We start from the raw sequence: 66923 nt of genomic DNA, 5'->3' as shown, positions 1-66923 counted from the left end.
AGAAAAGAAAAAAAGATAGATAGATAGATAGATAGATAGATAGATAGATAGATAGATAGATAGATAGATAGATAGATATTATTATAATATTATTATTATCATGAAGTTGCAATAATATTGTGAAATTACAATTATTTATATATAAAAACAATTATGATAATTATAAATTACTTTAAATGGGTTTATACATGAAAATGTATCATTTTCTTTATTTTATGTCCCTGTTTTAGAAAACTGTGTGCTTCCAACTTTTTGGGACAACAGCTTGAAGCATTTTTGTGTTCCATCATTACAACATGGCTGTTCTGTTTGAGTGTCTAGGTACTTTTGGCCATATAAGTAAGTTCCTAAAGTTTTTCCTTTTCTCTCTCCCCTCACGCACATCTGCACACAAATACAGACCCAGTCATGCATAACAGCAGACTCTGCAATATCTATGCTGTATTTCAGAGCAGTAGGGAATTGTCCACGAATGGAGCACGGCCAGAGAGTTCAGTGTGGACCCAGAGAGAGTGCTGGAGGCTCATCAGATGGGATCGGCCTAAACTAGGAGGGCAGTGTTCTCGACGTCATTGGAATCACAAAACCAGCTTCCCCCCAAAATAGCCTGATGTGTCCGTGCGCTTGTCTCTGAGGCCTATAAAAACAGACAGCCAAAAACAGGAAAGAGAGAGAATAGGACAGTGCACGGGACGGTCCGAGGAGTCACATGCCCAGAAACATCATCTTCTCCCACTCGCTCTGTCTTTAGCCTATTTCATTTTCCCCCTCAGATGTCTCCTACCATCCACCTCCCTCTTTTCGATAATTCCACACAGTAACAACCACAATTTCCAAACTGTTTTGACAGACACGGCCCTGTTCGCTATAATTGTTCTTTCCTTTTATGTGTTTTGTTGGATTATTCGCAAATCCTCTTTTGAATGCAAAAAATCAGCAGATTTCTGACTTTACCTCTCATGACACTCACAATTTTCTTCCCCCGCCCAATCTTTCAGTACAGACCTCAATTGAGTTGGCATTTACGAAAAGCATATACAGTATGTTCCCAGACAGCATATAATCCAGTGCTATTACAGATGAACTATATTGCAACAAATGCCAGAGGTGGCAGGACTAATTTGCAACAACAAACGGATGAGAAAGTATGCTACTTTTGCAGATGATTGTCTGAAGGAAGCTGTTCTGTTGTCTGTGATCTCAGGAAACAAATTTTTGCTCTCTGCAACCATTTGGACTCAAATAATATGTTCCGACAGAAAGACTGACAGAAAATCTATCAAAATTAGTAATTAGTGGAGTTGCAGTTTTTAACGTCACATCATTCCACATCAGATCTGCCTTTACCCACCTTGCACTTTGTCAGTTAAAAGAAAAAAATTGCGTCTGACATGCCCAGTGGCGCCGAAACAGTCTTGACATTTCCATTACCCAATCCCTGTTCCATACGCACCTCCCTAATATTCTCTCTAAATCTCTTGTTCGGCTCCTGGAAGGGTGTTTTATCAGATCAGATCATATACTGTTGCAGTTATTTGTAATGTCGTTGCTCTGAAAATCTTGTTTTTCCAGTCATTTGATCAATCTGACTCAATCTGGGAAGTGTAATGTTCTAAAACAGGGATTACAGGAACTGTCATGCAAACATGAAGATTAAGGTTACAGAAAAACGAGTGATATCTAAACAAATTCTGTGTGGAAAAGTTAAAACATTGTTTCAAAACTGTCACAGGCATAGTCAAAAACAGTCAGATAAGTCGAATGAATTTACCACACAGACATTCATGCAGGGGGATCATTCTGCTAATCTGTTTTCTGCGTCATCTCTGAGTAGGCATATGTCCAGTTATAGGATTTATGACAAAATTTAGCCTAAGTTGACCTCCTTTCAGCCAACTCTGTTGAAAAGCATATGACAGCGACAACAATCATTTCCTCCTCATGAAACAAATGAATTATAGCTAATTGTTGAATCAGGCACTTCTACAGTTGTATTGGTATAGCTTGCTCCGTGCAATGGTTGAAATTCGCCAGAAATTTTATAGTATGCTGCGTATTTTTTTTCTTTCTTTTTTTTTTGTGCAGTTTCAAAATTTATATTTGAGAAATGACATATATGTTGTAGTATGCAAGTGTCTTCTAATGTTACAACCAACTTAAATAACTAAAAAATGAACAACCAGCATTTTGCAGAACCCAATAGGAAAATCCAAGTGAAAAATGCTTATTATCTTCCAGGATTATGAATTGAACAGTTTTACTCAAATTTTCCAATTGTTTGGTTCCCGTGTCTCTCAATTGCACCACATTAGTGTAGAACAATAGAAAAATCTCTTTTCTTATTAATCTTTTTTGCAGAGTATAGACACAAATCCACCCTGCTTTGTAGATGGATCCGCAAAAAAACATTTGCCAATATTGCATTGGGTAAACAGCTTGTGATCTGACCTGATTTAGCCCTCAAAACATAATTGCAAAGACACCACCAACCTTGATACTGTTCCAGAGTTCAGCTGATGCAAGAAAACAATCATCTATAATCAGACCAGATATTATTTCCAAAACATTTGTTCTAAATATTTAACATGCATGAATGACACTACAAAGACATTACCAGCTTTGTTTTCTTTGTTTGCATATGCATTAAGGCCCCTTCAAAGTCATGTGACAGTACAAGATGTCACTTAAATCAAATCAATGCTTTTATAATTCAATATCACTGCATGCATCTGCTCTTTAATAGTGTTCATATTTAATATGCAGCAATGACTGCTTTGCAGTATCCTTCAAACTAGCACTGCAACGATTTTATGTATATAACAGTTAGACAACAGACTAACTGTTGCTTATCATTCAAATTAAACTAACCATTATATTAATTATATTAAGAACTAATTCAGTATTTATGGATTGCATCTTATTCATCATATTCTTGTAGATTCCTACAATATAAATTAGTGCTTTAAAAGCACTAATGTGCTTTTTCAAATTTGCATTCACAACTGAATACCCATACATTACAGGGACAAAAAAAATATTTATAATAGCTCTATAATTAATTAAACCCTGATCTAGGTTTACTGAGAATTTAGCTACTAAATCTTAAGTATTTTAGAGATGGCTTATCCAAACATGCTGCTACAACCAACAAAAATGGGCCACCTTCAAAACCAACCGGTCTTGTTGCAGTTACTGATAACAACAGAACAAAGGGCTGTACCATTCTCACTGACACTCTGACAGTAATATTCCAAAAATGCCTCTATTTTCGCCTGCCATAGCGAGCAAAGTATTATAACGGCCTGGAGAGAGGATTGGCTGTACTGACATAACAATGAAATATTCACATAAAAGCCTACCTCTCATTGAACCAGAATATTACAATAAATTGACTAAGCCTGAAGTGCTTAAGCTTGGCTCAAAGATATATCAGTCACAAAATCATCCGTCTCTGCATGCAGGAGTTACTGACTCTACACAAACCGTTTATTCAGCCCCAGCAACAACACACATAGAGTGTTTAATGGTAAGCTGCAAAAACACTGTTTCAAGTTCATCTCGATAAACTCCAAACACTCTGGATGCAGAGTTCGCTTTAAAAGTAGCCATATTTTCAGCAGGGGGTGGATGGAGATAGTGGAAACAAATTCTGCTTAGCTGTGCTAACCCAAAATCAAAAGACAACTCCAAAACTGCAAACAGTAGTGAAAAAAGCTCTGGCAAGAGTGTGTTGGCTAATGATAGTTTAGCAGAGTTCTGTAATGTAAAGAACTATCACCCTGCAGGGTTGAGCCTGGTCAGTACCTGGATGGGAGACCTCCTGGGAAAACTAGGTTGCTGCTGGAAGAGGTGTTAGTGAGGCAGTGTGGTGACGGGGACACTATACTGACAAAAAGCACCATCTTTCGGATGAGACGTTAAACCGAGGTCCTGACTCTCTGTGGTCATTAAAAATCTCAGGATGTCTTTCGAAAAAGAGAAGGGGTGTAACCCCGGCATCCTGGCCAAATTCGCCCATTGGCCTCTGACCATCATGGCCTGCTAACCATCCCCATATCTGCTGATTGGCTTCATCACTCTGTCTCCTCTCCACCAATAAGCTGGTGTGTGGTGGGCGTTCTGGCGCACTATGGCTGCTGTCGCATCATCCAGGTGGATGCTGCACACTGGTGGTGGTTGAGGAGATTCCCCCTTCTATGTAAAGCGCTTTGAGTGCCCAGAAAAGTGCTATATAAATGTAAGGAATTATTTTTATTTATTATTATTAAAGGCTTTGGGAATTTGTCTTGATGTTTCTCTTTAGACTGCAGGGCCATCATGGAGTTTTGCCTTGTAAACAGTGCCAATCGAGCTGGCCAGAAACACTGCTGATTTACTAGAAACTCTGGAAGTCAAACTCTAGGCTGGCAAATGACAGAGCCACTCAAATTACTCCCATCCCATATTGAGAAAACATTAGCAATGCTGTGACTTGTGAAATGAAGAAAAGGGGAAAGAAAATCTGAATTTCCTGCAACTTGGTGATGCTTGTACTGCTTCAGACAGCTAAGAACCTGGTTCCAACGCTGACCCCAATTTGAGACCATCCCAGATGAGATTATCTTCACTTAACACTAAACAGCTCCTTGGCACCCATCCCTTTCCCTCTCCAACATGAGATCTTTTCTGATCTTCTGCCTTACTGCTCTTTTGCTCTCAGACTCCCTTATCTATTAGAGCTGCCTTTTCAGACTTTAAGACGACAAATTGGAGCTCTCTGGTGTTAGAAACTACCTGGAAGTCACACTTAGTCCCTTTCAAAGCTAAAGCTTTGGAACAAGCTGCAGTCAAAGAAATTAAACCTAGTTGGCCCATGTCAAAATCAAGTTACAAACATTTCACAAATCAAATAAAACCCCTCTCCTTGCCATAAAACATTGCGGTGGTGTTTTATCCTGCTTCTGGAGGGCCAATGTCCTGCAGAGTTTATCTCTAACCTGCCCCAACACACCTGCCTAGTTTCTAGCATTCCCGAAGACCTTGATTAAATGGTTCAGGTTTGTTTCAAAGGATTGGAGCTAAAATCTGCAAGATACTGGTGCTTCAGAAGCAGGATTGGACACTGTTTCCAAAACCATATGACTCTTTATTAATACTTCTGGATGGATTTGCTTTCTGGTGTATATGTTACCTGATTAACAACTCTTACCAAGTCATTTGAAAAGACTCCAATTCCTCACCACTGGAATTCGCTGGGTTCAGTGTTTGGTCCTTTTTTCTTTTCTCAGTTTTCACCAGGTCACTTTGAATGTTCATCCAGTATGGCTTCCCCCACATTCCACTCTTCTGTCCCCACATCTGCAATCTCAGAAAGGTTCTCTCCATGCCTCTTTGATAGATCAAACTTGATGTCAACCGATTACATAAAGTGTGATCTTAACGACTGAGCTCCACTTCCCCACGAAATCGCTCTCTATCTTCATTGATCCAGCTCTAGTTAATGGATCTCAAAATGACAAGTGAACTACTGCAACTCTCTGCTTAATAACCAATTGAGTGCATTTGAAAAGGTGATCTAGACCAGGACTTGCTTTTAACAGCTGGAAATTCTCTGATCTTACTCTTACTACTTCCTTGATGTGCAAGTACTCAATTCAAGACACTGTTCCTGGCTTACTTTTTACGAAATCATATACCATGACTGGCTACCTAACTCCTGAAACTTTCCTGAGCAAACTGGCATCTGAATATCAGCCGTTCCAGTCGACTGGCTTTATGCAACCAGAAATAAGGGCACAAAGGTGTATTTGAGTCTACCTTGAAGCAAAGTCAAGCTGATATAACGGCTGTATTTGAGGAAGAATCAAAGCTTGCCAGGTTATTAACATAAAAGAAAAAAAGAGTTTTGTTTGAGGTACTTCACTAGCAAGTTAACTAGATTCACAAGCAGAAGACGATAAGAAGTTTAATGCATTTTAAATAACGATGGGCTCCTACTTGAATTTTGAGGCCCAGTTTAGTATTCATCCTGCATTCTCAGCCTTAATTGTCACTCACATGATTTGTGCATTCTATTGCAATTCACTTTAGTAGACAAGTAGAAAGTTTAGGTGAGATGCCCAGGTTTGCTAAATGCCTGAATTTGCCATCATAACGCTGTCATACAATGACCTGAAGTTCCAATCTCAAGGCCCTTTAGCCAACAACAAACCAGCCATGCCTACAGTGCTCTGAACCCAAAGGACATGTTTCTTCCCTACTCCTGACCTTCAGTACCATTTCCTCTCAACTCCGCTCGCTAAAGTGGCTTCTTACAGATGGAAAGTGAGGAGACGAGTGGGGTAGAAAGAGAAAAGGGGAGAAAGAGAAGGTGGGAATAAAAGAGATTAGCATAATTATGTCTGATCATGTCTGCACAGTTATGAAAGCAGTCATAATTGTAGATTATGTTCCTCGATACTGCATTTATTACATTTGATGAATAGAATTTACATGAAAACACTTATTTTGTGTGATAGAAAGGGTAGCTTTATAACACCTGAATGTCTCAGATTGAAAGCATTTATCACAGTCGTCGGGACAGGATGTTCTAGGATAGCCAATAAGACGGCGCCCCCTTCTGGCCAGGAGTGTCCAATCCTGCTCCTGGAGGACCTGAAACAGCTAATCAATGTCTTCAGGATCTCTACTAGCAACTTTCAGTCAGGTGTGTTGAAGCAATTTGGAGCTAAGCTCTCCAGGACGTTGGCCCTCCAGGAGCTGGTATGGTCACCCCTGCACTTAACTTTGTCTTTTTGTTAGACCAGGGCCACTCTTCAATATCACTCTGTCTGTCTTCATTCACCTTGTCACATTCAAAACAAGCTGAAAACTGTGAAATATAACATGCATCTCATTAGGACCAGTTGCCAATTATTAATTTAAACAGCTATTTCGTATATAGTCACAGTGTGTGTTGACCTAAATGGAATGATGTAAAGTGGCATTTTTCAAGATTGCTTAATCATAACATCGATTATATTTTAGATGAATTAATTCTGCAGATCTATGTCTGATTTTAGAAGAGATATTAATCTCAGAAATGGTTGTTCATCAGAGAGACATGGAGAGAGGATGAACTGTGCAGACGTTGGGCAAGAAAGGTGGAAGAAGAGAGTGTGAATGTTTTTTTACTTGCCTTGCTTCGGGGGAGTTTATGTGTGGAGATGCGTGTCAGCTGCCTTCCCACTGCGCCTTTTCTCTGTATTAGAGGAGAACGCTACAAAAGCACATCTCACCGTAATGACTCTGATGAAAAGTGAATGAACTGGTTTATGGCCGAAACAGCTCTCTGTCTGAACAAGGCACATGAAGCAACTCCCAAAGGAAAGTTTCGAAAATGAGGTGTGGAAGTCTCATTTTTGAATGTCTCAAATAATGTTTTTGTTTTTTTACCACTGTTAAAAGCTTGGCTGATCTCAGCAAAGGAAGATCATTACTTTGATACTGAACTATTACACTCACTGCTCTAGAGGATGTGATAATGCTCAGAACTTTACATTTATAACTAGAAGAAGATTGGAAAAAACAGCACCACGTGCCAGTAAAGCCAAAACCACACTGCCTTATGCAAAAAAAAGTCCAATCTACACGTACTTCTTATTGTGGTTTTACAACCAAATGCTGGTGGCAGATATCTGATACGGAACTGAGGTTTTAGTTTTGTTTCAGTGACTTAAGGTTGTGATAAACCTGTTGGTAGTTGCAGCTACCAGAACTCACACGAACTCCCTGGTTTAAATTTCTGATTCACCCAAGCAATGATGTGTCAGTTGTCTCACAACACGCGTCACACATAATAGTCTGTATTTTGAATGTAATTAAATGATAAAGGCCGTCACAGATAAAACATAGCCTCACAGGGATTTGTTGGAAACGAAAAAAGGATGTTATTGTACAACTGTGAATCTAATGTTATTGAAATTGGGAGGCATGGTATTACAACGTGAACCTGACCTGAATTTAGCAAGCAATTCCAACCTGGATCATATTGCACTTGTGTCTATTCAATAACTTGCCAATTGTCTGCCAGCGGTTTGGGTTTTTTGCTTAATTAGATCCGGTTATTTACGTATCAAATGCTGAATAAATACATTTAAAATGATCTCTTACCAAAAATTTAATCACACTCTCTTCTATCATTGTTCTGATCATATAGTCCAGATTTGCCTTTTGATGTGCATCTTCATCAAAGAGTCTGACTCATGCAACCCCTGCTGACTCGACCATCATGATTACATCTTGATAACGTCTAGAACAAAGTATTTCAATTTAAAGACCTTAGATTCTTGATCATGTAGCATGCAACTTGGATGTTTTTTTGAAAAACATCTTTACCTCGAGAAAAAGCTAACTTCCCAAAAATTCAAAAGAAGCTAGTGGTCATTACAGTCATTAATTCTTGTTTCTTCCTCCACTGTTCTGATCTGATGCAATCACTTGTCAGCGTAGAGTCATTTTGCATTCATTTTTACACCTTCTTTTCAAAATCTTTGAAGGAGAGAAAGGCTTTTGAAGAGCTTCAAAGTAGGACTGGCTCGCTTTTAGAGCAAAAGGCACTTCAATTTCAAATGCGGACTCATCATCCATTGTGTGTTTGAGTGTGTACGAGTGGGCATATATCTCTTTATTTCTGTGTTTTGGGGCTACTCGGCTTCAAAAAGCTCAGTGACCACTAGGGTTGGGTACCGAAACCCGGTACCAATATGACACCGGTACCTATGTAACCGGTATGTACTAGAACCGAATCAGAACGCAGATTTCGGTGCCTCATTTCGGTGCCATGCCTGAGCGATCGATTAAAATATTTGTCCTCTAGTTCTCCAAAACTGACGTAAGAAGCATCATTACCAGCATTGCACATGAAAAATAATTTCCCGACTGAGAAAATGCACGTGAACTTAAGTCGGAAAGATCTAATAATACAAATCCAACAAATCTTTGTAGTAACGCGAGTGTCCATGTTGTTTTCACATTCCGACTTAAAAGCACAACTCGGGAAATGAGAGCATTCGAGGAGCGTGTGAATGCAGTAATTACACTTGCTCTGATGGCAGCAGGACTAAGCTAAACATGCTTAAATTAAAATGCCTATAGCTAAACTTCCCTTGTATTCACATTTCTAAACCTGTTGTCCAACAAAAGAGAACATTATAATCTTTTTACTCCACAACACCAATCAAATGCTTCCTTCTGTGATCTGATGTGGCTTCTTGTCACAGAATGAGGCAGAAAATATGTTCCATAGGCTACTTTAAAAAGAATACATCGATTGGCATTGGATTATAAATATACTTAATTATTATGGAAATACCAGAGATGGCTTGAATAACACAGATAAACTATATTGTTGCAGTCTAGTGTATATTGTCTTTGTTTTATAATTCAAAACGTTTATATGTTCTGTTTATTCAGTTACAGCTATAATAGCCATGCCTTTGTCCATATAAGGGATTTCCTGGACGGTCATGAGTTCCGCTACTTCTGTGACGGGATATGTGGATTTTCTGTACAAGGGCGCCCTCTGGCGTCCAGTATGAATGAAACTTTCACATTCCGACTTAAAAGCACAACTCGGGAAATGAGAGCATTCGAGGAGCGTGTGAATGCAGTAATTACACTTGCTCTGATGGCAGCAGGACTAAGCTAAACATGCTTAAATTAAAATGCCTATAGCTAAACTTCCCTTGTATTCACATTTCTAAACCTGTTGTCCAACAAAAGAGAACATTATAATCTTTTTACTCCACAACACCAATCAAATGCTTCCTTCTGTGATCTGATGTGGCTTCTTGTCACAGAATGAGGCAGAAAATATGTTCCATAGGCTACTTTAAAAAGAATACATCGATTGGCATTGGATTATAAATATACTTAATTATTATGGAAATACCAGAGATGGCTTGAATAACACAGATAAACTATATTGTTGCAGTCTAGTGTATATTGTCTTTGTTTTATAATTCAAAACGTTTTTATGTTTTGTTTATTCAGTTAGAGCTATAATAGCCATGCCTTTGTCCATATAAGGGATTTCCTGGACGGTCATGAGTTCCGCTACTTCTGTGACGGGATATGTGGATTTTCTGTACAAGGGCGCCCTCTGGCGTCCAGTATGAATGAAACAGACATTGTGTGTTTATAGTGCTAATGTCCAAACCATTTTGGGGGAATTTTTTATTTATTTATTTTTTAATAAGTATCGGTTCAGGCACCGTTTAGGCACCAGAACCATTTTAAAAGTATCGATTTGGCACCAGTATCGAAAACAAATCAAAGATACCCAACCCTAGTGACCACAAAGGAAGTCCTTCCCTATTTCCTAAAACTCAATTTAGAAATATTTTAAATTAGTGCTGGGCAACGATAAAAAAATAAAGGTTTTTGTTTGTATAATATATGTGTGTACTGTGTATATTTATTATGTATATATAAAGACACACACATACAGTATATATTTTGAAAATATTTACATGTATTTACATGTATATATTTATATTCATATAATTTGTATATATAACTATATTTAATATTATAAACATAACATTTTTCTTAAATATATACATGTGTATTTATATATACGTGTATGTGTGTGTGTGTGTGTGTGTGTGTATATATTTTTTTTTATGCCAAAAATCATTAGGATATTAGTAAAGATCATGTTCCATAAAGATATTTTGTAAATTTCCTACTGTAAATATTTCAAAACGTAATTTTTGATTAGTAATATGCATTGCTAAGAACTTCACTTCATTTGGACAACTTTAAAGGCTATTTTCTCAGTATTTTGATTTTTTTGCACCCTCAGATTCCAGATTTTCAAATAGTTGCATGTCGGCGAAATATTGTCCTATCCTAACAAACCATACATCAATGGAAAGCTTATTTATTCAGCTTTCAGATGATGTATAAATCTCAATTTAAAAAGAATGACCCTTATGACTGGTTTTGTGGTCCAGGGTCACTTAAACATATATGTGTGTATTTATATATACATAATAAATATACACAGTACACACACATATATTATGTACACAAAACATTTATTTTGGATGCGATTAATCATGATTAATCATTGCCCAGCACTATTTTACATATAAAAAGGTAATATTCTAATTACCACATTGAAAATAAAGATTCACATTATAAATTGCAATGTTTCTTAGCAACCATAAACAACCAATAGTTGCAAAATGTTGCAACATGTCAAAACTAAATCGCCCCCATGATAAGCGAACCTTCCTACACTTGAGGTGCTTCATCTGTGACAATTTACAGAATAGATTATAGTTTTCTGCATGATGTCAAATTAATCACAGATAAAGCAGTATAAACAGTATGGCAGAATCTCATTTGGGTCACAAAAAATTGCTTGAGGGCTGCTTTCAGTAAAATAAAATTACAAAAATGTCCAGCTCGTTCCCTGAGGATAAAATTGCTCCTTTTGATTTTTGTAAGAAAAAAAATGGATTCAGTGGATGTTTGCATAGAAACTCTCTCCGCCATTTCTCCTCCACCTCCTCCACCTCCTACATCCCTTGCAGATCCTGCACTCCACTTCTGAAGGGTGTCATGAAGATAACTCATGCCTAACATGAAGAGAAGAGGAAGATCAACATGGGAAAGATGAAGATGGTTAGTTCAACTCCTGCTGGCTCAAACGTCAAGATTTACGCCCTCTTCAAGGTCTGTATTGAAGGATCACAATTCAAAGAGAATCCACTGGCTCTTAGTAACCAGAGTTAAGAGGACTGCCTGCTTGCTTCTGATACACAGAAATAGAAAACAAGTAAATACTGAAAAAACAATGACGTATACTGCATAAAGACTTGTGAGTAAAGCCAGAAGCACTAACATTCAACAATAAATGAGACAATATGTCAAATCGATCTAATCCCAATTATTAGGATGCACAATCTACATTGTTTTAGACTAACAAAAACAATACAGGATGGCACAACACCAACATCCGATACCAAGGTTTGATTCTCAGGGAATGCATTAACTCATAAAAATGTAATGCACACGTATTATGCAATGTACATTTCTTTGGATAAAAGCATTTGACAACTGCATAAATGTGAATGTTCCATATACAGTACTGTATTAACTGTGTAATAGATTTAAAGACCTGAAGAAATATAACAAAAAGTTGTGTGTCTGATTGGTCCAAATGCTACAAGGCACAGTTTTCCTCTGAAACTGTTTAAGTCCTGTTATGTCAGGCCTGACATATCCACCTTTTCCTCTCTCTTGCTGTTTTATTTTAGAAGTGTAAGGTATAAGCAGCTGTGAAGAGAGGAAGAGATGAGTAATTGAAGACAGGGTCAAATGAAATTAACTTGAAGCAAATTTGAAGCACCTTGATTCATTCCCAGTCTGATACACAGTGTGACCTTGGTCCAATAGAGCACAGAACCTCGCTGTCACCAGACACAGAACTGTTACATCATCAGAAACACACATGTGCACGCACACACATGCTAGCACACTTACAAACACATAGTACTCACATGCGGGCAATCCCTAGGACATATCACATCGTATGTAAATCAAAAACGGGTTCACTAGGTCTAACTGCTTTTTAGAATATGCACGTGCCACACAGTTTAAAGGCTTTCTTGTTTTCTGCTCTGAATTTTAGCACTCAGGCATTTGCATAAGTCACGTCCGGCTTTCCGGCCTTTGGCCTGAAACAGCCAGAAAGCACTTAGCAACTCACCTCCATGACTCACTCGCAAGTAATTAGCAACTGTGATTCAGTTAGTGAAGTAAGAACTAGTTTCCATGCAGAAAACAAGATGGAGAGTGTCCTGGTGCTCCAGGCTCATTTCACGGCCAAGACATTAAGAATCATTAGCACATGAAATATCAAGCCTATTTCATTTCTGTGTTTTTCAACTAAAACATTTGCCGTCATATTTGACTTGACATTTTAAATTTAAAAGTGGTCTTGGTTTAAAAAACTGTTGAACTGAGACGTGTGCTTTGGAGTAAAGCAGTAGCGTGTCATTTATGAGTCACTATTGCATAAACAATCAAAAAAATATTTCAAATCTTCCAATCTGCCACTGGCTGAACAAAACATTAGCCCCGCCTCCAAACTCCTGCCATTGACTGAACCACTGTTGCCGTGTTGGGCTGGTAGGGTTGATGAAAAAATGAGAAAACAAAGCAATGTCTTGGAAGGGTTTGCATTGAACCGTATTAGCATCCAGAGAACTATAACATTGTGTTTATTCTAAGTGGCCATTAAAGTTTTTTCATCTTCTGCTTAATTATTTGAGCTCTTCAGTCTGGGGATGTGTTTATCATTCATTGGCCTGGAAAAAAAAATCTCACTGCTCGCTGCTGACAGCAAACTTCCCTATTCTCATAGAATTAGACCAGTAATTATAACTTTATAGGTATATGCCAATTTTTTTTTTTTCATTTTATGAGTGATAATCAATAAATTGCTGATACTACAATTATTTTTATTTAAATGAATTTAAATACTGAATTAAAGACTAAAAGCTAAATTCAATCAGTTTAATGCTACAAAAATAATTTAATTTAATTTAATTCAATTTTAAAAAACAACAACAAAACAAAACATTCCAGTGCCACTCTGCCACACTCTAGCACAGGAGTTCTCAAAGTCTACATTCAAAGGTCCAAATCTGAATTTTCATCAGTGTCAAAGGTCCGGACCGGAACAATTGGTTGTAACAAAACTTGTTTTTAATAAACATACATAACATGCATAACAAATAAACATTAATTTTTTTTAAAAATGAAGTGCAAAAGTGGCAAAACAATTAATTTAAGTGTCAGGAATAGAGGGTTTTTCTCTGGCCGATGCCGATATTTAGAAATCAGGGCAGCCGATGGCCGATATATGATGATTTTTTTGGGGCCGATATGTTTGGTCGATTTTTTTTCCCTTTATCTCATAAAAGCGAGTTTGAGTAAATGATTATAGCAGGGCACAAGATGGTAATAGTAGTAATAGTAGTAGTAGTAGTAGTAGTAGTAGTAGCCTAATTCATAGTAATAATACATGGCTCAAAGCACCTTCTCAAAACAGTTCTGAAGCATGCTTTTTGTTTATCTTTGCTGAGAGAGACTTGCAAATGCAAATTGATTCTCTGCCGGCAGGAGGCGCTGTTGGAGCAGGAGATTTAGCGGTTTCCCCGGTAACGGCTGTAATCAAATACAAAACGCTAGGAAAGACGAAATGAAAATGACATCAAGGCTTCTCTAAAGACGGTCGGTTCTTTTCAATTATACATTCATATAAAAACACCCGCGCTGCATTTTAATTTTGAAACGTGCAGTGCTCAGTTTATTCAACGAAGTAGAATCCTTTTGGAAAATCTATTTGTGGCAGTCAGTTTTGATTTTGTGACGGGCCGCCACAAATAACTCAATGTATGGGAAACACTGGACACTGCTATAAGTCAAATGCCCATAATCTAAGTGATAATAAAAAAAAAAAAATAACAAATTACTCATATTAGCAGTGAAATGTCGTCCGATTATGTCAATCGTCATACTCAAGGGGCGGCGTTTCCGCATGGCAGTTGCCATACCCTAGCCCAGTCAGGTGTGCCACGAAAAATTATCCAAACTTAATATCTCTATTATATTTCGTCATTACTACTTTAAATCATAGGGTTTTTTACAAATATTTAACCAATAATAAAACTTCATAATGCCATTGGATCCTCAAACTGTCAGCGAAACCTCGTAACTTCACCCTGCCTCCATTCAGATTGACGCGCTGCGCACAGGAGGAGACAGAGCTCCACTTTTTTGCAATGCAGGGGTAAATAAATAACTGACGTTTGAATAGTACAGCGTTTTCTTTACTCAAACACTGTCTTTAAAGGCTAATGTTTTTGTGTGTTTGAAGAGTGGAGACGAAGTAGGCTATTTGCCATCTAGTTGTAGCCAATATACTTTTTGTATGTTTTAAATATTCTGCGCATATCGCGCGTCATCATTTATATCATGAGATTTTGGCCTAGTGTATTAAACAACAAGAAAAACTAAGCACCCATATAGCTACAATAAACGTTATATAATCTGTAAAGGTTGATGAAAGCATAATGCGATGCACTTGATCAGATGCGGCCGTTATATTGACAGACAAAACACAGATCTCCATCATTCGCTGGTCAAAAACCTTGTTAACTCCGCTTGAGCTTGATTTTCATATCATGTTAAGTGCAAATGTCTGATACAGTACCAACACTGACGACGCAGTGTTTAATTATTGATTTTCCCCCCCTTTCTATCTTTTCCCCCCTGTAGGCTATTTCAGTGCTTCCATGGGATTGCTTTATTTATCAACCCACTCCATACCGGAGTCCTTCTTATTTGAGAAGCACTGCTCTAGCAAATATATAGCAACATGCTAAAAGCTAATTAGCACACACTAGCAAATGTATAGCAACATAAAAGCTAATCAGAACACCTAGACAACTATAACAACAGTTTTACCATTCATTCATTCATACATACATACATACATACATACATAACAGCTAATATGAGTTATTTGTAAATGTATTTTAGTTTGTAAACAGTGCTAATATTCTCTGGGACGAGTTCTACTGTTGAAGGGTAGCTGATAAAGCATTAAATATAACAATAAAACTCTTTCCGTGCAAATGAGGCCTGGCGAATACAGCCAGTCCTTAAACCTCAATAAGTATATTCATGAAAATGTTTGATTAAATAATAGATGCACCCATCAAAAACTGGATGTACAATGTAGGAAAAGCAAAAAAAAGAGAGAAGAAATACAAAGAGAACACTCAACTGCACTTGATTCTAATAGCAGACAGTAGAGAGCAAATAACAATGCCAAAATTAGCTTGCACTAATAGTGATTAATTACAACACATTGCCATTTGCTATTACATTAAAGACACCTGATAAACCCGTCTCATGCCCTCTTTGTTTAATCCATCTCTCCAGGTGTAGGAGTATCTGTACCAGAGTTTCAGTGAGTCATTACCACGCACACTTGGGTTAGTACTGATCTGACATCAGCTGAGCGTGCCCAGACGAATGGCCCATCAAAGGAGACTCTCAGTGGAGGTCCCACTTCCTCTCTCTCTGTTATGACAGCGGGGACGCCTCGTATTCTCCAGCGACAGATCTGTTGGAAAGGCTTGACATTGGTTCACACCCCCACAGTCCTGTGCTCAGGTACGGCCCATCGAGACGAGTTGAGTCACGGATCAGTTTCGTTAGGTATTAGCCATGTTGCTGTCTCAAAGGTGGGTGGTGAAGTCACCAGGCTTACACATTCATCTCCAGCGAGGGATTTGTATGACAGCAGATTTACGTGCGGTACATTTGTTAAATGTATGGGTCTGAAGCCCATAGACAAACACTTTTATTGTTTGGGCTTCTCTAGAGAACTCCAGCTGTCTCTCAGTAAGGAAATTAGTCATTACTCATTAGTCACGGATTGGCTCCCACAACACACGCTGCTGAAAGAGGCTGTTTGCAGTTGAATATGGAGCGTGTTTGTGTTGCTCTTTGGGATGTTGGATGTTTACTGAGACAGCCATGCCAAACACTTATCCAGAAGAAGAGTGTTATTCCCACTTGGGACTGAGATATAGAACCTTATTATCATGTATTGGTATATTTGCACATGACTATTGCAAACACACCAGGGGCTTGTGGTGGGTTTGTGTTATATTGGTCCCATTTAAATTCATATTTTAGGTTAATTTGATGTTAATGGTTTTCAGGTTAAAAGCAAGAAAGAGTATACTTTTGCAAATGTTGGGGTCAATTTATAATTTTTTTGAAATAAGTCTATTTTATGTTCACCAAGGCTGCAGTTATTTATCAAAATACAGTAAATTTGTAAAATATTTTTACAATTTAAAGTAATTGTTTTCTATTTTAATATATTTTAAAATGTAATTAATTCCCGTGATGGCTAAGCTGATTTTCAGCATCATTACTCCAGTCTTCATTGTCACATGATCCTTCAGAAATCATTCTAATATGCTGATTTGATGGTCAAGAAATATGTTTTATTATCTTTATTCTACAGAACAGCATTTATTTGATATATAAATCCTCTTAAAACCTCCCATCTGTATGTTTATTTATATCAAAAATACTTCTTAGGCAGAATCCTCCTTTATAGAGAATACAATCCCATAATGCATTGCAAATAAATCCAGATGACAGAGAAGTGAAATGTTTATTCAGTACTAAATTGTATTATTATTTTTAAAATAATAATTTAGAAAACAGCCTACTTTTACCCAAAAGTTTGTGTTCTGTTTTTTCAGCTTATTAGAATATTACATTGCTCTGCATTGCTATATTAAAATTTACATTTATAATTTGTCTTTTTAGGGTGTTTTTTGATCAAAAGCATGAGGAACATGACAAGCAATTTATCATATATGAGGCAACAATAATAGAAGCACTACAATGTCAAGTTCTAGGAATAACAACACCAGTGTAGAAGCTGTAGCTGAAGTAAAAATGCAGAAATCAATTATGAGTCAAGGTTCCCCAGTGCTTTGCATACAGAGCTCTGTTTGTATGACGCACTATGTAGAGCGTTTCAAAACAGTCACTTGTGTTTCTGACTTCTTTTAGTATGTTGCCTTAGTAGGCAGGATGCAGCTTCCTAGGTTTAAAACAGAAGTAAAAGCACACATCTTTGCGGATTTCTGGTTCTTTCTCTCTTTTGTCCCTCACTCACTCACAGCCACACACAGCGAACAAATAAATGCTGCTCAGGCTACAGGCACCTGTCGTTCTTGATGCTAATTGACATCTTTGTGACGGCAGAAGCCCCTGTCTGCGTGCATCTCTGTCAGGGTATGGCTAATGGCTTCTGGCACTCTGCTACAGTAAGTGGTCATGAGATTTGATCAGGATGAAGCAGCCTCAGAGCCTTGCTTTACCTCCTGGGTATCCCTGTAGCATGGCTGCTCTGAGGGAAGAAATAAATTCCAGGAAAAGAAGGATTCTGAGAGGATGGCATCCTGTGGAGGATCTGTAAACAATTACTTGAAGCTTGCAGGGGGTGTTTGCATATTAGTCACTGAAGAGTGCTGTGAAGTACCCAGGATAACGTCAGAATATTACAAAATCATAGCTAGCACCACTTTCTCCAGCTTTCTTGTTTCTTCTTTCTCCAGCTCTTGTTTTATTTACCCGCATGTCGTTCCAATCCTGTATGACTAGTTTTGACTGGATGTTTAAATGAACAATACGTTCATTTAAAAATGAAAGCTTCTGCAAAACAATATTTGTGTCTTTGACTATTTTTGCATTATTGACTACATTGCATGATTATTGTAAGCTAAAAAATTTCCATAATATTGTTTCCCAAATCACACATTCACACATCCTAAATTCATCCACCCACCCCAATGTTGCTGTCTTTATTTAAAAATGTATACAATTACATTCTTAAACAAACAAACCAATTTAAAGCCTGATTAATTGCATGATATACACTAAATCTCTGAAGCACAATCCTGGAAACTGTACGCGCCCCTCGACTTTTAACCCACGTGCCTTTACAGAGCGAAGGCATGGATGACACAATCCTTAAAAGGGCATCTTTCTCCAAGCCTCGGAGACTGTTTATGTAAGCCAGCATAGCCTGGAACATCTACAGGCCCAGTATCAGTCATTAGATTAATGAGCACATCCCTGGAGATCCTTCATGCAAAACAAAGATGTCACAACAGGCTGTTCTTCATGACGAGATCTGTTCGTCCCCTAGCAGTGCTGCTGACATGGTGTAAGAGCTCCTTATGCACATTTGTTCCTCCATAATGGACAAATCATCTCTTTTCGGTTACGTTGTGCCCTGAAATGACCAATGTGCGCTACTGACGCAAGAAGGTTGGAGATCTTTTTTCTCAAAAGTAAACAGCTTGAAAGTCAATTATTAAAGCAACCAGCACGATCCGAGTCACCTTGACCACACAGTGTGAGATGGAGGGTTAAAACACCAGCAGAAATTACAGTTTTGGAAGAAAATCAGTTATTAGTCTGAGATTAAAACAATCTCCTGTGGACAAGACACCGACCCTCTATTCAATGTAAACAAAAGTCAAGAACGTTTTACTTGCGCACCGCAGACGTGTTCAGACTAGTGGACGTCATAGAGTCTGACGTTGACTTTCAATTACAGATAGTACGAGGAAAACAATGCTCAGACCTTCAAAGGTAGGATTACACATCTGGAGGGAAGTTCAATTTAATCTCCAAAGCAAGCTGGAAGCAGCATCAGGGGTTTAATTAAGAATGAAATTTCATTTCCAAACTTCTCTTGAATGAACGAAGACCAACTCATTATTAAAGGCTGCATATAAACAAGCCAATTACACAGAGAGTGAGGCGTGAAAAACATAATAGCCTATGAAATCATGTTTTAATGCAATTTCAATTTCATACAATTAAAATGGAATGAACATTCGCCTGTCGGACAGAAGATGAAACAATGGTTAGAGGTGTCGATGACGTTAGATGTGGGTTTGGGGATGGCTGAGAGAAGTCCAGTGGTTTAATGAAGCACTCATTAAAGCAGATTCACGTCACGGCACCAGAGTGCCTTGAGGAAGGAAGAATGAGAATGAAATGCAGGAAAAGGCATGTTAGCAGACAGAGAGGGAAAAACACAAGATTGATTTTAGCTATCAGAATTTTGCAGGTGGTCTATGGACGAGATGTGTGTAAATGGAGTACATGGAGAAAGGATGGCGTTAGTTGTCACACTTTTTGCTCCAATGAATATTTATCAGGTTGCATTAATTATTAAAGTACACTTCAAGCATGATCTCAAGAAAAGAGGAATTGAGGATCCTGCATGCTTTTTCAGTCTATGTGACATGATTGCAATTTATAGCAACTGAATATTATCTTACACACCTTAAAGTTTTTGTTAAAAACAAATCTGTATTGTATTTTTATAGAATATTTTTTGAATATTTTTAGCATTATAGTTTAAGAGGAAAAAGCATGCAGTTTATTGAACATATGTTGACCTACAGAGGTATGTTGTCACACAGTGGGAACCTGCCATTAAACAACCTATATGAATAGAATAGAATGGAATAGAAAACAATTAATGAAACTCCAAATATGTAACATTAAAAATATAATAAAAAATTGATATGATTATATAATGTAAGCTGTTGTCTAAATATTTTTTTTTTAAGTAATGAATAATTAGAGGCAATTATTACTTAATAATTCAATTATAAATTGTATGATAAACTGCAGTTAAAAATTGCAGGACCTAACATTAATCAAATCTATAATGTATCAGAAATATGCTACTGGAAACTACTGGAAAATATGCTACTTAAGTGAACAAAACATTCACAAAAAATTTTTTTTGCATTCGGTGGCGCATTACCATGAAAAACAAAACTACTCCACTGTATCACCAGTGGCTCTGATGTAAGGAGAAAATGAAGACTCTTATATTCACTTTTATATCCAGTTACAAAACACATGTACTGCTTACAAGACATTGTTGTCGCTACAGCTGCTCGAGTGTGAAGAATAAGTCGATGAGCGTACAACTAGCTGAGGGTGGAAATATGCTAATAAGGGACAGTCCGTCAGCAGCCGTGGGTGGGGCCTGAGTAGTATGACATCATACTGTTTAGAAAATCAAAACGGGTTGATAATTGAGACTAAGTTTAAAAAAAGGAGTGAATGGATTTTTATCATTGTAGGGTAGTTGTGTCCACACACTGCTAAGACATTTATATATAAACACCATGTAAAAGTGAATTTTGCCTCCAATGTCCCGTTTAAGACAGTAGGTGTTTGAAAATAGCATACAAACCAATACCCTTTGACTCAAAACTGTTACTGAGAGTTACTCTTAATTAGGAATAGATACTTTTTGACTTACTGTGACTGTCAAAAAGTGGCTCAATTCCCCTGAATCGACCCTAGCAGTTGTGACAACTTGTGTGTGACAACTAGCCCCAGTCTCCCATACATTATGGAATATGCTTTTCTGAGTGGTTGCATTCAAGAGTGTCCAAGTGTTCTTGGCTACAGTCAAAAGTGTGCGTGAGTGTGTGCGTCTAGTCTTCTATAGTTATGGATGTGATTAAGAGGCTCAGCAGAGGGAGTGGTGCTCTCTGATCCTCCCCTGAGCTCCGCTGTCAGCCACTAAAGAGACAGAGGCTCTAAATGAATCCTCTCTTTACACGCCAGTTAAAAGAACTTCAGAGCCACACGACACCCCAGAGAGCAGCCTGTCCAGCTTGCTTCAGACCGCTACACCCAACGCCTGCCAACCATATCTGGCTGAAGGCCAAGCCTAGATTTAGCTGAGCTGCGTGAGGATCTGTGTAACGGCAACATTAACCTGGACAAGATTTACATATCTGCTGGAACACTTCCTGAATTCCAAGAAATTTCAGCATAAAACCGATATGACGTCAATGATATTAAACAACATTGATTTTTGTGTGTTTTTGGGTCTCATTCACTAGCCAATGCGTTAAGCCTGGATGCAGATATTTTCCCAAATAAATCTCCACTCAATAACTTAATAACATACATTCATACATAAATACATAAATAAATGTTATTGTAATTATTACTGTTAATAATGCATTAATGTATTTGTTTATATTATTTAAAAATAATAATTTAACAATTTAACATTTTTCTTATTGAATAACATTTATTATTATTATTATTATTATTAAATAATAAAAATTAATAAATACATAAATGCATATTAATGAAAGATAAAATAGATTTTATTACATAATTAAGTAAATCATAATAACAACTTATTATAATTATTTAATTATTATTTGTTATTATTATTATTATTATTATTTGAATCAATAAATAATAAGCATCATCATCATATAATAATCATATTACATAATATATATATACATATATATATATATATATATATATATATATATATATATATATATATATATATGTCACACCCCAAGATTGTTTGTTGTGTTTTCATCCCCCATGTGCTCTGTATGACCCAGTTTTCCATGTATGTCTGATTGTCATTTGGTTCAGGTGTGTCTTGTTAATTATCCTCATTTACCAACCTATTTAAGTTGTGTTCAGTTCACTGTTTGCTGTCTGGTCTACTACGTCCCTACGTGTGCCTTCTGCCTGTTCTGACCTGGATTTACCCCTGTGTGGATTTATTCCTAGCTCCCTCATCTCCACCGTGGCCCGTCAGTCCACCAGCTCTGCCGGGCTCCCTCGTCCCTCCGGGCTCTGCCTTGGTCAGTCGTTTACCATCTGCCGCCTCAGGACTCCACTCCTCCGGCTACACCTCCTCCCTCCGGCTCTGTCAGGCTCCCCCTTCCCTCCGGTTCCACCTTGGTCCTCTGTCTCTCCGGCTCCACCGCGGCCTTCCGGATCCCCGCCTCCGCCTCGGTCACCAGAGCCATCTGCTCTGCCTTGGCCCTCCGGATGCTCAGCGTCACCCTGGCTCTTCGGCTCTCCGTCTCCGCCTCGGGCTCCGCCGCCGTCGGTCGGCCCCCTGGAGCCATCAGCCCTTCATCCACCATGGCTCTTCCCGCCATTGGCTCCACCGTGGGCCGCCATCATGGCTGTGGCCTGGGTTCTACCTGGCTCCGCCTGCTCCAAGTCCCTCCTGGCTCCTCCCTCCGTCGTCTCCACCCTGGACTCTGTTTGTTGTCCTCCTCCCGGGTGTCTGTCTGCCTGCCTGCCTTCCTGCCAGCCCTTGCCATCCCACATCCTCTCCTTTGTCCTCCTCCTAAGTCCCCCTCCGTCCCTTCCTTTGTTGTTTCTGTGGCGCGAGGCCGTCCCTTCCAGGAGGGGGCAAACTGTCACACCCCAGGACTGTTTGTTGTATTTTCAGCCCCCCATGTGCTCTGTGTGACCCAGTTTTCAGTCTATGTCTGATTGTCATTTTGGTTCAGGTGTGTCTTGTTAATTATCCTCATTTACCAACCTATTTAAGTTATGTTCAGGTCACTGTTTGCTGTCTGGTCTGCTACGTCCCTACGTGTGTCTCCTGCCTGTTCTGTCCTGGATGTACCCTTGTGGGGATTTATTAAAGACTATTTGCATTCATCTTCATCTTCTTCGTGTGTGACTCTCTCTTTCTCTCTCTCTCTATATATATATTTATAATTATTTTAATCAATAAATAGTATTAATAAATATTAATATATATATAATGGTAATAACAAATACATACATTCATCTTCCTCCTCTTCTTCTTCTTATTAAATAAGAAACATTTATTATTATTATACCATAAATTGACTGCAATAAATTGTTCTCTGATATCGGCACACATACTGCTGTAGGTTTGTGCTGTAGGTCAGTGTGTAGAGAGGCTGATAGGCGGTGGGCCACTCCGTTTCTGACAGCATCACTGCAGGAGAGGTGCTGGAGCCCCCTAGAGACTGACCTGTCTGAGAGAAAGACAGTTTTACTGGCCCCTCTCTATAGGTCAAACTGAGTGTTCTGGAATGCTGGAGAAACTGTGATCCTGCTGTGAATAGAGCACCACATATACAACCTGATGAAAAGGGCCACAGCAACCATGCGTGTGGGAGTATTTGATACAGACAATATACAGAGTATTTTCTTAACAGACGTGACCAGGTTATCCATCAAGGTTTATTTACTCAAACAATACAGCAGCTCAGTGGGATGAGTGGGATTGCATTGTTGACACAGGTCAATGTCAGTTTAACTTCTTCCTCATACTAACACAGTTGACAGGTTTTCAAAGTATACCTCATGGTCCAATTAGATGTACCACAAAGTTGGAACATAAAACTAGCTTTTAGATCAATAAAGTGTTTTATATTAATGTGAATATAAAATATATATTTTTGTACTCCACAAAACTCCAAATAACAAAAAAAAATAACAGCATGTAAGTTAAGGTAAATTATTCACTAAAAGATTTGCATGAGCTCTAAAATTTACATATAATAATAATAAATAGATAAATAAGAAAATGATTAAATACTACTATTCATTATAATAATGAATTGCTTTTAAGTATAACAAATGCTTAATAAATAATTTTAATAATAATAAATGATCAAATATAAAGAAAATTATTATAAAATTATTATTATTATTAAGATTATGTACTTATTATGTGTGTCAGGATCATGGACCTGTTTTGTTATGTTTTGCCTCTGTTTCTGTTCCTGTGTTCCCTTTTTTGGTCATGTTCCTGTCCTCGTTTAGTTAATTAGTCATTCTGTGCACCTGTGTTTAGTAATTATCCCTTGTATTTAAGTTCCTGTTTGTTCAGTCTTCCTTTGTCAGGTCTACTTGTTGTGAACATCTTCCTTGTGCTCTGTGACTCCCTGTTGGATTATTAAAGACTCTCGTTTTGTGAAATTTCCACATATCCTAATTTCCTCGTTCCCGTGCTCCAGCGAATTGTGACAATGTGCTTATTATTTATGTATGATTATTATATATTAGTTATTATTTGTTTACAATTAATTATGTATAATTATTATTTATAATAATTGTTATTATTATTATTATTATTATTGCTACTACTACTACTTCTATATAAGCCCAGTTAATAATGTTAAATGATGCTTATATTATGCATAACTATATACACACATTTTATGCATAATACATGTATCATTTTAATGTTATTATATGGATTTACGCAAAGATGATTAAGTAATGAATTCTTGGGTTAACTATCCCTTTAGGATAAAAAAAAGAATGTATTTTGCGCTAAACTGACAGAATTCACAGTCAGAGCAAATTAATTCTGGTTGGAATAAATCTCCACAGAGCAAGCCCAACAGAATGTGGGCACAAAAAATGGATGAGAACAGCAACTGGTGGTGGAGATCAGAGGACAAAAAGCATTTTGGAACATTTCGTCCCTCTCCCATCACTGACCTGTCTGAGATCACAGTGGCCAGTGCAGATCTGAAGCAGTGTCGAGCTTCTCAGCTCTCAGTCATATTCCTAAAAGTACTGGGTTGATAATGTCACTGTACTATAGAAGAACAGGAAGTAGTGGGTTGCCATCCAGAAGGTCGGGAGTTTGAGCATCGCTGCCGGCATGCTAGTTCTGTGACGTCTCATTGAGATGGCCACTGTGTACCGCTAGCGTGCCCTTAAGCAAACCACTTAAACCATTTCATTTCTGCTCCAGGAGACGAGCCTTATTCTGCAGCCTGACCTCTCTGATGGATAGAGACTCAGCATCTTTCACCCAAGACACCACAACATCCTGTCCAAAGATAACAAATAAACATGAGCGCGTGATGGACTGCATCTTTGCCCTAGATATGAGTTGTTTAGAATCCACTGTCCACAGTCAAGCCTTTAAACATTGTTCCAATAGAATGCTCATGATTCCGAATGGAATTAAAAATGGCCTTTGCAGAGGAATTAAAACTAGTTGGCCTGTAACTTTATTACAAAATCCAACATAATAAGCGGTTTTTCATAAATGAATAAATAATCAATAATTATTTTTATAAATGTAAACGAGACAAAAACTGTGACATAAGATTTGTATTTATTTATTAATAAATACATACATACTACATGACTTTTCATTATAAATAAATATTTATAAAAAATAATGTAAAGCAAACAGAAACAGCAACATAACATCACTACTAAATGTTTTTAATAAATAAATAAATACGTCCTTACAAAATTAGTGTAAAAAAACATCTCATGCATAGTAAGAAATATTAATGTATTTAATATTTCGTACCCTGCTTATATCACACACTGTTATTTACCAACCTGAATTTATCTGCTGTAATTTCATCCACTCAATGTGTTCATGATAATGTGTGGTCTAATGAGACAATGATCAAAGGAACACGTGTTTATGTGCGACATTTTTTTCTCTGAGAAAGGAAAAGGTCACTTTCACTCGTCTTCACATAACATTAATAGAGATCCTATTAGAGGCACTGGACTAACATTACTGGGGTTGTGGGAGCACTGATTGTGTGCTAGATTAAAAAAATAAATGATAGACTGCAATGAACAGCCCTCTACACCCTGTCCTAACAATATACAAGTGAATACATAATGCCATACAATGGAGATGTTCTAGAAACCCTAAAATGTTACACCTGGGTCACTGAAATTAAAATCGCAATGAGGGTCAGTTGGACAGCTTGGTGCCTGATGTACTCTATTTGGTGCTTAATGATAGAAAATTGTTTTACAGTGTATTTATTCATAATCAAAATATATTAATGTCTAAATGACATATCACTAATCATATTATGTTGGTGGCAGTAGCCTAGTAGGCAGTGTGCCAACATATAGCGCCATTGCACTTCAGGCGTCCCGAGTTTGAGTCTTGGCTCGCGGATCTTTTTCCGATTAACCATGGTTTTTCTACACTAACCATAGTTTAATCATGGTATTTGTAGTAAAACTGTTGTTATACAAATGGTAATCAATCGACCACAAAAACATGGTTACTACACTTTTACTATAATAAAACCATGGTTAATTTTTGTAAGGGACACACATAGCCTACATCACAGAGATGTCTATTTGATTTTAAAGATATATATTTTTAGAGTATTTGCTCATCTGCAATATCTTTTGTCTCTAAGATGTCAAATTATTTCCCTTTGTTTGTTTTCAGTTAGCCTTCAGTTAGCAAGCTAACAGCTTGGCCTGCTAGCTTAGGAAAACACAAACAGGTCAATAAAAACTATTTTGATCAGCTTGAACAAGATATGCACATGTAATGGACATGTTTATGATCACGCACTGGAAAAGGGGGATATTCTGATAGGATCTTGTGGGAGGTTTTGAGATGAGAACCACTAGGGTACAAGCACATATCGTAGCATAGCTAAAGATAAGAGACAGTCTGGTGAACTCACTGAAACCCATTCTGAAGCCTCATTATAGCGAAGCTAAACATGATTTTGTGTATTCGGATTGATTGTTCCTTTTTGAACATCTGATGAAACTTACATCAGAACGTCATTTGTATCACTGCCCTTGTCTGGGTGCAATTTCTGTCTTTTTTACAAGCTCAAAGACATTCATGTCATTGCTGATAACGACAAGAAAGAATATTTTGTGCATGACTGCCTGATTACCTGATTTTATTCATCAAATTATTCATTAAAATGATGCAGGCTGCATTTATGATATTCAGCCTCACTGAATTTATCCCCAAGTCTTTGCCTCAGAGGCAGGCACACAGACACACACACACACACAAGCACAGTTTTTAGAGGTTATGTATATGGATTACATCAGACACTTACTCAATTTCTGAATCAGATGCTTTGCTCACTGAGTCCTATAATGAAAGAGGATATTTTAGTCCTTTGGCAGAATACAATGTCTCAAATTTGTGTTCTTTTGACAGGCAAATATTACAGATAACAGCGGATCATGACCTTCTGAAGGAATTTGACTTGAGGACATCAGATCTTTTATACAGATCTATTCATATTTGCTACTCTGTATCATCCAGCCTGTCTCTCTAAATACTCTCTGTCTATATTAAAGTACACGTGTCCCCAGTATTCTTTGTCACATTTCCTCATAATTACCAAAATGCTGCTTTGATTTTATATTTTACAGCTTATATCTCCCTATGCTGCTATCAGCTGCCACGTTCATGGATCTATTAACGTCCCTTATATCCCCTCCAAAAGAATCGAATAGAGCCATCAATTCCCTCCCCATTTACAGCACTCATTGCTTCATTATTATTTGATAGTATGTGATTTTGATCTTTTTCTACAAGACAATGATTATGAGCTTCAGACCCCAGAGGCTGTGAGGAATGGAAATGGCACATGCCAATGCATGTGAATATCTGGGTAACAGGTAGTTAGTTCAGAAGTGTGAGACATCTTTGAGATTAAATCAAACAAAGCTGAGGTTTTTTTTTTCTCTTTTGATGGCAATTCTACTAAATACTTACTTAAAAATAGGGATGCATGATAATCTGCCAATATTTGTATTTTTTGAAATTACTGATCCATATTGGATTTTTAATTGTGCTCTTTCCCCTTGCTTTTACATTTAGATTACCCTTGCCATCATCTAACACTCTAAAAGCACTTATAATACATGTAATCTTTAGCAAATCTCAAAATTAATATCCATTCATTCACTGTGCTTTATAATGCTGCAAAGCCTAAATTGATTTCAAGCATTTAACACTTTAGTTTTTAGTGTTTAATTTTTTTATTTATAGACAAATTTGTATATAATTGTAATATCAGCCATAACATTAAAGTAATTATCAGCTTATCTACCAGAATTTTAACATAAGTGCATTCCGTATCATTGATCCTGATGATCTAATATCATTACTCAGTGTTAGGTTTAATGTTTTATTCTTCATTTATTTAGACAAAATAGTATATAATTTTAATATTGGCCATAACATGAAAGTAATTATTGGCTAGAAATGTAATATCGTTGTGTTCCTATTTATTCCTATTCCTAATAAAACAGCTTAATATCAGCCATAATGTGAAAATTATCAGTAAGAATTTTAATTTCGGTGCATTGGTGAAAGTATTTTGATTACGTAATGTCGTTACTAGTTTTACTTTCCGTTATTTAGACAAAGTAGCTTAGAATTTTAATATTGAACTTAAAAATATTTATTGACCACAATTTTAACATCAGTGTGTCCCTAATTATGTATTCTGATTACGTAACGTCATTACTAGTATTCTGTGACTCCCAAGCCTGCTCCTGAAGTAGGTTGAGATGTCTTTATTTGTTAAACTGAGCATTCACACTCTCCCCACTGTAGTTTCCTGTCACGTCTCATTTAAGATGTAAATTAACAGTACATTTTATAATACAATAAGAAATACCAAAAAATAAGTTAAATGTTCATTGGCCAGGGGACTTTGGCCAATAATATCCACAAACAAGCCTGTAGGGGCTTTAAAATTTCACGTGATCTTGATCTTGATCTTGATCTTGATGTGTGTGTGTGTGTGTGTGTGTGTCTGTCTGTCTGTCTGTCTGTCTGTCTGTCTGTCTGTCTGTCTGTCAGTGTAAACGTGGCCACAGCTTGCTATAGATGCATTCTGACAGGAAATCGAGGAAGACATGCTGACTGTCAACACTTGACTGCCAACATAACAAAATAAGGTCATAATTACCTGTTGAAGCAGTTCATTGTGCTTATAAAGTGTATCAGGACCAACTCCATCACCAATCTACTCTAAACATAAGAGCAGCTCTCCATTAGGTATTCTCTGCTGTTCACTTGGGGGGGAACTACACTTCACAGCTTAAGCGGAACCAAGCAACTGTTGGTTCAGACAGACAAGACTAGAGAAGTGGTGGTGTAGCTCATTTCCTGTGCTTCTGCTGCTGCTTATGTTTGACTCTCTCTGTTAAGACTGTTGTTCTCACAGATATGGATTTTTTTATGACAGTCAACTTATAAACTTCTTATCTTTTTATGCATGATACGAGATAAGAGGGGCTTGGATTTTTATTTCTACCCACAAAGAAAATGTTTATTAGCTTTTTTACTGATCTGTGCTGTGGTTAGACAGACACTCTATGACATGACACTCATCTTTATGTAGTATCTATTATTTACTTAAAAAAAGCATTCAAAATGCAGTTCACATATAGTGATTTAACAGATAATCCTGTGATAAGCATGTTTATAATTTGTTAAAATAAAAAAGACAAAAGGGACAGTGGGATGCAACTTTTCTGATTTCATAATAAAGACAAAATCCTCATTAAAATAATTAATTATTGAAAAAAAAACTTATCAAGTATTTATCAAGCATAATCTTTTAACAAAACTGTTAATATTTTAACAAAACGTCTCAGGTTACGTATGTAACCCTAGCTCCTCGAGGGAACGAGACGCTGCGTCGGAAACGCTAGGGGAACGCCCTTCAGCGTGACGGGCTCTGAACCTCGTGTGTAATCAGACCAATAGATGGGCGAGACGTCACGGCGGGTGACGTAATGACCAGGAAGCTATAAAAGCACATGCGGTGAGACCAGCGTCAGCTTCTAGGAATGAAGCAAGCGCTGGCAGGGACGCCGGAAGTATGGCACCGCGACGCAGCGTCTCGTTCCCTCGAGGAACTAGGGTTACATACGTAACCTGAGACGTTCCTCTTCAGGAACTCGAGCTGCGTCGGAAACGCTAGGGGAACGCGACTGCCCACGCCGCCAGACTTCTAAGTCTCTGCCTAGTGTGGAAGACTGCACAGCTAGGGCGAGAGAACAGAAGAGCCAGGATTGGCTCGCATGTCTAGGTCATAGAACCTGACGAAGGTCAGGGGCGTGGACCATCCCGCGGCGTCGCAGATGTCCTGCATGGCGACACCTTGCCAGGAAGGCCTCAGAGGCCGCCACACTTCTAGTAGTGTGAGCCCTGACCCCAAGCTTCTGCTGGTCTGGATCGTACCGGAGGCCTCAGCCTCAGCGCACCATGGAGGAAACGTGTAACTAGGGGGTGTCTGCCCACTGACTGGCCACCAAGAGGGGCGTGGTAGGCCGCAATAGCCGCCACGTAGACCTTCAGGGTGGAGTGGGTCAACCCTGTGGAGAAACAGGCCTGCACGAACTCCAGCACTGTACCAACCGGACAGTTAACTGGGTCGAGCTGGCGGTCTCCACACCAAGAAATTTTTCTTGTTCCATGACTAGAGCCTGCTCGGGGCCCACCAGCGTGGGCGTAATCCCGTTGAAATGAGGCGGGGGAGAACCAAACTGGATTCTGTAGCTTCTCTCTACAGTGTGCAGGACCCACTGAGACACATTTGGCAGTAGTTAGGGACAATAGATAGGGACGCGCCCGTCTACATTCCCTCCACCGGATCCATACGCGAAACCCACGAGCACAGCCGCCGCTCCGCCTCGGCGAAAGCGGGGCCGGCGCCGCGAGAAACGCTAGTGAAAGCTCTCTCCTCAAAGAGAGCCCTCTGAGAGCAAAGCAAGGCAGTAACAAACACTACAAAAACGACCGTCAGCTCCCCTTTTTTTCCCGAGAGCTGACTCTGCGTGCTTGCTCTCAAGCAGACAACAAACAAACTGTGTGTATCCCCACCCGTAAAGTAACGCGGGCAGGGAAGAACACACAGCCTGAACGCTGCCTGCCCTCGCCTTAGTGTCTGGTTTTGTCTTGCTTTAGATTTCGTGACAGACAACACTAAATAAGACTCACAAACAGATATCAGACTGACACACACACACAGAGCGCTTGCTGAATGACAAAAGCTGACGCTGGTCTCACCGCACGTGCTTTTATAGCTTCCTGGTCATTACGTCACCCGCCGTGACGTCTTGCCCATCTATTGGTCTGATTACACACAAGGTTCAGAGCCCGTCACGCTGAAGGGCGTTCCCCTAGCGTTTCCGACGCAGCTCGAGTTCCTGAAGAGGAACTATTTCACTGCTAATTAATATTAAGAAATCTTGTGACCTAATCAAGCAGAAACATCCTGAAATTACTGTCAAGGTCAATATATCTCTTAAAATATCAGACAATGTGATCTTTTCCTCACAAGGAAAGGTTAGCTCAGGCTGTAAGATGTCATGTGGTGCGACACCCCTAAATGTAATGATATTTATGGGTCAGTGATTAATGGCATTTGTACAAATAAATAAATACTTTTTATCTTGAAAAATATTTTGTAAACTATTTTAACGGACCTATTCACTAAGGTCTCTATGAACCAAAGGACATATAATTATACTTCAAATTACACTTGGTAAAACCTTGTCGATAACACATCTTTTAGAATATCAATGAAGTAATCTATCACTTTTGAAATTGGTTTATCAGGAACATACGGAGTTCTTATAAATTATAGTGCGATCGCAACTGCTGTGGAGGGACAGAATGTCAGCCTGCAGTGCATTGTGGGAGAGGAGCATGGCATCACAATTATCCAGGTGGAATGGATTAAACAGCCAAAAGGAAATGAGAAGAACGATCAGAAAATTGTTGTGTTCCATCCTGGGTTCCCAACAAATTATTTTAAATCTGGTCCTCTTCTGGAGACAGTGACCAGTTCAAAAAGTGGGAAGCTGCAAGGCTCAATCTTGATTCTGCATAAAGTTACAGTGAATGACAGTGGAAACTATATTTGTGAAATTACTTCTTATCCTATTGGCTCGATTAAAAGAATCACAACGCTGCAATTCACAGGTAAACTGTTTACTGTAAACTGATTTCACATTTAAAATCAAATAAGCATCATCTGTCTGCTAATTTCAGAGCCTCCAGCATCAGTGAATATGCCATATCCATATGGATTCATAAAAGAGGGGGATGATATGAAAATAACTTGTTCAGCGATCCCTCCACCACTCCGATATAAACTGAGACGTTCAAAGGGGAGTCAGATGGAAAAATACACATTTCTATATGCCACAGTTTATATGTTGATCTCATTCGTCTCATCAGAACAAGATATTGTGGCTGGAAAGCTCAAACTGAGTTTATTTTACCACATGTCACCAGAAACGACAGCGATGTGTACATCTGTTGACCTGTATCTCAGTGCCACCGTCCAACTGACTGTGAATTGTGAGTGTTTGTACTGAGAATATAAACCAATTGCACCTAAAAAGGTTTTTGAATGATTTTTTATCATTGTCTGTCGAATAAAAGCTCTTACAAATAAACAAATCCATATAAAATAATTCCTGTTTTTCCAAACAGTTCTTGATGGCATTGAGTGTAACACAAGCAGCCCTTTAAACGTCAGCGCTGGTGAGGATGTGGCGATTGCTTGTATCGCAAAAGCTTCACAGTATTTGCAGTATACGTGGATGAGGGTAAGATCGTGAAATATTAAGAGATTGAAATGAAATATTAAAGCAGTATTGTTTTAATAAAACATTTGTAGTGTATTACCTGTCTAAAATTACAAATCCATGTAAGGATTTTTTAGGGTGACACAACACTGTCTCTCTCAGACACTTTGCCTCTGACCTCCGTAACATCTGACCAGTCAGGAACATACAAACTGACAGCTGTCTTTCTGGACAATCATCTCCAGACAGACATGGAGATTTCTATCCAGGTTCTCTCAAAGCAAAGTGAAGGTAAGAAAAAGCTTTTTGTAATTGTGATCACATGGCAATTTAGGTTCCTTTGCCCAAAAGCAATGCATACGCAGCACAAACAATGGAAAAACTTAAAAATACCACTGAAGCCTTTGGAAATCATTTATACATTTTGTAACAGAGGTTAATTGATCAATTCCCCTCTTTCAAAGCCTTCCGGGACTTATTGTTTTAGGAAAGGCTGTTGGGGTGTTTCTGTGAGTGCAGGTCAGGTTTTGCCTGGATTGTGGGAACTAATGTCCCTACAAGGATAGTAAAACCTGAAATCATCCACATTGTAACAGGCCAACGGTCCCCATGAGGAAAATGGCTTAATAAACAGGCTAAATTATCTTAATGAAAATGTAAAATGCAGAAGGTTTGTGTAATTATTAGATTTATCATTAGCTCACAAATGTGTGCTCTGTAAGAAAAAACTATCTGTAGACAAACATTAATGTACTGGTAAATGTTCTGCTAGAACATTATCTGTTAAAGACATGAAAGATGATATTGTAAAAAAAAAAGTTGGTAACCAAACAGTTTCTTTTCCCAATGACCTCCTTTGTATGTACAATGGAAGTCAATAGGAACCGAAACTATAGGGTGGATTGACATGAGGGTGAGTAAATGATGATGGAGTTTAAATTTTTTGGTAGACTAACCCTTCAAGTTTACAGACATTTCCTTTAACCCTAATAATTAAAAAATGTAAAATCTGGGTAAAACACCTGTGGAAAATCAATACAGAAAGTTGGGCCCTATTTTATAAAATTTTCTTAGAGTATGTGTGCATCATATAATGTACTTTTGACACACATTTGGATAAGCTCACAGGTTAGTGAGCACTTTCTGTGCTTTTGCAGACAGTGAATAGTAGGCTATCATTGTGCAAACTCACACCACAAACTTCCCAATACTGTTTCACTTCCATACAGCTTTTAAGGTCTAGTTTTATTGTAGTCTAATGCAATACTAATAATATAATATAATATAATATAATATAATATAATATAATATAATATAATATAATATAATATATAATATAATATAATATAATAATCCTTTTTCCAAATCACTTGACCTATGTAAGTTTGTATTATTATTGTAATATGTATTGTAGTATGTAAATGTAATATTTCTTAATATACATTCTTTATATATTTAATTTTTCCTTCCATAATGATTTCTGCTGAAGGAATGACAACTCCTTTTCCAGTAAGGACCACCAAACATCTGAGCAGCTTTACCTCCAATGGGACCAGCTAATGGAGCACTGATACCACTGTGACTACATCAGAATCTGGTCACTTCCTAGCCAGCACAGTGAAACCAAATGCAACTCTGACAACCTTACAACCAAAACACACCAGCCATCCCACTCCTCTCACTGGCAGCTCTTCTGCTCCACCTGTTGGCAATGCATCTACATTACATGCAAGCACTGTAAAATCTATAGACACCTCTACAGACAGTTTGAGCACAACTCCAGATCCAGCTACAAGAAGAAGAGAAAGAGTCACCACTGTTATAACACAGAAAAACATCACCGCTGTTACAGCACCAAAAGGTAAAACCACACACAAATTACTCTTCTGAAAGACAACACTAAATCAAAACTTGTCATATTCACACACACTTATTGTTGGGCAGTGATTGGCACTTTCAAAAACACTGCTTTATAATGGTTTTAACAGATCCTGGGTCAGTTTTATAATGTCAAATCAACTCAAATTAAAAAATGCATATAATTTTTTTTCTTCATTTATTTTTTTACTCATGCAGAAATAAAGTGCAGTGAGTGTGTCACATAGCCTACTAATGTTTTATATAGCCTTAATTCAATTGAGATCAACTTATCTGTCATATACCGTATAAAGCTGTAACTGGAATATTCCCTTTGAATATTGTTTTAATCCATTTCAGAAATTATAATTGGTAATGTTTAATGTTGATTTAAAAATAAATTTAATACACAATAAAATAATCTGACATGTTTAGCTATAGCTTGGGAGCATGTGTTATATGATTGATATCAGTGTTTTATTCTGAAACAGACATGTACATGACAGTATAAACAGGATATGAATTTGGGCCAAGATCTGAGCTAATTATAAAACCAGGCCTTTTATTATTGGTTCACTTTTCCATGCTCTTGTTTTTCTTTCAGCCTCAAAAAGCTCAGCATATATCCCTGTTCTGATTTTGCTGCTGTTGCTTGTGTTTGTGCTTCTATACAGAAGACACAAAAACGTCTTCCATTTATGGATTATGGAGGCCACTGTGCTCTTGGGAACCTTAAGTGCAGCAGACATTTTTTTGTAACCTTGGCCAGATCTGTGCTTTGCCACAATTCTGTCTCTGAGCTCTTCAGGCAGTTCCTTTGACCTCATGATTCTCATTTGCTCTGACATGCACTGTGAGCTGTAAGGTCTTATATAGACAGGTGTGTGGCTTTCCTAATCAAGTCCAATCAGTATAATCAAACACAGCTGAACTCAAATGAAGGTGTAGAATCATCTCAAGGATGATCAGAAGAAATGGACAGCACCTGAGTTAAATATATGAGTGTCAGAGCAAAGGGTCTGAATACTTAGGACCCTTTGCAGGACATAAATCTGCAAAAACGTCAACAATTCTGTGTTTTTCTGTCAATATGGGGTGCTGTGTGTACATTAATGAGGAAAAAAAATTAACTTAAATGATTTCAGCAAATGGCTGCAATATAACAAAGAGTGAAAAATTTAAGGGGGTCTGAATACTTTCCGTACCCACTGTATATTTCATCAATACTTTGATGCTTCAAAACGTTTATAAAGATGTTGTAAATGTTGTCAATATGCAACAAATAGTTTATTTTTAAAAGTTTTCCAAAGAGAGTCATTTTATATGATGAACAGATTAAGATTTTAAAGCCTTATAAACACTGATCAACGCACATGAAATATGTTACAAAATGTGATTTGAAGATAAACAAAAGTCTTGTGGCTTTAGAATTTTGTGTGAATTACATCTTTAATGTTTTATTTTGTTATATTTTTGGTTAACATGAGATCCTCATTTCTATGTGTCTTTATGTGATTTAAGTGGTTTTTAAAGTTTTTTTTATTTTTTTTAAGTATTTCTGAATAGGCTGTACATAAAATGTTATTATAAATAATTTGGATTTGTTCTTTTTTGGTAAGTTTTAAAAATAATTGTTAAAAATTGTACTAAATTTTGCTTAATTATGCTTTATAAAGATTAAATATATTACATTATATATTACATTACATAATTTTTTTATTAAAAAAACTAACACTAGCTTTCTATTTTTTCTATTATATCTATTTGTTTTTCTGAGTGTGTGTGTGTATATATATATCATGTCACCATATTCTAATTTGTTGAGATAGTGAATTGGTGGGTTTTTGTTAAATGTGAGCCAAAATCATCACAATTAAAAGAACCAAAGACTTAAACTACTTCAGTCTGTGTGCATTGAATTTATTTAATACATGAGTTTCACAATTTGAGTTGAATTACTGAAATAAATGAACTTTTCCACGACATTCTAATTTATTGAGATGCACCTGTATATATAATGTATACCTTGCTATGTGTACTGCGTTAGGCTAACCGAGACTTGTCATTTGCACTTACTGTACATATTGTTGCTCTTTTGTTAGTTTTGATTGCTTCTATTGTCCTCATTTGTTAGTCGCTTTGGATAAAAGCATCTGCTAAATGAATAAATGTAATGTAAATGTATTACATAATATCTTGGGTTTTACTTAGTACACAAACTATTCACATAGTAAGGACCTTTGAAATAACTGAAATTGTTTGGCGAAATCGGCATGTAATGCCTGTAATGTGATCAAGACCTGCCTGGAACTACTAGCCGTGTATTTCCCTGAAAATAATTGCACACATTAGAACGTTATTCAAGCAATCAGATTTAATCATTCAACAGCCCCGTAGTATAAGTTATATAATTTCCATGGTTTTGCTACAAAATTACATTTTATAGCACATTTTAAAGCACATACTTTCCTTCTCCCGCTCTCCAATACAAACGCACACACATACAGTACAGACACAAACTCGCACACACAGAAACATACACGTGCACAGAAACATTTAGTCAGCACTGCGCTGACAATTTTTTCAGTAAATGGTTTATATTAGAAACTTAAAAGCTACATAATATTTCTCTCTAGCGAGATAATAACAGCGCTGTTCTTGAAGCAGATGAATTTACAGTTTCGTTATTAGTAGAGACTGCATCACCTCCTCGGGTGTGTATTATTTTCTAATAATTAAACAGCCCGTCGTCAATTATTCCTTACTTCTTTCAAGATTGAGGTCTCTGCAGAGCAAACATGGGCGTTTCTAACTTTGTGGGTGTTTTACAACTGCTGGGTGTTTCTAAATCATGCAATGAAAATGATCCCCCTTCCCTGTCACTATGACGTCAGCCAATTAGGTAACATGGTCGTTTTGGCCTCGCCCACTGATTTGGTATAGTAACTCCCATTACTTTCCTGCAAAGACCTATGCTTGGTTCTTTCTTCAATGCATATGTTGAGTTGTGCAAGGGATGCGAGATGTTTATGTGCCCTTCTTATCTAACATCTAGTATTCTATGACTCAATTTTACAGTTGGTTGCAATGTTTAATTTTTATTTATAAAAAAAAGCATAGCTTGTCACAGATGCATTCTGACAGAAAAATCGAGGAATACATGCTGAAAGTCAACACTTAAATAAAATAAGGTCATAATTACTCTTTATAAGCACAATAAACTGCTTTATCAAAGCAGTTCATTGCGCCTATAAAGAGTATCACAACCAACTTCATCACTCCATCCAATCTACTCTAAACATAAGAGCAGCTCTCCATTAATTATCCTATAAATGTTCACTTAAACAGTCCTGCAGTTACTACCGTTAGTGAAATGAAACTACAGTATACTGCACAGGATTTTTTGATGACAGAGACAATTTATAAACTTCTTATATCTTTATGCATGATACGAGGTAAGATGGGCTTGAATTTTTATTTCTACCCACAAAGTCTACAACAAATGTTTACCAGCTGTTAAACTGATTTGTGCTCTGGTTAGGTGGTCTATGATATGACACTCATCTTTTTATCCTATAAATGTGCTAAAAAAATCAATATAAATTTCAGACATATAGAGACTTGATTGCACTTCTACTGGATGATGAACATGCTTTTAATTTCTATGTTAAAATTAAAGTCAAAAATTACAAAATGATACTGTCCTGATTTCATAAATACAAAACCAAAAATCCTTGATCAATTATTTATCAATCTTTCATTATTATTAATGTTTTAATATACATAAAATGCATCAAACAAGACTGATTAACTGCTGATATACTGCTTATACTGTATTACTGCTTAAATATTTTTAAAACTTCACCAGGGAACTCCAAGTTGTTTATGGTCCAACCAACAAGCAGAAATATCCTGAAGAGAGAAAAAAATGTACTTGATGCAAAAATAAATGAATAAAAGAAGAATAAATACTTTTTTTCTAAACTTGTTTTCTACATTTTAAATAATGACTAAAATATGCACACTCACATGCGTTCAAGGTGTAAGGAAAATATATTACTTTTTATTTGATTTTATTACAAATAAAAAATGCAATGTGATGCTGAAAAAATAAATAAACAAATCAGTCAATCAATCAATAAACTAACAAATAAATAATTTTTACATTGAGAAATATTTTACATATACAATCACAAGTGTTCAAGGTGTCAGAAAAATATATTTCTTTTTACTTGATGGTTACACCCCATCACATTTCTATAGCTATTAAATTCAAACTTTCCTTGGCCTGTCTTGAGTCTTGACCTAGGTCTCTATACATAAAAGGACATCAAATTATATTGTGGGAGAGGAGCATGACATCACAATTATCCAGCTGGAATGGACTTCTCAGAAAATGAGAAGAACGATCAGAAGATTGTTGTGTTCCATCCTATGTTGCCAACACTTTATTTTCAATCCTGTCCTCTTCTGGAGACAGTGACCAGTTCAAAAACTGGGAAGCTGCAAGGCTCAATGCTGACTCAGTGGAAACTATATTTGTCAAATTACTTCTTGGCTCGATTAAAAGAATCACAACGCTGCAATTCACAGGTAAACTGTTTACTATTGTTAACTTAAATTCTCACATTAATTTACATTTAAAATCAAATAAACATAATCTGTCTGCTAACTTCAGAGCCTCCAGCATCAGTGAAGATGCTATATCCATATGGATTCATAAAAGAGGGGGATGATATGAAAATAACTTGTTCAGCGATCCCTCCACCACTTCGTTATAAACTGAGACGTTCAAAGGTGAGTCAGATGGAAAAATACACATTTCTATATGCCACAGTTTATAACTGTTGTGTTGATCTCATTCGTCTCATCAGAACAAGATATTGTGGCTGGAAAACTCAAACGGAGAGTTTATTTTACCACATGTCACCAGAAACGACAGCGATGTGTACATCTGTTGACCTGTATCTCAGTGCCACCGTCCAACTGACTGTGAATTGTGAGTGTTTGTACTGAGAATATAAACTAATTGCACCTAAAAAGGTTTTTGAATGATTTTTTATCATTGTCTGTCGAATAAAAGCTCTTACAAATAAACAAATCCATATAAAATAATTCCTGTTTTTCCTGAAAATAAGAAAAAGCTTATTTTTTTTGTAATTGTGGTCACATAGCAATTTAAAGTTCCTTTGTTAAAAAAACGCTTTTAACTGTGAATAATAACGATAAAGTCCCAGTTTGCCCAAAGCAATGCACACACAGCACAAACAATGGAAAAACTTAAAGGGGTCATATGATGCGATTTCAAGTTTTCCTTTCTCTTTGGAGTGTTACAAGCTGTTCGTGAATATATAAGATCCCTGAAGTTACAAAGACTAAAGTCTCAAATCCAAAGAGATATTCTTTATCAAAGTTAAGACTCTGCCACACCCCCCTAAAACAGCTCGTTCTAACACGCCCCCACATATCTACCTCACTATGTGGGAATATTTGCATAATGCGCCCAAATGTGCACGCAAAGAAAGAAGGCGTGGTTTCAGTAACCGCAGTTAGTGTTGAAGCAGCCATGTCAGGGAGACGCTGTGTGTTTCTAGGAGAAAGCAAACGCACTTTATTTGGCCTTCCGAAAGTAGATGCATTTAGGAATCTTTAAGATTACTTACAACAGAACAGCAATGCATTTTATGGACGACCGTTTCGTGAACTAAGGAGAGGAGGTAATTCTGACTTTGCTATGACAATCTGGCGCTTCTGAATCAGCGACTGTAAGTATGTTTTGTTACTAGTTTAAGTATTTGCTATTGCCTGTTCAAATGCGGAGTTTTGCGCATCGTGTGTGTGTGTGTGCACGCAAAACATTAACAACAACACTGAAATATGAGCGCACGGTTTATCTGTCAGATGCGTATGAAAGTTGTATGTGTTGAGCTACTATAACAAACATCATTGGCTGGTAGAAAGAAAAATGCATTTTTCAGTTGCATAAAAGTTGTTACTTAAATAATTATGGGGGTGAAAAATATTAACGAATTTAACGCACCAGACCTGTCCGTTATCGTACATTCATGTAGTTGTTGACAAACGTGATGCAGGACGACTGAGTGCATCATAAAGCCTAGAATACAGTTAGCCTATATCATTCTATAATTTAAGATATGAGAGCAAATAATACAATCAGAGAGCCATCCATAAAGACAGTCGCTTGTTTCATTTCTGAATAAATTAGCCATTTGTAAGAATCGTTTGAATGAATGATTAAGACTGTCGTACACCCGAGGAGAAGCACAGAGCCGCGCCGCGTCTAGAACAACTCGAACAACAAATACAACATGATGTAGCTAGACGCACAGACAGAAGCCGAATGGCACCGCCGGTGTGCGTACACTCATAGAAAATAATGTGTTAGAATTTTAAAGAAGTGGCGTGAAGCAACGCGGCACTACGCTTCTCATCCGGTGTGCGACCGTGCAACAACATTACTACAGAGAGAATAAAAGTTATGCCTTCTTTCTTTGCGTGAACATTTGGGCGGTGTTATGCAAATCTTCCCACAGAGTGACGTAGACATGTGGGGGCGTGTTTAAATGAGGTGTTTTAGGAGGGTGTGGACCTAGTCTAACTTTTATAAAGAATATCTCTTTGGATTTGAGACTTTAGTCTTTGCAACTTTACAGATCTTCTTCATGGACCAAGAGCATGTAACACTCCAAAGAGAAAGGAAAAATTGAAATCACATCATATGACCCCCTTTAAAATAATATTATCTGATTAAAACACCCAGCGCTCCGATGCTGCTGCAATGTTGTGTGTTCACATAATTAATTTATTTAATTGTCAAAATTAATTGTCTGTTAAAAAAAAAGGTGGGCATGGGGTGGGGATTTCTGCTTTTAAACCTACGCCCTTGCAACATGCCTGTACTGTTTCACTTCCATACGACTTGTAAGGTCCAGTTTTACTCTAGTTTAATGCAATGAAATAATACAATATAATATAATATAATATAAAATTACCTATGACCTATGTAGGATCACAGGAATGCTATACATTATTTAATGTATGTATTTATTTATTTAAATTGTGTATATTGTATTATGTAAATGTAATATTTCTTTATATATTTCATTGTCCCTGCCATAATGATCGCTGCTGAAGAAATGAGGAGCTCATGGAGCACTGATGCTATTGGGACAACAGAATTTGGTCACTTTCTAACCATCCAAATGCTACTATGACCAACCTACAACCCAGACACACCAGTCATCCTACTCCTCACACTGGCAGCTCTTCTGCTCCACCTGTTAGCAATGCATCTACATTACATGCAGGCAACTCTTACAGCTCCAGATCCAGCTACAAGAAGAAAAGCATTTACCTCTGTTATAACAAAGAAAAACATCACCGCCACTGATACAACACCAAAAGGTACAACACACAAACACACAAATGAGTCTTCTAAAAGTCAACATGAAATCAAAACTGACCATAAATTCCTTTTAATGCACACACTCCTGGAATATTATTCCATAGGGAAAACATGTTTGTAATCTTTTATAAAAATGTAAAAACAAATGTCCTTTTATGTGAAGCCACATGCGAGGTGCCGAGGTCTGCTGGTCAGAGACGGGTGCTTCATAAAGTTTTGAAACATTTAAAAAAATATTTTGTAGCTTGTATTAATCTCGTTAAGTTACACGATTCCATCAACTGAGGCTTAATTATGTTAGCTTCAAACCACCGATCAGAGATCTAACATTTCAAAATCCATGAATTTCAGAACCCATGAATGGTTTTAACTGAGGGTCCGCTTTATAATGTAGATGTATTTTTAATTAACTTAATGAATTTTAATACGTGTGTGTGTGTATAATACAAAAAGAAGAATACAAATATTCTTCTATTTGTATTATCCACCACGTACAAGTATTATTTAATTCCTTCTAATTAACCTATTTGCCAAGCCCTGGCAACAACAAGCACTAGCTACACAAAGAACACACAGATTTTACAGAACCCTGATATCTGATGTTATTTAATAATTTGTACATTACGTTTAATAAATTAAAACAACTGGTTTGTAACAAATACATTTTTGTTGCGTTTACACAGATTTGACCACCAGGTGCCGCCAGTCCGTAGTGTTTTGAGCACTTCGAAACAGTGAATCATTTTGCGAAGTAAATGATTCAGAGATTCGAAAAGCTTTGTTTCCCCTTTCACTATTTTTGGTCATGTTTTTTGTTACAAGTAATTGCATCTTTCTAAATGTAGTCTGTGAAAACCGGTATACACTGAAATGGTATGGCAATAATAGCTAGCACATAAAGAGATGGTTTATCTTTGGGATACATTAAGAATCTTGATGTATTAGGTTATAACTGAAATATTCCCATTGAATATTGTTTTAGTCCATTTCATATCTCATATTAAGGATTTAAAGTTTTAAAAGAGACGATTTTAAAGAAATTCAATACACACCCAAAATCCAAAATTAAAAAACTTATAGCTCAGCATATAATCGCTGTCCCATTTGTGTTACTGTTGCTCATGTTGATTGTGTTTCTATACAGAAGACACCAGAACCAAAAAAAAAAAGTGAGACACAACCAAATCAGCAGCACTTCCTCTGTCCTTTTACGTAATCACATCCTACACATTTCCAGTCCATTTATCTACATTTGTACTTTTTCTATTCAGAATGGATATGCCACCTCCATTCAAACCTCCCCCACCACCAGTGAAATACACATCAGTGAGGAACCATGATGTCCCTATGACTGATATTCTAATGTGAATGTATCATGCTCTTGAGAACCCACAAACCGTGGGCCACAAATATGCTGACAGGACGATTTTTCCCTAAAGGCCTCACTCAGAAATGAAAATTGTTTCATGAATTACTCATCCTGATGAAGTTTCTTTCATCTTCAAAACACAAATAAAGATATTTTTAATGAAAGCTGAGCGATTTCTGTCCTTCCATTGAAAGTCCACACAACCAATACTTTGATGCTTCAAAAAGTTCATGAAGGCATTGTAAATGTAACCCATATGAATCACCCGGTTTAATTCAGGCCTTCTGAAAAGGCGCTCACTTTATATGAAGTTTTATTCACAATAAAACATCGATCAGTACATAAAGAACATAAAATATATTATGTTTATATGTTTATCATTTTCATTTTGGAGCGAATTTTTAAAGTACTTTTTCATTATTTTCTCTGTATTTCTGAATAGGATGTAAGTTAAACTTGTTACTCTTAGGAATAATTTGGGTTTGTTATTTTTCGGTAATTTTGCTTAACTATGCTTTACAGACATAAAATATATTATCGAAAATCTTGTGTTTTAATTAGCGCGCAAACTACTCCTACATCATAACTATGTAAAAAAAAAAATCCCTGAAATGTGTGAATTTACAAAAAAAAAAAAAAAAAGTGTGTGAGGGTGCGAGGAGGTGGGGTCAAAACCCGGGTAAATTCCAGAAATATGAAATATGACTAGGCCTAAGGTAAATAACTTTAGAGTTTAATAATAATTAGTATTATTATGATTATTTAAAATAATAATAATATGTTCAATAGATGAGACACTTATTGCAATATTTGATTTTTAATTCCATTACAATACAACTACAAAGAAAATATAGTGAGTGCTATTACTATCAGATAGCTTTGCAATAAAGCCTACATGCTAACACTGACCTCCTGTTGTGGCTGCATGTTCTGCTAACAAAGCGAAGGCTATCAGCTAATAGTTTCAGGCCCCATAAAACCTCAGTTTACACCTCAGATTCTCGAGACAAACCAACTGCCAAAACCACATCAGACTGTATGTATCCATAACCTTACAGGTCTAATCTCCAAATACAAACCCCAGCTCTGGTCACCATTTATTATAACTTGCAATAACAGCACAGCTGGTGGTTGTTTATATGGTGCTTAAAGCAAATTAGGCTGAATTTCTGGTTTTGTTCAGGCTGCTCATACAACATTCGGCATTTTAAAACGCGGTTTACTCCTGAGAACAAGCCTTTATTAAATGTGGGAGAAGATGGAGATGGAAAGGCATTTTTAATTAATGAACAGCGACATATGCCTGATAGAGAGTGAGTGTGTGTGTGTGTTAAGACAGAGAGAAAACAAGAGAAAGAGAGAGAGATATGCTTTTTGTACAGAGTTTTGTGCATTGTGGTTCTTTGCTACAACAGCGACAGGTTTATGCAGAGGGACGTTTCCTGCTCTCGCTCTTGTGGTCGGAAATGGAAAATTCAGAAAAAAGGATTGATTGTTTCAGTTGTTAAATCACCTGTATCCTGCACTGTATAATCATGTCTCCAATGTACTATTGTACTTCATGATGTATACAGGTAATTTACCAATAATGTATGAGAAAAATCATCAATTGTTCAAAAAATGAGCAAAATTCTATTTTCATTTTTATTTGCCTCTCAGAATAAAGTACAGTGCGTGAAAGCTTAGTTCTACACAATACAGAAACTAGAAATTGAAGATTCGTGTAGTTGTTCTTTTGAAAAGTATCACCTGAATTCCTTATATTATGAATATTATATAGAACATTTGTGTTCTTTGACATTTTAACAGTATTTTAGTTGTATATTACAGTGTGTAAATTCAAAGGATGATTTGTTTTACAATAAAATTGCGGTTCAACAAAGTATTTGATGTGATGGATGTAACCAAATATTCAAGATTGGGGCAACAAAGGTACATTTTTAAGAACTGGTAGCCTAATTGAAAAACCCATAATAGTCAAGTGCTAATCTGAATATTAAATATATTGCTGCCTCTCAGTGTCTATGGTAGTTGCGGCCCTGTTTGAGTTATTAGAGTATTAGTGTATTAGAGTTTGTTCACAAGAAATCAATACAAGATAAAAACGTAAAGGCAATATACTTTTTAATAGAGAAAATCGAGATAAACACAACAGATTTGACATATTTCACAAAACACAACAAGGAAACTTTTAAATGCAAATTCTTTCAGAAACATTTCACACTTACATTTGAATAAATACAGTGACACAGTAAAAACGAAATGCTTTCGATGTACATCTCAACAACAGAGTGTGGTTCATGATGCTACACAATGCAGACTCCATGTGTTTCTTGTGATGTGAACATTTGCAACGAATAAGGTAGCCGCCACGTTTCCTGTCTGTAACCGAAAACGTCTAAAGACGATAAAAATAGCAGCTACACTGGTGCACTTCTTGCTGAACATGCTCACGTACAGGTGAAAGGTTTTATCAGACAAGGCTTTATTGGACATTTGACCCTATTAAATCATGCAGACAGGTAAGAGGAAAAATACTGTACTTTATCACTTCTGTATGTGAATGTTTTCTGTTGACGGTATTGTGAAAGCATTGTGTTTCAATGAAAGCTGTTTTGTTGCCTCAGTCAGTAATTCATCATGTTAATGGTTTCTTTCATAATTGTATTTTTGCATGTTTTCTTTACGGTTCTCAGTGATTTTTTTGTTCTTAAGGCTTAGAAAAGTGATGGATTGAAATCAAACCCTGACATACAGTATTAAAGCTTCTTTGAATGATACAGTAAATAATCTACACAAAACAATTAGTGAAGTTTATTAATGATATAAATGATAATAATTATATTGGTAGAAATTCTTTCAATTCTTTCAGTGTGATGACGTCTAGGGAAACTCAAACAACTTTTCTTAATGATTTCTGTTTATACACTACTTATTGATATGATTCTATCTGACAACAATTTGTATAAATAAATAAAATGTTAAATTGAAATATTTAAATATTTATTGAAAGGTTTAAAAAAAAACAAAAAAAAAGAATTAAAAAGGAGTTATAAAATGACGATTGCACCAATTGCCTGATGTTGTTGTTTCAGTTTAGTCAGGCAAAATAATGGCTAGTATGGAAATGTGGAAATTATTATAAAATATTGTAAATATATCTCTAAATATTAGATAAGATGTAATGGGAAGCTAATTCAATATTCATCCACTCATGACCTGTTAATTCTCTCTTTAGAATGCACAAGTCAATATGTTGCTATTGGTCTGACATCGATTGCACTGCTGATATCTGTGTGCTTAAATGTTGCATTCTGTTTATTAAGAAGAAAGGAAAAAAAATATGCAGGTATGCTTCATACATTTGACTTTTAAAGATTATGACAAATCTACTGAGGTCACAGTTATAGACTATTTTTTTTTTATCAGCTAATGAAAACATGTTTGAATATGGAGATGAGCCATTACGTCAAGATTCACTTCGGTCTTACAGGTAATTATCAGCATATTGTTTGAATCACAAGTTTTATGTGTATTCTCACAAAAAGGTGAAAAAATGTAATAATCCTTTTCCACAGCAACAGCCCTTTGAATCATTTAAACACATTTGGTTATGTTTTGGTCAGGTTTGAGGATGATGAGATGGAAAGACAGGAAAATCCGATTTATGGAAATATATGTTTAGAGGCAGGAGGTAGGTCTAGCTCACAAATACAGTAATCCAGTGTGTCTGCTACCTAGAGCTAATAATTATGCTGTTATGATGACATTGGTATTTATTTAATACTTGTTAATTCTGTACAGGACCTTTTGAAATGTCTCCAGAGGTGTGCTATGAACAAATGTCACATGCAGGCACAGCAAAGCAGGGATTAAAGGTATGTTTTCAACAAATTTCATGGAAATTGCTAACATCTGGAGCCATTCAATGCACATTATTAATGTAAAATAATTTTTACATTAATATTTACACTACTTATCTACATTAGACATAAAATATAAAACAATGAGTTTATCCGTTAACCGTAAAAACATGGAATTTTAACCAGCTTAATCAATGTTTTTATGAAAAACATGCAATATCCATCCTAACCGATATTCCTGCCATTATTCATTTATTTATTCATCCATTTATCCATTTATTTGTTTGCTTATTATTTGGTTCGCTGGCTAGTGTTGGTCATTTGATGGCCAACCATTAACAAATTGCATATTAAACTCAGAACAAAATTGAAACATTTAATATGTGGATTTTATTTTCAGGTTCTCTGTCTTCTCGTATGCAGCAACTATTAAATTATATATATTTTAAAGTAAAAACTGCTGGTTGTTGCATGCGTTGTATAGTATTTCCAACACACTCAATATTAGAAAGCGTGCACCTTCATATATCAATCTGTACTGTGTGATGTTTTTCATAATCACTTTAATGGCTTAATGGTTCAAATTTAAGATGTTCACAGAGAAGGGCTGCGTGAGAATGCTCACTTGATAACTATTTTAGGCACGCACGCCTACGCATTTTTCAGAAAATAGACACTTGTGTAGAAGCAGGTCTTTTAATGAATGCAGCTGTGGTCAGGTTTCTCAGACCACTCTACAGCAGTATTTATGTCAAAAGCTACATTGTTATGCCACATTAATAGCTCTCTAGCTGAACATTCAAGTGCATTGATAGTACTTCTGCAAGATATTGCACCTTTTTTGTTCAGCTAAAGTCACCACCATATCAAACTTGAGATTTTTTTTTTTAATTGAATATTGCAGTGTTTATTATAAATGATTCATCCGTGCACATCATTATTATTTTTTAATTCATGCCCCCTCATCATGGACCCTTTTCACACACTATGATGAAGCATTTCCAAAGTTATTAACATCGTAAATCTAGCAAAGTCATTTATTTTATTTAAAAAAAAATTCTTTAATATACATTTTTAACCATATACTTTGTGTTTTCTAACTTTGGCATACAGTGTTCCCAATACAAAGGATGAGGGAGTGACAGCAAATTTGACATCTTTCTCTCTTTTGACCAACAATATTTTTTTCCTGTTTTGGAAAGTAAGAAATGCTGTCATTGATTTTTTTATTTTGCTATTGGGGCAAATGAGAACACAGCAATTATTTTTGAAATTTATGACCCTGGAAATGTGAAAAGGGTCAATCTTTAATCAAAATCTCTCATGATGTGTTCACCGACATGAAGGGAGGACATTAACATCTTCTCTACAGTAACATGTCACTCACATTGTAATGACAACAATCCAATCAATTTTCAATGAACAAAATCCTTTATTCATTTCAGACTTTAAAATTTGGTGTTGAGGTTTATGCTGTTTTCCCATCTGGCTCATTTGGAGCATTTGTTTCTGAAACTGGCATATTTTCTTTCCTAGTTCTGTTTGTTTAGGCATATATGAACATAACAATCAGTCCAAGATCGCCTGAATGTGGTGGTCTCAGCTCAATTGAAAACAAACTGGTTTGGTTTTGGTGACAAATAAATCCAATACAACAAACCAAGCTGTAAAAGAATTAATAATGGGAAATATATTTGATAAAATCTGCAAAATCTGATTTCCTGGGTGAGCACGTTATTTATCACAGTTGAAAACCAAAGAGCACCTATTCATCTTAAAACGTTGTCGAATTGTTCTTCTTTCTATTAATTCCTGCTCTAACTGAGAAATGTTATATATTCTGGAAAGTGTGTGTGTAACGACAGCTACAGATATAGCCTTGATGGATGACGCTATAAGGAACATAAACATTTGCAATGAGAGGACAATTTTACTTACATGCGACTCGCATAAACACATTTTTGTATGCTTTGAAATGTTGCCATATGAAAGTGAACTGAACCAAAAAGAAAATGCAACATTGTCATAATTTAAGTCCCTGTTGCGGAACGCAGCAAATAATCTACAGGTCTAAAAACACCTTTAGTCTATTTCAACACGAAAATCAGAGGTGTAAGATATCATATCGCAGATTTGCAGTCTGAGACTTTAAGAAAGCTATACCAGTATTGCACAACTTATTGCGAAATTGTTTTGATGGCCTTTGTTGTGTTGCAATTTAGCCTGCAAGCTAAACTGAGGCAAGGTACACTAAGTTAATGTAACATCATGGTTTTTGGTTTTGTTTTTTCATTGCACTGGGCGTGTTACATCATGAAAATACAGTTTAGGTTTGTCATTATCTCACAGGTCCAGCAGGGGGACGTGTCCTATGCCTCTCTGGATCTGACTGCCAATAAAAAGCGTAGGAAGAAGAGAAAATACCAAAAACAGACTCACCCTCAGACTCACCAGGCCCAGACACATCCTCAGCCTGCATCCCAGCAGAACTGCATGAACCAGGATGACGAGGCTGATGTCACCCTCCCGTCCCGGAGCAGCAGCCTCATGGTTTCACGTCACAGCATCTACCTCAACAGTCATCAAGTAGCCCTGGAGGCAGAAGAGATGGAGAGGGAGAGAGAGAGGGAGAGAGAAAGAGAGATGGAAATGGAAATGGAAAGAGAAAGAGATGATAATGAAGAGAGAGAGTTTGAGATGCACAGAAAAGTGCTTGAAGGCTTTGATCACTCCCTCGGTAGATCAAGACAAAGTCTAAAACAGGACAGTTAACAGTTAGAGAGTTCAAAAAATACAAATAAAAATACCTTTAGCGAATTAAAAGAAACGAACACAGGATACTGTGGGGTGGTGCTGTCAATAGCTGTGACATTTAAAGCTCATCTCTATCCCAGATCATAAGTTCTGTGTGTTCTAAAGCATGCAGAGGAGACCAGCTGATGTTGTGTCCAATCGAGACGCATCTAAAGGAGTTTACCACTTTAAATGTGCTTTCTTGTTTCTTGCATTTGAAGGATGGTCTGTTTGTTGTTGTACTTATAAGAAGAATATATTAACAAATATTTATCTGCTTATTTTTATGCTAGATTTTCAGGATAACATGTAGGCTATAAATGTATATTTGTGCAAATAAGGTTGACTGATGACTCGAGTCATTTGATGTAAGTATGCACAGAATAATTAGGACAGTTTAATAGCTATTATTTAGAGTTGTAATATTTCTGTGGCTTTGTCTTGATATTAAATGTGTTGGTGACTATTTTTGTATCTGTAATTCTTTATATGAAAGCTTTGAAGAATGTCTAGATACAAAAAAATACCACAAAATTGACCAAATATTTAGGCCTACCATAAAAAATTCTCACTTAGCGTTGCTAGAAACGGTCCGATGAAAACTTTCCTTCTTCTGCAAATTTCCGCCGCAACCAATCATGACGTTTGCTCCCGTAGTCACGTGATTGTAAACATGGCTGCGCGCGGTTGAAAGTCATGCGATAGCTCTTGGATATCATTCCTTATTTTCATCTTTTTCAATTGTAATTTATTTGCAGTTATATAAACGTTTGTCTTGATATATACTGCCAACAATATTGTCATGGACCCCGCCGGACAGCTACGAAATGTACGTATTACATCTAGCGCGTGCAATCCTTTTCATCCATATATGAATGTGACAAATATTTGATAAAATCATGATTTTATTGTACGGTTTTTGGGATTTAGTTGCGGGACTTCCTCCTCGTTTACAATCGCATGACGGAAATCTGCTTCCAGCGATGCACAAGCAATTTCAACTACAGAAATCTGACAATGGATGAGGTGAGGCAAATATGATTGACCTATTATTTTAATTTATAAAAACGTTTAAAAAATGCATTAATTGATGTATTCCTAGGATGTTATATATAGATTTTCGTTATATATATATATGTGTGTGTGTGTGTGTGTGTGTGTGTGTGTGTGTGTGTGTGTGTGTGTGTGTGTGTGGTTGGTTGGTTGGTTGGTTTTTGTGTTGGTTTGTTGGTTGGTGTTTGTTGTGTGTGTGTGTGTGTGTGTGTGTGTGTGTGTGTGTGTGTGTGTAGGGAACATAACAAATATGAGCAAGGTTTGAAATAAAATATAGGCTCATAAACTAGGGCTGCGCAATATATCGAAATGATCGGAATATCACAAATATGCGTATCGCTACAGCTTGCAATATTTGGGGCCATGAACAAAAGACAAAGAGAAAATCACTCACTGCTCTTACCTAAATAACTTTTGTAGCTTAAATAAGAATCAGTGCATATTGAATTCAAAGAGGACATACTAAGCAGTGTTTTATTTTTACAATAAACTCATGTTAAAATGATTACACTCATGTTAAAATGAACTTTTTATGTAATGCTCGAGTAAAACACATACCGTTCACTTTCAGAGGTTGTTGTAGGGGTGCTTTCTTATTAGAATCAGAATAAGAATGAGCTTTATTCACCAATTAAGTGTGCGCAAACACAAGGAATTTGTTGTGGTTTTACAGGAACTCTTGGTATATACATACATACAAATAACCATATATATATGACACGATAGTTATAGAAGTTCACAGAACTGACTCAGCAACAGCTGAGTAAAACTGTTTAATTTGAGCATGTGGCACTTTAAGCATTATCGTATCGAATATCGCATTATTTAATGAGTTATCTCATATCACATTTTTCTTCAATATTGCACAGCCCTATCATAAACATAAAATACACTAAGATAGTAATAGTAATATAAATATTTTTCACATAGCAGAGCATAATTATTTGAAATAATTTCACAAAAGCATTAAGAAATAAACTAAAGGAGTGTTTACTTTTTTACATCTGCATGTGTAAATGTATTTATTTATTCATTTATGGATGTGGAGGTGGACTTCTGTCATTCTGCAGGTCTTAAAGAGTCTTAATTCTCTTTTCAACTAATTAAGGCCTTAAAAAAGTTTTAAATCAGAGCAGAAAGTCTTGAATTCATGAAGTCATGGCATTAAATGTTGCATGCATTGCAAAAAAATGTCTTCCTCTGTATTTTTGTTTTCCAATACAAATATCCAAACGTCCATAAATCAAGATACACTTAATTGAGATGCAAATGTAAAATGAAGTCTTGAAAAATGGAACAAAATAAAGTTAGTTTTCATTTTGACCATGTATCTTGATTTAAAGGTGACATATCATGAAAATCTGCTATAATCAGTGCTATAATCAGGTCTCCGGTGCATCGACCAACCAAGGAAACATGAAAAAGATGAACTCAGTCACTTTGTTTTGGGAAGCCTTTTTCTGCAAGCGTCTGAGAAAACGAACACGTCTGATTTCGCTCCCTTGGTGATGTGGCAAAGGGATCTCATATTACCGCCCTTTAATCTGTAAATTTACACCCACGGCACCGTCATTTGGTTTTGCAAGCTCCTTATGCTTTCAAAATGCTCTCGTGGTATTTTGATGTCATACACCGATCGGTCTGCACACGCAAACAAAGCCAAAACCTAGATATTTTAGGCAATATAGAAATCCTGGCCAGGACACGTCCTGGGAAAATGGCACGTATGGTCACCCTATAATATGTCTCCTTTAAGAATCTTTAAATATTTGCACGGTGAAACAAGACAAAAACACTGAGGAAGAACATCTCTTTTTTGCAGTGTGAAGTACAATGATACAGTGTTTGGGAGCAGAGCTAGTTAATTTTTTTTTGTAAAATTAATTAAAAAGTGATGGAGATCTGTTGGAAGTTGTATTTTCAAAATCTGAAGTGTTGCCATGTCAACTTATTGTGAGTTGTAATACAACTCACATTGACATTAAGAGAACATATTAACAGTGTGTTACCCATCAAACCTGCAGAAACCCTGGTCATTATACATAAATTTACTATGACAGTTATATAATGTTCCCTTTTCTGTCTTTTGTTTGTGTTGTTTTACCAGGAGCGATGTGTTGACAGTTGTGCTGGCAAGTTAATAAGGACCAATCACCATTTAATGGGAACGTATGTGCAGCTGATGCCTGCGATGGTGCAGAAACGAATGCAGGAGATGGAGAGCAAAGCTGCAGAAGTAGCAAAAGCTGAAGCTGCAGCACAAGGAGGTGCTTCATCATTAGAAAATCCATCTACTGCCATCACAACAACAACACCAATGCTTGAGAGCCCACAGATACCTTCAGTTTCTAATAATCCATCAGATATAAAGACAAATGTCTCAGCTTTTGGACAAACACAATCATTGACAGATGTGCCCACGGTACCAAACGATTCACAAACCTTTACAAATGAGTCTTTAGAAGGACTAGTAGCACCATCACTAGAGATCTCAACATCTTCTAGTGTACCTAAAGTAGATGGAGGTCCCATCTTGAGTGCAGTAGAAAAACTCAATCTGAAGCCCAGCAGTGTAACAACCACATCAATCCCTGAAACACGGTCTGAAGAGGGAGCAGGACAGAGCCCCCAAAATCCATCTTGATCTTGAGACATGGCAGAGAAGATATGTCTAGGAGATTTTGTTTATGTTGCATATTCAGTCTTAACAGCCAAAAGTCACAAAAGCCTTTTAAAGACCGTTGATCATGGAATGGGTTTCGTAAATATTTAAATACCTCTACTAAAACAGTGAATAACCATGTACTGCCGGCTAACACGTGTCTTTTAATAAAAGTGCATGATAGAAAGATAATTTATTTGACTTCTTTATTCATTATTAAATCTGTATGTGGTATTTTTACAGTGGGGAATATGTGTATTTGATCCGCTGTTGATTTTGTAAGTTTACCCACTTACAAAGAAATGAAGGGTCTGTAATATTTATGGTAGGTTTATTTGAATGGATAGAGACAGAATACCAACCAAAAAATCCAGAAAAAACACATTATATAAAAGGTTAGAGACTGATTTGCATTTCAGTGAGTGAAATAAGTATTTGATCCCCTACCAACCAGCAAGAATTCTGGCTCCCAAAAATTGGTTATGTGCCCATGTGGAATACAGATTAGTCCTGCCACTTTAAGAAGTTACTCCTAATGTCAGCTCGTTAGGTGTATAAGATACCTGTTCACACAATCTGTATCTTCCATTCCAACCTCTCCCACTACCATGGGCAAGACCAAAGAGCTGTCAAAGGATGTCAGAGACAAGATTGTAGATCTGCACAAGGCTGGAATGGGCTACAAGACCATCAGCAAGAAGCTTGGTGAGAAGGAGACAGCTGTTGGTGCGATTATTCGGAAATGGAAGAAATACACAACAACCATCAATCGGCCTCGGTCTGGAGCTCCATGCAAAATCTTGCTTCATGGGGTAAGGATTATCATGAGAAAGGTGAGGGATCAGCCCAGAACTACACAGGAGGAGTTTGTTAATGATCTCAAGGCAGTTGGGACCACAGTCACCAAGCAAACCATTGGTAACACACTACGCCGCAATGGACTGAAATCCTGCAGTGCCCGCAAGGTCATATCATGGGATCAGATTCCTGCCAAATGTATTGTAGTCACGGATAAAAAAAAATAACAAGTGTGAAACCAAAATTTTAAAATGCAAGTAAAATTATATTGCACAAAATTAAAAAATGAAAGCAAAGTTTTCAGAATAGCAAACAATGGTCACGGATCAAAAAAATAAGTGTAAATCAAAAATTTAATAACGCATTTAAAAAAATAATAAGCACGAATCAAAACTTTAAACACTTAAAATCATATTGCACAAAACTGAAATATTAATGCAAATATTAACGAATTGCACACAAAATCATGTTTTCCTTGGTTCTATTTCTCTGAGGAGGAGCTGTCATTCTAGAACTAGTGGACCAATGATGATGCTTAAGCCCGCCTTGATTTACATGAAACTCTTAACTGCAACATTTGGAAGAAGTGCAGAACGTGGAATAAAGAGTGAAGGGAAAAACAGCATAAGCATACAAAAAATAAAAATATGTGCAGAAAATGTCTGAGAGCACAAAAAACAGAGAAATATAACCAAGGAAAACATGATTTTTGATTTATACATTATTTTTTTGATCCGTGACCATTGTTTGCTGTTCTGAAAACTTTGCTTTCATTTTTAAATTTTGTGCAATATCATTTTATTTGCGGTTTTTAATTTTGGTTTCACGCTTGTTATTTTTTTTTTTATCCGTGACTGCAATACTTTTGGCGGGAATCTGATCCCATAGTCTATCCTCCTTCGATTGTTTTTTTTTTTCATAGTCCAGCTTTCACATCCGTATATTGATATAGGAAATACAATTGCCTGGACTAGTCTACATTTGGTTGTAAGATTGATGTCTTTACTCTTCCAGATTTGTTGCATGCTTAGCATTGCATTACCTCCTAATGATATTCGACTCATTATTTCAGGTGTACAGTCGCCGGTTTGGTCAATCATATTATAGATCCCAAGAAGCAGAACTCCTTAACACATTCAGTCTCTTCTCCATTGATGGTTACGTTAAATGTTCCAGATCCAGCTGTAGACTTTATTTTAATCTTTTTGATGTTTTGAGTCCCATCTTTTCACTTTCCCTTTGAATTTTTATTATAAGGTGTTTCAGATCATCCTCGGTTTCTGCTAATAAAGTTGTATCATCAGCATAACGAAGATTGTTGATATTTCTGCCTCCAATCTTCACACCTATGTCAGAATCTTCCAGACATGAATTCCTCATGATCACTTCACCATAAAGATGAAAAATGACTAGAAACGACCTTACAACCAACTTATCATAATAAATATAAAACAGGATCTCCTATAAATTAATTGGTATATTAAATAAATTAAATGGTATTTCAGAATCTGTTGATGGTATTTATTAATTTTATAAAATTATTAATGACACAAGTGACTAATAATATTTTGCAATATGTTGCATTTTATGTGTAGTATAGAGCAGCAGACCTTTTTTTGCTCTAATACTAATGTAACAGCAACGAAAGGAAAGGACCGTGCACATTTACTAGGTTTGGGATGATTTTTGGTAAATTCATGTACATTCGAATATTTATAACCCCAGGCAGGCACAGTTCTGAAGGAGAGAAAATCGTGTCCCGAGGCGCTTGTTTTCCTCGCTCTCCAGCCGGGGGCGCTGCAGTGGCGTGATCAGCGGGGAGTGAGTGTGTGTCTGTCGGCGGGGAGGAGATCTCAGACTCGGGCACTAGTAGGGTGTGGACGCTGGAAGAGTGTCGGTCCGGGCTGTCCCAGTCATCACCGTTGATCCGCTCCAGCTAAAAGCGGCCATATAAACAGGTAATGGTGGTTGTTATGATCGACTGAGTGTGAGAGAAGCACGAATCGAGTGTTGATCGTGTAGTTCAGTGACTGTGGGCGTATATGACTGCTAGCAGCATTAGCGCACTAGCTCACAACACTACAAAACTATTGTTGTATAGCCATAAATAAAGCGTGGAGTCAAAAAATAATTTCATTGTGCATGATTACACAAATTATAATTCAAACCGTATGTTTTTTTTGCTTTTGGTTCACCCGCAGTTAAGAGTCTTTAGTCACTCTTTGACTGTAGTGTCTGTTAGCTGCGCGGCTAATGTCACTCTTACTGAGAGAACACACGTAACGTTACCTGTCTGTCTGTCTTGTCTGACTGTCTGTATATCTGTCTGCTGCAAATACCTTTCTGTGTTTCTGAACACCTACTCTGTCTGTCTGTCTGTCTGTCTGTCTGTCTGTGTGTCTGTCTGTCTGTCTGTCTGTCTGTCTATCTATCTATCCCATTCTATTTGAACTTAACGTTAATTGTCTCTGTCGAAACATAACTTTCTAACAGTTTGCCTGTTTAAATCTGTCCGCATTTTGTCTGTATATTTTGCTATCTGTTTGTCTGTCAGTTTAAACAAAATCTGTCCGACATCTACCTGTTGTCTGTTAAAAAATAACTGTCTGTCTGTGTGTCTAATTCTTTTCCTCTTTCTCTGAGTATTAACTATCATGTTTACCTCTGAGTGTCTTTGTGATTGAATGCATATATAACTGAATCGATATCACTCTGCTTTGGTCTCTCTTATCTAATTTAACTGTCATTTTCCCTAAGTGAACACATTTGTTTCTCTTTCTAACTGTATTTGTTCTATTTTTGTACAAAATCTCTCAACACACTCAGCAAAGTATATACAATGTATAAGTTCACATAAGAAATACATTCTTAAGTGTATTTAAAATACATTTTTCATTTTGTTTTTAATAACACAGCCTTTCTTTAATTCTCTAATAAAACAGACAAGTAGTTTTTCATAAGTGCGACAGGTCTTTGCGAAGACTTCTTAACTAAAGTATGAGTTGGAGTGATGTCGGAGTATTAAAGAAACACATTCTGTTGGCAGAGGGTTGATTTGGACTTCAGTAAGGGAGTGATATGTGTGTTATAACAGGCAGATGCTTGTATGATTACACAGGTATTCATCACTATCAGCATTTAATGAACAAATATTTGAACCAACCCCATTGCTTAAACCTGTGAGGTGAATTAAAGGAATAGCTCATCCAAAAATTACAACTCTCTGTTAATTGTCTCTTATTTCATTCTAATTTAATGACTCTAAGGAATGTCATGTGGTATTTTCTTTAAAACAGAATACATGTGAATATACACATTTTAATCAGTACTTTCAAAAAAGAAAGGTAAAAAGTTATTATTATTATTATTTTACAAATATAATAAATTAGTAATTCATAAATATAATTTATAAAGTTTTTTTTAAATTAAGAAGCAGTGTATTGCAGTCCTTGTGTGCACAAATTGCAATAACATTTATTTGAATAAATGAATAGGTAAAACTAAAATTGAGCATCATGTCATTGAACTTTTCATTTCTGGTCAACTGTTCCTTGAAACGGCTTGTTATTTTAAATTTGAGTCTTTCTTCCCTAGTGACTTGAACTGTGACAGAGTGTTTTGTGCAAGCAGTGTTCAAAACAGCTCATCTGAGCTTCCTTCTTCTGGTCTCTCTGCAGTGCAGCGCCGACACCAGACACTTGTCCTGTGGCTGTGAAGAGACTGTCCCATCGCACCCTTCCCGTGGCTGGATGTTCTGTTAGACCCTCGCCTTTCGTCTTTAGGGTACAGCAGCATCAGACGCCTCTCCCAGGACGCTCCTGGTAGGGGACGAACGATTCGGGTAGCGTGAGAGGAGAGAGGGTGCAGAGATGGATGACATCTTCACTCAGTGCCGTGAAGGCAACGCGGTAGCAGTCCGCCTCTGGTTGGACAACACAGAGAACGACCTAAACCAGGGGTGAGTGTGTTTAAATGAGACCTAATATGAATTTAGACAGAGCTGTTATTAGGTAGATTTGTGGTTTTGTACAGTCTTGGTTTTGCAGTTATCTTATTTTCTCTATATTCAAAGATGATCTTGGATGCTGTCGGTAGGGGCCACGCCCCCCCAAAAAACTTTGGGAAATACAAAATGTATTGTGAAGAAACTGTCCTGTTTGTGAGGAACTTCTGTCAGGTCTTGTCCTTTAGTTCACCCCTCACTTTAATCAGTCTTCTAATCCCTGGGCGCAGTGGAGCAGTGACTCTGAAAGACGATGAGGGTAGATTTTTATCACTTTTCGTCTGTGTTGTGGATTTCATTCAGTTATTTGGCTTGTCGTGGCATACACAGCTTTTCAGATCGTTTTGAGGCATTAATACTATTCAGTATTAAATTCTTATTCTTGTATAATTCTACTAGTACTAGTTTGTTTTTGATACCAGAAAAACAAGATATAATACCCATACAAAACATACCACCATATTGCTAAAATGTAAGTGTAATGCTAAGTGTATTTCTTAGACGTTTTAGGATTCTAATTTAATGACTCTAAGGAATGTCATGTGGTATTTTCTTTAAAACAGAATACATGTGAATATACACATTTTAATCAGTACTTTCAAAAAAGAAAGGTAAAAAGTTATTATTATTATTATTTTACAAATATAATAAATTAGTAATTCATAAATATAATTTATAAAGTTTTTTTTAAATTAAGAAGCAGTGTATTGCAGTCCTTGTGTGCACAAATTGCAATAACATTTATTTGAATAAATGAATAGGTAAAACTAAAATTGAGCATCATGTCATTGAACTTTTCATTTCTGGTCAACTGTTCCTTGAAACGGCTTGTTATTTTAAATTTTAGTCTTTCTTCCCTAGTGACTTGAACTGTGACAGAGTGTTTTGTGCAAGCAGTGTTCAAAACAGCTCATCTGAGCTTCCTTCTTCTGGTCTCTCTGCAGTGCAGCGCCGACACCAGACACTTGCCCTGTGGCTGTGAAGAGACTGTCCCATCGCACCCTTCCCGTGGCTGGATGTTCTGTTAGACCCTCGCCTTTCGTCTTTAGGGTACAGCAGCATCAGACGCCTCTCCCAGGACGCTCCTGGTAGGGGACGAACGATTCGGGTAGCGTGAGAGGAGAGAGGGTGCAGAGATGGATGACATCTTCACTCAGTGCCGTGAAGGCAACGCGGTAGCAGTCCGCCTCTGGTTGGACAACACAGAGAACGACCTAAACCAGGGGTGAGTGTGTTTAAATGAGACCTAATATGAATTTAGACAGAGCTGTTATTAGGTAGATTTGTGGTTTTGTACAGTCTTGGTTTAGCAGTTATCTTATTTTCTCTATATTCAAAGATGATCTTGGATGCTGTCGGTAGGGGCCACACCCCCCCAAAAAAACTTTGGGAAATTAGGATCTGCAAGGAGGAATGGCAGAGGATCCCCTGAAAAACTTGTTGCATCTTTCCCTAAAAGACTCATGGCTGTATTAGATCAAAAGGGTGCTTCTACTAAATACTGAGCAAAGGGTCTGAATACTTAGGACCATGTGATATTTCAGTTTTTCTTTTTTAATAAATCTGCAAAAATGTCAACAATTCTGTGTTTTTGTGTCAATATGGGGTGCTGTGTGTACATTAATGAGGAAAAAAAAATTGACTTAAATGATTTTAGCAAATGGCTGCAATATAACAAAGAGTGAAAAATTTAAGGGGGTCTGAATACTTTCCGTACCCACTGTATATATTGAGTATCCACAACTTAAAATAGGATGCTAATGTGTTCAATTCAATGATTCCATTATTGTAACATCAGATATGTTAATTAATTGGATATATGGCTACCATATCAGTTATCAGCCAGTGTTAGAGATTTTTTATTTATTTATCAGTATTGTCGATTTTGGATATTTATGTGTGAATGCCAATTTCCCCTATTTTTTACAAATCTTACTCTCATTTAAAGTTAGTTTTTTAAAAGTGCTAATAATTTAATAAAAACAAATACACTCTTAAATCTAACCATTAGCAAATCTCAGTATGAAATATGAATATCCATTTTTCATACTGTACATTATAATAAGATGCCTAAATTCACTTGCAGCATTTAAAATTTAGTTTAAAATTTTTGTTTTGTTTGAAATTTAATATATTTAAAATTTAGTTTAGTTTTTTAAATAAAATCCAGTGGTTTAGATTTTAGTTTTTAATGTTTTATGTATAATATTTAGACAAAATAGCATAGAAATTCTAAATATTATTGACTTTTCCTTTTGGCTTCCTTTTTAATATTGTGCAGCCCTTCTGTGAAACAATGAGACCTAATATGAATTTAGACAGAGCTGTTATTAGGTAGATTTGTGGTTTTGTACAGTCTTGGTTTAGCAGTTATCTTATTTTCTCTATATTCAAAGATGATCTTGGATGCTGTCGGTAGGGGCCACACCCCCCCAAAAAAACTTTGGGAAATTCAAAATGTATTGTGAAGAAACTGTCCTGTTTGTGAGGAACTTCTGTCAGGTCTTGTCCTTTAGTTCACCCCTCACTTTAATCAGTCTTCTAATCCCTGGGCGCAGTGGAGCAGTGACTCTGAAAGACGATGAGGGTAGATTTTTATCACTTTTCGTCTGTGTTGTGGATTTCATTCAGTTATTTGGCTTGTCGTGGCATACACAGCTTTTCAGATCATTTTGAGGCATTAATAATATTCAGTATTAAATTCTTATTCTTGTATAATTCTACTAGTACTAGTTTGTTTTTGATACCAGAAACAAGATATTTTACCCATACAAAACATACCACCATATTGCTAAAATGTAAGTGTAATGCTAAGTGTATTTCTTAATTAAATTTATTTTTTATTAACTTTCTCAGACGTTTTAGGAAATGTACATATATATTGAGTATCCACAACTTAAAATAGATGCTAATGTGTTCAATTCAATGATTGCATTATTGTAACATCAGATATGTTAATTAATTGGATATATGGCTACCATATCAGTTATCAGCCAATGTTAGAGATTTTTTTATTTATTTATCAGTATTGTCGATATTGGATATTTGTGTGAATGCCAATTTCCCCTATTTTTACAAATCTTACTCTCATTTAAAGTTAGTTTTTTAAAAGCACTAATAATTTAATAAAAACAAATACACTCTTAAATCTAACCATTAGCAAATCTCAGTATGAAATATGAATATCCATTTTTCATACTGTACATTATAATAAGATGCCTAAATTCACTTGCAGCATTTAAAATTGTTTAGTTTTTTAAATAAAATCCAATGGTTTAGATTTTAGTTTTTAATGTTTTATGTATAATATTTAGACAAAATAGCATAGAAATTCTAAATATTATTGACTTTTCCTTTTGGTTTCCTTTTTAATATTGTGCAGCCCTTCTGTGAAATTGAATGTTGTTAGACTAGGTTTAAAGAAATAAGACCTGAAATATCCCATCTGTTTCTTACAAACGAAACGGAAAACATTCCACACGTTGAAGACCAGAATTCCAGTTCTAGCCCGATATGGTGCAAAGCATACGCAGAGTCGATCCATCCACCCTCTTCAAATACCTCCACCTCTGCCAAGCTCCCTCTCACAAACAGCCTTGGCCCGCCTTTCTTCACTAATACATCCCAGAACAGCTGGTAAGCACAAAAGAGAGCAAAACGTCCAGGTAGATCTCCAAGAACTTGTAAGGAATCTGATCTGGACCCGTTCTCAGTTGCTGTCAGCCACAAGAATTATAACCTGAAAGGAAGGGGTCAGAGACAAATGGTTCACCGGTGCTGATTCAGCACAGAATCAGCAGATTGCAGGCAGCGGCCAGTTTAGATGAAGTGTTGAAGCGTCTGATGTAAATCACTATCTAGGCATTTCCTGTGCTCTTCACATGGCTGAAGTTGTGACTTTGAAATTATGTGACAAAGGAAATGTTTGACTTACTTGAGAAACTGCCAGTAAGAGGAGGGGAAAATGCCAACTCAATTAGCACAAAACCCAAATTTATTTCTATTTATGTTAGCATTCCCTACTCTAAACAGCAGTTGAACCTCTACAGATCTGCCGTTCAGGCCAGTGTGAGTTGGAGTCCATGTCTAATTTGTGACTCAGAAGAGGGGGAGGAGGGAACAGTCTGGGCTAAAACGAAATGGTTGGGATGAATAGTTTCCATTCGATGAGCTCACCAACCAAAGCATACTGACTTGAGCCATACCAGTCCTCCCTCTCCTAATTTAATGACTCTAAGGAATGTCATGTGGTATTTTCTTTAAAACAGAATACATGTGAATATACACATTTTAATCAGTACTTTCAAAAAAGAAAGGTAAAAAGTTATTATTATTATTATTTTACAAATATAATAAATTAGTAATTCATAAATATAATTTATAAAGTTTTTTTTAAATTAAGAAGCAGTGTATTGCAGTCCTTGTGTGCACAAATTGCAATAACATTTATTTGAATAAATGAATAGGTAAAACTAAAATTGAGCATCATGTCATTGAACTTTTCATTTCTGGTCAACTGTTCCTTGAAACGGCTTGTTATTTTAAATTTGAGTCTTTCTTCCCTAGTGACTTGAACTGTGACAGAGTGTTTTGTGCAAGCAGTGTTCAAAACAGCTCATCTGAGCTTCCTTCTTCTGGTCTCTCTGCAGTGCAGCGCCGACACCAGACACTTGCCCTGTGGCTGTGAAGAGACTGTCCCATCGCACCCTTCCCGTGGCTGGATGTTCTGTTAGACCCTCGCCTTTCGTCTTTAGGGTACAGCAGCATCAGACGCCTCTCCCAGGACGCTCCTGGTAGGGGACGAACGATTCGGGTAGCGTGAGAGGAGAGAGGGTGCAGAGATGGATGACATCTTCACTCAGTGCCGTGAAGGCAACGCGGTAGCAGTCCGCCTCTGGTTGGACAACACAGAGAACGACCTAAACCAGGGGTGAGTGTGTTTAAATGAGACCTAATATGAATTTAGACAGAGCTGTTATTAGGTAGATTTGTGGTTTTGTACAGTCTTGGTTTAGCAGTTATCTTATTTTCTCTATATTCAAAGATGATCTTGGATGCTGTCGGTAGGGGCCACACCCCCCCAAAAAAACTTTGGGAAATTCAAAATGTATTGTGAAGAAACTGTCCTGTTTGTGAGGAACTTCTGTCAGGTCTTGTCCTTTAGTTCACCCCTCACTTTAATCAGTCTTCTAATCCCTGGGCGCAGTGGAGCAGTGACTCTGAAAGACGATGAGGGTAGATTTTTATCACTTTTCGTCTGTGTTGTGGATTTCATTCAGTTATTTGGCTTGTCGTGGCATACACAGCTTTTCAGATCATTTTGAGGCATTAATAATATTCAGTATTAAATTCTTATTCTTGTATAATTCTACTAGTACTAGTTTGTTTTTGATACCAGAAACAAGATATTTTACCCATACAAAACATACCACCATATTGCTAAAATGTAAGTGTAATGCTAAGTGTATTTCTTAATTAAATTTATTTTTTATTAACTTTCTCAGACGTTTTAGGAAATGTACATATATATTGAGTATCCACAACTTAAAATAGGATGCTAATGTGTTCAATTCAATGATTCCATTATTGTAACATCAGATATGTTAATTAATTGGATATATGGCTACCATATCAGTTATCAGCCAGTGTTAGAGATTTTTTATTTATTTATCAGTATTGTCGATTTTGGATATTTATGTGTGAATGCCAATTTCCCCTATTTTTACAAATCTTACTCTCATTTAAAGTTAGTTTTTTAAAAGCACTAATAATTTAATAAAAACAAATACACTCTTAAATCTAACCATTAGCAAATCTCAGTATGAAATATGAATATCCATTTTTCATACTGTACATTATAATAAGATGCCTAAATTCACTTGCAGCATTTAAAATTGTTTAGTTTTTTAAATAAAATCCAATGGTTTAGATTTTAGTTTTTAATGTTTTATGTATAATATTTAGACAAAATAGCATAGAAATTCTAAATATTATTGACTTTTCCTTTTGGTTTCCTTTTTAATATTGTGCAGCCCTTCTGTGAAATTGAATGTTGTTAGACTAGGTTTAAAGAAATAAGACCTGAAATATCCCATCTGTTTCTTACAAACGAAACGGAAAACATTCCACACGTTGAAGACCAGAATTCCAGTTCTAGCCCGATATGGTGCAAAGCATACGCAGAGTCGATCCATGCACCCTCTTCAAATACCGCCACCTCTGCCAAGCTCCCTCTCACAAACAGCCTTGGCCCGCCTTTCTTCACTAATACATCCCAGAACAGCTGGGAAGCACAAAAGAGAGCAAAACGTCCAGGTAGATCTCCAAGAACTTGTAAGGAATCTGATCTGGACCCGTTCTCAATTGCTGTCAGCCACAAGAATTATGGTAGATTTGTGGTTTTGTACAGTCTTGGTTTAGCAGTTATCTTATTTTCTCTATATTCAAAGATGATCTTGGATGCTGTCGGTAGGGGCCACACCCCCCCAAAAAAACTTTGGGAAATTCAAAATGTATTGTGAAGAAACTGTCCTGTTTGTGAGGAACTTCTGTCAGGTCTTGTCCTTTAGTTCACCCCTCACTTTAATCAGTCTTCTAATCCCTGGGCGCAGTGGAGCAGTGACTCTGAAAGACGATGAGGGTAGATTTTTATCACTTTTCGTCTGTGTTGTGGATTTCATTCAGTTATTTGGCTTGTCGTGGCATACACAGCTTTTCAGATCATTTTGAGGCATTAATAATATTCAGTATTAAATTCTTATTCTTGTATAATTCTACTAGTACTAGTTTGTTTTTGATACCAGAAACAAGATATTTTACCCATACAAAACATACCACCATATTGCTAAAATGTAAGTGTAATGCTAAGTGTATTTCTTAATTAAATTTATTTTTTATTAACTTTCTCAGACGTTTTAGGAAATGTACATATATATTGAGTATCCACAACTTAAAATAGATGCTAATGTGTTCAATTCAATGATTCCATTATTGTAACATCAGATATGTTAATTAATTGGATATATGGCTACCATATCAGTTATCAGCCAGTGTTAGAGATTTTTTATTTATTTATCAGTATTGTCGATTTTGGATATTTATGTGTGAATGCCAATTTCCCCTATTTTTACAAATCTTACTCTCATTTAAAGTTAGTTTTTTAAAAGCACTAATAATTTAATAAAAACAAATACACTCTTAAATCTAACCATTAGCAAATCTCAGTATGAAATATGAATATCCATTTTTCATACTGTACATTATAATAAGATGCCTAAATTCACTTGCAGCATTTAAAATTGTTTAGTTTTTTAAATAAAATCCAATGGTTTAGATTTTAGTTTTTAATGTTTTATGTATAATATTTAGACAAAATAGCATAGAAATTCTAAATATTATTGACTTTTCCTTTTGGTTTCCTTTTTAATATTGTGCAGCCCTTCTGTGAAATTGAATGTTGTTAGACTAGGTTTAAAGAAATAAGACCTGAAATATCCCATCTGTTTCTTACAAACGAAACGGAAAACATTCCACACGTTGAAGACCAGAATTCCAGTTCTAGCCCGATATGGTGCAAAGCATACGCAGAGTCGATCCATCCACCCTCTTCAAATACCTCCACCTCTGCCAAGCTCCCTCTCACAAACAGCCTTGGCCCGCCTTTCTTCACTAATACATCCCAGAACAGCTGGTAAGCACAAAAGAGAGCAAAACGTCCAGGTAGATCTCCAAGAACTTGTAAGGAATCTGATCTGGACCCGTTCTCAGTTGCTGTCAGCCACAAGAATTATAACCTGAAAGGAAGGGGTCAGAGACAAATGGTTCACCGGTGCTGATTCAGCACAGAATCAGCAGATTGCAGGCAGCGGCCAGTTTAGATGAAGTGTTGAAGCGTCTGATGTAAATCACTATCTAGGCATTTCCTGTGCTCTTCACATGGCTGAAGTTGTGACTTTGAAATTATGTGACAAAGGAAATGTTTGACTTACTTGAGAAACTGCCAGTAAGAGGAGGGGAAAATGCCAACTCAATTAGCACAAAACCCAAATGTATTTCTATTTATGTTAGCATTCCCTACTCTAAACAGCAGTTGAACCTCTACAGATCTGCCGTTCAGGCCAGTGTGAGTTGGAGTCCATGTCTAATTTGTGACTCAGAAGAGGGGGAGGAGGGAACAGTCTGGGCTAAAACGAAATGGTTGGGATGAATAGTTTCCATTCGATGAGCTCACCAACCAAAGCATACTGACTTGAGCCATACCAGTCCTCCCTCTCTCTCTCTCT

The 66923-nt window shown here is 36.6% G+C and overlaps 4 protein-coding genes and 1 long non-coding RNA gene across 6 annotated transcripts in view; all 5 read left to right on the top strand.

Moving 5' to 3' along the window:
- The first annotated feature begins 29369 nt into the window (after nt 1-29369).
- On the top strand, nt 29370-32509 carry LOC107556878 (nectin-3). The gene is made up of 4 exons (XM_016240124.1): nt 29370-29499; nt 31841-32206; nt 32276-32394; nt 32465-32509. The coding sequence occupies exons 1-4, from the start codon at nt 29490-29492 to the stop codon at nt 32495-32497; spliced, it is 528 nt and encodes a 175-aa protein (XP_016095610.1). The 5' UTR covers nt 29370-29489; the 3' UTR covers nt 32498-32509.
- A 47-nt stretch (nt 32510-32556) lies between these two features.
- Nucleotides 32557-39630, top strand: LOC107556879 (uncharacterized). Of its 2 annotated transcripts, XR_001605326.1 has the most exons (6): nt 32557-32587; nt 32723-32838; nt 32955-33108; nt 34307-34678; nt 39353-39471; nt 39549-39630. It is a non-coding gene; the product is annotated as an uncharacterized lncRNA (long non-coding RNA). The 2 variants fall into 2 exon arrangements; XR_001605327.1 differs by lacking the exons at nt 39353-39471; nt 39549-39630 and adding an exon at nt 35279-35334.
- Nucleotides 39631-45871: 6241 nt separating this feature from the next.
- On the top strand, nt 45872-50357 carry LOC107556876 (uncharacterized). Its single transcript, XM_016240122.1, has 6 exons — nt 45872-45991; nt 46708-46818; nt 46899-46962; nt 47096-47163; nt 47274-47347; nt 49682-50357. Exons 1-6 carry the CDS (start codon nt 45982-45984, stop codon nt 50102-50104), a joined length of 750 nt encoding a protein of 249 aa, XP_016095608.1. The 5' UTR covers nt 45872-45981; the 3' UTR covers nt 50105-50357.
- A 366-nt stretch (nt 50358-50723) lies between these two features.
- Nucleotides 50724-54015, top strand: timm10b (translocase of inner mitochondrial membrane 10 homolog B (yeast)). The gene is made up of 3 exons (XM_016240123.1): nt 50724-50954; nt 51056-51151; nt 53286-54015. Exons 1-3 carry the CDS (start codon nt 50928-50930, stop codon nt 53820-53822), a joined length of 660 nt encoding a protein of 219 aa, XP_016095609.1. The 5' UTR covers nt 50724-50927; the 3' UTR covers nt 53823-54015.
- A 9278-nt stretch (nt 54016-63293) lies between these two features.
- ilk (integrin-linked kinase) overlaps nt 63294-66923 on the top strand; it is an 18109-nt gene continuing 14479 nt past the window's right edge. Inside the window, exon 1 of the mRNA XM_016240095.1 lies at nt 63294-63571. Coding sequence (XP_016095581.1) covers nt 63483-63571 — 89 coding nt within the window. The 5' untranslated portion in view covers nt 63294-63482. The remainder of the gene's footprint in view (nt 63572-66923) is intronic.

The sequence above is a fragment of the Sinocyclocheilus grahami genome, unplaced genomic scaffold (assembly GCF_001515645.1).
Source record: "Sinocyclocheilus grahami isolate Dianchi unplaced genomic scaffold, SAMN03320097.WGS_v1.1 scaffold581.1, whole genome shotgun sequence".
In the NCBI taxonomy this organism is placed as follows: Eukaryota; Metazoa; Chordata; class Actinopteri; order Cypriniformes; family Cyprinidae; genus Sinocyclocheilus; species Sinocyclocheilus grahami.
Note: the sequence above shows the minus strand (reverse complement) of the source record. Positions and strands in the feature narration are given on the sequence as shown.

Bases quoted from the DNA above. Each gene is read 5' to 3' on its own strand.
- LOC107556878 (XM_016240124.1), top strand. The intron at 32,207-32,275 runs GTAAACTGTTTA...TGCTAATTTCAG, and splicing joins CACAACGCTGCAATTCACAG to AGCCTCCAGCATCAGTGAAT. The intron at 32,395-32,464 runs GGGAGTCAGATG...TCGTCTCATCAG, and splicing joins ATAAACTGAGACGTTCAAAG to AACAAGATATTGTGGCTGGA.
- LOC107556876 (XM_016240122.1), top strand. The intron at 46,819-46,898 runs GTATGCTTCATA...TTTTTTTATCAG, and splicing joins AAAGGAAAAAAAATATGCAG to CTAATGAAAACATGTTTGAA. The intron at 47,348-49,681 runs GTATGTTTTCAA...ATTATCTCACAG, and splicing joins CAGCAAAGCAGGGATTAAAG to GTCCAGCAGGGGGACGTGTC.
- timm10b (XM_016240123.1), top strand. From the start codon at position 50,928: ATGGACCCCGCCGGACAGCTACGAAAT. The intron at 50,955-51,055 runs GTACGTATTACA...TTTGGGATTTAG, and splicing joins CCGCCGGACAGCTACGAAAT to TTGCGGGACTTCCTCCTCGT. The intron at 51,152-53,285 runs GTGAGGCAAATA...TTGTTTTACCAG, and splicing joins GAAATCTGACAATGGATGAG to GAGCGATGTGTTGACAGTTG.